Source organism: Furipterus horrens, unplaced genomic scaffold (genome assembly GCF_987537825.1).
Source record: "Furipterus horrens unplaced genomic scaffold, mFurHor1.1.pri manual_scaffold_11, whole genome shotgun sequence".
Taxonomy (NCBI): domain Eukaryota; kingdom Metazoa; phylum Chordata; class Mammalia; order Chiroptera; family Furipteridae; genus Furipterus; species Furipterus horrens.
The window spans coordinates 64,082,760-64,154,215 of record NW_028327181.1 but is presented as its reverse complement, the minus strand read 5'-3'; the positions used below and the strand labels follow the sequence as shown (position 1 = coordinate 64,154,215).

The 71,456-nt window shown below is 42.3% G+C and overlaps 2 protein-coding genes across 2 annotated transcripts; both read left to right on the top strand.

The window, feature by feature from the left end:
* Window positions 1-25,007: 25,007 nt before the first annotated feature.
* Window positions 25,008-47,888, top strand: LOC149998027 (U3 small nucleolar RNA-associated protein 6 homolog). The gene is made up of 19 exons (XM_090290828.1): window positions 25,008-25,210; window positions 26,434-26,518; window positions 29,630-29,671; window positions 29,909-30,001; window positions 30,892-30,939; window positions 31,383-31,446; window positions 32,819-32,937; window positions 36,037-36,114; window positions 36,861-36,942; window positions 37,415-37,496; window positions 38,344-38,528; window positions 39,073-39,148; window positions 39,507-39,582; window positions 42,061-42,240; window positions 43,063-43,143; window positions 43,349-43,458; window positions 44,252-44,318; window positions 46,314-46,386; window positions 47,296-47,888. Exons 1-19 carry the CDS (start codon window positions 25,119-25,121, stop codon window positions 47,451-47,453), a joined length of 1,791 nt encoding a protein of 596 aa, XP_090146954.1. The 5' UTR covers window positions 25,008-25,118; the 3' UTR covers window positions 47,454-47,888.
* A 3,217-nt stretch (window positions 47,889-51,105) lies between these two features.
* Window positions 51,106-57,022, top strand: LOC149998026 (coordinator of PRMT5 and differentiation stimulator-like). Its single transcript, XM_090291611.1, has 4 exons — window positions 51,106-51,254; window positions 53,273-53,343; window positions 55,865-56,082; window positions 56,603-57,022. The coding sequence occupies exons 1-4, from the start codon at window positions 51,156-51,158 to the stop codon at window positions 56,770-56,772; spliced, it is 558 nt and encodes a 185-aa protein (XP_090147737.1). The 5' UTR covers window positions 51,106-51,155; the 3' UTR covers window positions 56,773-57,022.
* The last annotated feature ends 14,434 nt before the right edge of the window (window positions 57,023-71,456 follow it).

Here is a 71,456-nt window from a genome sequence, read left to right as displayed (position 1 = left end):
ACCACCCCCAGCTGGATGCCCGGCTTGCAGGCTTGCCCCCCTCAGTTCTCTGTCAACCAGGCGATGCCTCAGGTGGTGCCACACTCCTCAGATCCCCACTTTGCACAGCATTCTGGGCCCCCGTGATCAGTCCTTGCCTGCCGTGGACTTACCTGCCACCCATCTTCATACCACCACATGAACCCTATTTTCCAGCCATCCTAAGCTAGTCAGCGCTCCCAGGTTTCCTTCCTCACATCTCTCTGCCTGGCACACGAAGGTCCTACGGCCCAGAAGTCTCTCACTGGCCTGTTCCTTTGGCTAAATCCTGATACTCATTCAGAGCTCTGCTGACTTATCCCCTCCAGCAGGCAGGTTTCTGGGACCACCCCTCCCCTCCCAGGTGGGTTAGTGTCCTTCCTGTGGGTCACGTGGCCATGGCTCATCCCCTGCACTGAGCCATCTGTCTGCGTGTCTGCCTTGGGCACCAGTCCCAACTTCCACTTTGACTACCAACCCGACACTTTAGTCTGGGTCCAAATTGCTTTATTTTATGTTCCCATGGAGCAATTTCCTTTCTTTTAGCTCGCTTAATTTAGTTGGTAGTTATATATATATATATATATATATCAAGAAAAGGTTGTTGTTTAATAAACAACAACAATAAACTACTGTTGGGTTCTCTAACTTGTCTCCAGTAATAAACTGGTATCTATCTATAGTGATACCCTGGCTGGTTTGGCTCAGTGGATTAAGCGTCGGCCTGCGAGCTAAGTGTCGCTGGTTCGATCTTCCAGTCAGGGCACATCAGAGAAGGAAAACTCTGACTCCAAAAAACCTCCGCTGCCTTGCGGCATACCTCTTCAGGGGCAAGGCTAAGGGAGTAAACCCCGACAGAAAATCCGGAGCCGGAGTCCCTAAGGCGGTTTGACGTTGTAGTCAACACCGGCAACTCCTGCGGCGCACCTGAAGCCAAGCTGTATTGACTCCGTCTTTCCCTTGGACCCTTCAGCTGCGAAGAGAGGGGGGGTCTGCTGCATGGGCAACAGCAGACCCTCCATATCACCCTGCCCAGGCTCTGTAGCTTCAGCTTCACTGGAGAGGACACTCCAGCGTCATCGCAAGATGTCGATTCAACACGGGAGGAGACAGATACCGTGTCACTCCCGAGTCGGACTGCACAGCCATTCTCGGCAGTGCAGATAGACTCTTAAGAAGCTACACCATCGTCTCTCGAGACGGACGGCTGCCAACAACAAATCAAGAAAAGGTATTATATTAATGTCTATGTCTTCCACCAGACTGGAAGCTATGCAACAACAGATCAAGGGTATTGTTTTTCTTAACATTTACTATTAAATACAGTAAGTCCTCACTTAATGTTGTTGATAGGTTCTGCGACTTCAAGCAAAATGATATATAATGAAACAGTTTTACCACGGGTTAATTGATATAAGCCAGAGTTAAGCTCCTGTGGTATCTCATCAAAGTTATAACAAAATGACCATCGGACAAAATGACGTTATTTGAAGACCTGCTGTATTTTAAGAGACTGATGAACACCTGTGTACCCAATACCTAGCTTTGTCATGTTTGCTTTAGAAACCTTTGGAAAGATAAGATTATGAATATGACTGAAGGCCTCTTAAGTTTCAATGCATGTCTATAAAACGCTGCTTTTATTAAATGTGTACATATTTAGTAGGTATTAATATTTATAAAATATGTGTAAGGCCTAAGGATGAGTGAAACAGTGAACCCATGTGTACCCACCACCCAATTTAGGGAAAAGGAAATAAGTGGCCATTAAAGTCTCTCTGGTGACACCATAAAAGTCCTAGAGGAAAACATAGGCAGGAAAATTTCAGATATCCCATGTAACAATATCTTCACGGATACATCTCTTAAGGCAAGAGAAATAAAGGAAAAAATAAACAAATGGGACTATATCAAACTAAAGAGTTTCTGCTCAGCAAAAGAAAACATCAGCAAGATGAAAAGGAAACCAACCATATGGGAAAACATATTTGCCAATGACATCACAGACAGGGGACTGATCTCCAAAATATATAAAGAGCTTATATGACTCAACATCAAGAAAACAAACAGCCCAATTAAAAAATGGGCAAAGGACCTGAACAAACACTTCTCCGAAGAGGACATACAGAAGGTCCATAGACACGTGAAAAAATGCTCAACATCATTGGCCATCAGAGAGATGCAAGTAAAAACCACAATGAGATACCACCTTACACCTGTCAGAATGGCCATCATCAACAAATCAACAAACAACAAGTGCTGGCGAGGATGTGGAGAAACGGGAACCCTACTGCACTGTTGGTGGGAATGCAGACTGGTGCAGCCACTATGGAGAACAGTATGGAATTACCTCAAAAAACTAAAAATGGAACTGCCATTTGAACCAGTGATTCCACTGCTAGGATTATACCCGAAAAATCCTAAAACCCTAATTCAAAAAAACTTATGCACCCCTATGTTCATAGCTGTGCTGTCTACAATAGCCAAGTCCTGGAAACAGCCTAAGTGCCCATCTGTAGATGAGTGGATCAAAAAACTGTGGTACATTTACACAATGGAATACTATGCAGCAGAGAGAAAGAAGGAACTCCTGCCATTTGCGACAACATGGATGGAATTAGAATTATGCTTAGTGAAATAAGCCAGGCAAAGAAAGCAAAATACCATATGATATCACCCAATACAGGAAACTAAAGAGCAACACAAACAAACGAACTAAATAGGCAAAGACTAGAATAGTAGTCAGTAGGGGGGAGGGGGGAGGGAGAGAAGGGGGATAAGTAAGGGAAGGGTCTAGTCAAGGAACGTGTGTAAATGACTCATGGACATGGACAACGGGGAGGGATATGATTGTGGGAGAGGGGGTGGGTTGGGTAGGGGGGAGCAATGGGGGAAAAATGGGACAACTGTAATTGAAAAACCAAAAAATAAAAGGAAAAAAAAAGAAAAGAAAAAAAAAAAAGTCTCTCTGAAGCCCTCCTCCTCCCGTCCCCTGTCCTTCCTTCTCAGGGGTGATCAGTATCCTGAATTGTGTATATGATTTCCTTGCCTTTTTCAATACTTGTACCAAATATATTTGTATCGCTAAACAATAGTTTCATTTTCCTGTTTTTTAAAACTTTATGTAAGTGGAAATATACAGTTTGTGTTCCTCTGTAACCTGTTTTTTTTGTTTAATATTTTGTTCAGATATGTATACCATGAAATTCATTTACGCATTTTCTTTTTAAATCCTCACCCGAGGATATATTTGTATTGATTTGAGAGAGAGAGAGAGAGAGAGAGAAAGAGAGAGAGAGAGAGAGACTGAAAGAAAGAGAAACATCAATTGGTTGCCTCCCATATGCACCCCAACTGGGATCGAACCCACAACTGAGGCATGTGCCCTGACCAGGAATTGGACCGGTGACCCTACAGTGCTTGGAATGGCGCTCCAACCAACTGAGCCACAAGACCAGGGCTAGAATTCGTTTATTTTCACTGATGATTTTCATATGTTGCATGGATATACCATACTTTATCCATTCTCTCGTTGATAGATATGATAGACTTCTAGTTTGCCTTTCCTCCCTCCTCACCCACTTGCCTTTCTTTTTTTTTTTTTTCCCTCTTTTTCTTCTTACAAGCAGTACAGCAGCGAGGATCCATCCCCCTTGTCCACACACGAGAGTGGCAAATGCTGTCCAGTTGAAGACCACCAGAAGCACCCCGGGCATGGAGTGCGGGGCCGTAAGGTACGTACATCTTCACTTTTCCTAGACATTGTCAGTCTGTATTCCCACACCCCGTGCTCGGTGCTCCCACACTTCAAAAGCCTTGAGCGTCCAAAGGGGATGAAGTGCCATCTTATGATTTTCTGGACTGCTGGTGAAGTTGAGCATATTTTCATACGTTTTCTGTGACTTGCCTTTTCATGTCTCTTGCCTATTCTATTTGGTGAATTTTCTCCAGAATTGGTGTGTGGTAGTTCTTTATAGATTTTGCACATAAATCTCTTGGCAGGCAAATATTTTCTCCTAGGCCGTAGTGTGTCTTTTTTTCTTTTTATTTTTTTGCGGGGTGGGAGGATTTGGGAGTTCCTTTCTTAAGGCAGTGAGATACTAAATCTTAATTGCTGCAGTTTGATGGCTTTTGACAAATACATATAGGCACGTAACCCACTCCTCTCTCATGTTACAGAATGTTTCCATCATCCCAGTAAGATCCTTTGGGCTTCCTCCCAGGCAACCACTGTCATGACTTCTTTTACCATTTATTAACTTTGCCGAATTTAAAACTTCATATAAATGAAATCATACAATAAGTGTGTCTGGCTCCTTTTGCTCAGCATAATGTTTTAAGATTCATCTATGTGTTGCATAGATTTCTTTTTTTATTGCCTAGTAGATTTGCACTGTATAAAATATGATAATATGTTTATTGATTCTCCTGTTGATGGTCATTGAGGTGGTTTCAGTTTTGGGTTACTGTGAATAAAATGGCTATAAATATTCTTGTACTTGTGTTTTTGTGGGCATATGTTTTCATTTCTCTTGGGTAAATACCTCAGAGTGGAACTGCTGAAGTGTAGGGAATGGTGTATGTTTAACTTTACAAGAAGCAGTATTTCATCTTTTAACTCCGTTAAGGACTTCGTCTGTTGTCAGATTTAAGAATCTTTTTCTTTATGGTTTATGCTTGCTTTAAGAAATATTTTCCTGAGATCATACGGCTTTTCTTCCGTATTTCCTTCTGAGGGTTTTAAATTTTGCTTTTCACATTTGGGTCTTTAATTCACCTGAAATTGAGTTTTGTCTACTGTGTGAGTTAGGAATCTGTTTTTCCCTCACTTCCCATTTGGGTAACCGATATTCCCAACACTGCCATTGGCTAGAACATCGCCCCTTCCCCCAGCTTTAATGCTCTGTCATATATGAGGTTTCCACATGGACTTAGACTTGTTTGGAGGCCCCATTCAGTGCGTTGATTTATTCTCCTATCCCCATGTCAATTCCACGATGTGCTAATTACTATAATTCATAAAATGTCTGGCTGTCTGGTAGGGTAAGTTATACTAGTACATTGTTCTTCGAAAATCAGCTTGTCCTTTTAGGGTCTTTGCTCTTCCACATAAACTTTAGGCTCAGTTTGTCAGGTTACATGCATGTAGGTGTGTGCATGCACACACACACATAGAGCTGAAATCTTGTTTGCATTTGTTCATATTTACTGATTTATCTAGCCCTGGCTGGTTTGGCTCAGTGGATTGAGCGTCGGCCTGCGAGCTAAGTGTCGCTGGTTCGATCTTCCAGTCAGGGCACATCAGAGAAGAAAAACTCTGATTCCAAAAAACCTCCGCTGCCTTGTGGCATACCTCTTCAGGGGAAAGGCTAAGGGAGTAAACCCCGACAGAAAATCCGGAGCCGGAGTCCCTAAGGCGGTTCGACGTTGTAGTCAACACCGGCAACTCCTGCGGCGCACCTGAAGCCAAGCTGTATTGACTCCGTCTTTCCCTTGGACCCTTCAGCTGCGAAGAGAGGGGGGGTCTGCTGCATGGGCAACAGCAGACCCTCCATATCACCCTGCCCAGGCTCTGTAGCTTCAGCTTCACTGGAGAGGACACTCCAGCGTCATCGCAAGATGTCGATTCAACACGGGAAGAGACAGATACCGTGTCACTCCCGAGTCGGACTGCACAGCCATTCTCGGCGGTGCAGATAGACTCTTAAGAAGCTACACCATCGTCTCTCAAGACGGACGGCTGCCGACGGCTGATTTATCTGGACCCTAAGTCTTCCCATTTACCAACACAGTTTATTTCTCCATTTTTTTGTTTTCCTAAGGTCTTTTATAACGTTATATGCTTTTCTCTGTAAAGACGATTGCCTATTTTTTGTTGAATTTATTTTAAGTATCTTACAATGTGGGATTATTATAAATGTAATTTTCAAAAAATTACATTTTAGCCCTGGCCAGGTAGCACGGTTGTTTAAAGTGTTGTTCCGCTGAATGCATAAAGAGGTGAAACAGCATCAGTGTTTCTCCTTCTCTCCCTCTTTCTCTCCCTCTCTGCCTTCACCATTCCTCTTTCCCTCTAAAATTAATAAATAAAAATATAATAAAACTTAAAATTAAAGATTACATTTTAAATCATTTGCTGATTGTAGGAGCACAGTTGAATTTTGCATACTGGTAGTTTATCCAGCATTTTTCTGAACACTTTTATTCTCACAGTTTGGTAGTAGCTCCTCTTGGGTTTTCTATGTGGACAATCCTATAGTCTGTAGAGAATGCAGTTTCACTTCTTTCTTTCAACTCTTTGCCTCTTTAATTTTGTCTCTTGCCCTTGTGCACTGGCTAGGGCCTCCAGAATAATGGTGAGTGGAAGAGGAGATAAAGGCCAGACTTGTCTTGCTCCTGCCATTGAAGGGGATGTGCCTAATAATTACCCAGAAAGTATGATGTTCACGCTAAGGTTTTTGTAGAATATACTTGAAGCTATAAAATTCCCTTCAAATCTTGGTGTTCTAAGAATTTTTAAAATTTACATCATACATGGATGCTGAATTCTTTCAAAAGATTTTTCCATATATCAAATAATTATATAATTTCCCTCTGACCTATTTCTGTGAATTACATTAATAGATTTCCTAAGGTTAAACCATCCTTTTATTCCCAAAATAAACCAAGTTGGCTTATGTTGGTGGTTATTATTATTGTACATAATACTGTACATAGTTTGTGAACATTTGAAGATTTTTGCTTTTATGTTGAAAAGTGAGATTGTGCTATAATTTTCCTTTCTTGTATTTGCCTTGTTTTCTTTTGGTATCAAGGTTATACTTGCCTCATAAAATATCTTGGGGAATTTTCCTTCTCCTTCCTGTCTGTGGAGTAGTTTGCATGAGGTTGGATTATCTATCTGTCCCGCAAATGTCTGGTAAAACTGACCTGCCAAGTCAACTGGGCCAGTGTGTGTGTATAGGGGGATAGATTTTTAAAACATGGATTCAATTTCTTTAATAATTGTGTGTTCAGATTTTCTTTCTTTCTTTTTTTTTCAATTAGTTTTGATGTTTTTTCTGGACCAATTTCTATTTCATGTAAGTTTTTCAACTTATTGGGATAATTTCATTCATGGCATTCTCTTGTTTTTAAATTCTCTTCTGTATCTAGTTATGTCCTTCTTTTGTCCCTAATATTGTTTTCATATTTTGATCATTCAGGTCAGATTTTTGTCTATTTTATTGGTATTTTAAAAGAACTTACCCTGATTATCTCTCCTATTACCTCTTTGTTTTCCATTTTGTTAATACCTGGTCCTTTTTAAAAAAAAAAATTATTTCCTCCTGTTTGCCTTGCATTTACTCTGTGTTTTATATAACATCTTGAATTTGGTGCTTAATCCACTGATTTTTAATTTTCTTCTTCTAATATATGTTTTTATGGATATATTGCTAGGTCCTGTAGCCTTCCATACAGATTTTAGCATCAGCTAACGCAAACGTGCTCATGTAGATAGCTCTGTCCTCACACCTCGTATCTTTGCTGCCAGCTTTCCAATGTTATTCTTTCAAAGTCCCTTCCATCCAGCCAGACTCTTAACCTCTCTCTGTGAATCAATGTGATATCTATACCTCCGGCCCAACGTGGGAAAGGGGAGGCAGGACAGGCTGGGAGAGGTCACTGATGGTGGGACAGACTGAGAAACCACCACGTCTTGCCATGATGACTGTGAAGTAAGAGTTTGTGGAAAGGCTGTGAACCATTTCTGCACAACCTCAAAGTGGTAGCCTGTGAACAAATTTTGAAGCCGTATTTAACCACCACAACCTTCTGGAAAAAAAAAAAAAGGCTATCATTTTACCTTATTTGTCTTCCACCTGCCAATCTTGTTCAAGTTTCGCTCATTGACAAACTCTAAGCTGAAGCTATGCTGAGAAAAGTAATTCTCTGACTTCAGAGGTGCGGTGGGTGATTCTAAGTTGACAACAGACCATGCAGTCTAATGGCATATATTTATGTTGTTTGCAGTCACTTCTATATATAGGGAAGGGATGTCTAGACATTCTGGTTTGGGAGTGGCTTCCAGAAATAATACTGTCCGCTGTGCCAGTTCACTGCAAGGGCCAGAGGTTGGACTATGGTAACAGGTCTGATGACATTCAGTGTTGGAAGTATATGGTTAGCGAAGGAGAGATGTACAATGCTAGAGGCTAGTCTGTTAGAAAGTAAGATAGAGGCGATTTGAAAGTTATGATAAGAAGCCCATCATATCTATATTTAAAACGATAAATTTTTTATTTATCCTTTGAATAGTCTCAAAATAATATTGCAACTTATAACAATATAATACTATTCAAAAATTATTGCAAAAAGCAGCAATAAGGTAAGTTATTAACAGAGCTACCTTCCAGGGCCCTGACTGGGTAGCTCAATTGGCTAGAGCATTGTCCCGATACACCAGGGTGGCGGGTTTGATCTCCGGTCAGGGCACATACAAGAAGCAACCGATGAGTGCATCGATAAGTGCAACAACAAATCGATGTCTCTCTGTCACCCTCTCCCCCTAAAAAAATCAATTAAAAAATTAAAAAAGCTACTTTCCAGTGCACCTATCATCTCAACTGCATTTAATCTGCTGTCAAACTCATCCATTGGGTTTTAAATGTTCCTTTCTAAAACTCCTTTTCTTCGTGTGGTTGATCATTTAGGATGTGCTTATTTTGTAGTTCCTATGGTTGAAGTCTTGGGGGGGAGGAATCAAATCCTACTGCTTATTTTGTCTGATTCTTGCTCACCCCTCTTGTAATTTTGGACCACGAGCTCATCGGCAGCAGCATGCTGTCTGTGGGAATCACATGTAACCTTGCTTGGCAGCGTTGTTCCAGAGCAGTTTGATGTTTGCTGCTGTTAGGAATCCCAGGGTGTCTGTCCTGAGACTGATGCTACCGTGTACTTCACCAGTTCGGGCGTTTCTGGATCACAGGATCAGGATTCCTCTACCCCACCATACCGCTACAGTGTTAACTCAAAAAGTTATTCCTTTTGGTCACCTCTCAATTTCCTGAGGATTGATTTCTTTCCTTACTTGAGAATTTAGCTCTGCTTTTATGAAGGATGTCCATTATATTTGATCCAGAATTTCTAAGTATTTATTAGTGGTAGGGTTTTCAGGTTAAGTGAATTATATTTCCAGGACTAAGCTTGACTATCTGTTTTTGTTCTCATTGTGACCCTTTTGCCTATCATAATGCCTGGGGAAAATTGTGTTACTTAAATGTTCTCTTCTTTTACTCTTTGTTATTCCTGGTAACTGAGATCCTTTAGCATCTCAGCCCTCCCTTAGTGCCCACCACAGAGTCTGGCGCATGGCAGGCTCTTAATAAATGTTTGTGGAATGAACTGAAAGAATAAATTTTACAGATGAGGACTCTGAGACCAGAGAGAGGAAGAGACTTAAGTCTCTGGAAGGTTAGTTTGGTAAAGGTGATTTCTGGCTGGCATATTCATTTCCATGTTGTGCTTGCCATGAATTAATCCATTCCTGCAGGCGTGAGAGGTCCTCCAGAGCTGCCCTCTGGATCGCACCTTATTGCAGAATGTGGTTCTGCCCTGTCATTCCCTTCTCTGGGGTTCAGGACCCAATATCTCAGCCTCAGAGGTGCAAGTCTGATAATCCCAGAGGGCTTCTTGGTGGTGGTGGCTGGGGCTGTGGGAGAGGAAGAGAGGACACTGGCCATAAAGGGCAGCAGGCATGGAAAATGACAATGTCAGCGTGCTTCCAAGTCACCTCACCTGTGGCCTCTGGGCCATTGTTGATTTCCAGTTGCTCCTTATTTTATTTTATTTTCAGTTCAACTTGAACTCTTGGTAAGAGGCCAGTTGCTTTAGCTCCAAATGTTTGCTTGATGTCTTCTTCTTTGTGTCAGAGGATCAGAGCCCTTGCCCTACCTTGAGCCTGCCCTGGCTGTCTGGCAGCTGCCCTGCCCTGGGTAGCGTGGGCGTGGCCATGGAGAGAGCCCTTAGTTCCTGGTCCAGCGTTGCTCCTGTGTGACCTTGGGCCACTCACCTGTCCTCTCGGAACTGAGTTTTATGATCTGAAACTTGAGAGGTTGATCTTCAAAAGGATCTCCAGCTGTGACATGATGCGATTACAAAATGAAACAAGGTCTGTGCTCTGCTCAGGCCTGATGCAAGGTCTAACTGATAGTATAAATGGGGGGTGGGGGGCTTGACATTATTCCAAGTTTAGAATCGAGGGCCCCATCCCTGCTATGTAGGTGACCTCTTGTGGAAACCAACAGAACTGAGGTTCTGTAGTGAGAAAGAACTGGAGGTGTGGGTTTGCAGCAATGTCCCAAAGGAAAGAAACAGTAAACTAAAGTAGGTCTGTCCATCTCACTGATTATTATGTGCCCATTACAAATGACATTTTCAAAGACTTTTTAATAACATACCAGACTGCTTCCATTATCATGATTGAGAAAAAGCAGGACACACATTTGTAGCTCTAGCATAGATGAAGCTAGGGGAAAACTGGGCATAGCAAGGAAGGCTAGAGGTGAAAGAGTAGGGGATTTCTCTCTCTCTGGGGAGGCAGTTTTACTCTGCTCACTGCATTTTTAATATTTCCTATAGCGAGACTGTGTCATTCTTATAATGGGAGATGAACTGTATTGAAATAGTACTTGAAAGAGTATTTCATTTTGTGCTGCAGGGGGAAGGGAGGCCTGGTTGACCCCATGTCCCCATCTGGGCCCACCAGGGCCACCGATGGGCTGGAAGGCGTCCGGGAAAGGGTCTCGGGGATAATGTGGGAGCTGCACAGCTGACTGCAAGGAGCGGCTGTCAAACCGAGGCCACACAGCTTAGAAAAATAAGGATGGGGTCAGGGTCATGGTCACGCCTTGAAACGGTCCCAGGGAGAGGGAATTAGACACCTTCTGCAGGGATCCAGAGGGCAGAAGCAGAACTACTGGGGGAAACCCCAAGCTTTCAGGGACCCAGCTTTTGGCTGAATAGAAGTAAGAATGGAGGTCCTTGTGAACTGTCCCAGCTTCGTGGTCAGCCCTTCGCCACTGGGCAGGATTGACAGGGCTGCTGACCACCGTCAGGGACACTGCAGTGAGCTTTCCCACAGTGCTGAGAGTGCAGGAGAGCAGCTCAACATTCCGTCCCATTTATTCAAGGAGAAGGAAAAGGTTGGAAGTTGAGAAATCATTGCTGTCGTGGTCAGGGGAGGGGGCCTCTCGAGTCAGAAAGCTGGGTTCACGTCCTGGACCCACTACTGCCTAGCTGGGCAGTCTTGGGTAAGTTACTGAACGTCTTTGTGCCTCAGTGTTCTCATCTGCACAATGGACACAAGAGCAGGGTAGCCGTGATTAACACGGGAGAGGGTGTACAAAGGGCTTGGTGCAGGGCGTCGTGAGCAGGAAGAGCTCCATGCATGAGCTGCCCGGCAGCGGGTTACTTTTCAGGGCACCAAGGGACCCAGGCCTCCTGCAACTTGCTCAGCTCCCAAGTCCCTCACTTCCTCACGTGCCACCCATGCCCTGACTGGACTCAGCATCTGCTGTTCCGAAGTCATAATCTGCATTTGGTTGAACTAATTTTATCCCAGATAACTTCTGTCCGAGTCAACATTCTTCCGTCTCCCGCCTCTGAATCCCCTTGAAGGTACACATTCTCCAGGCAGGCCGCTCTCCTCGCTTGGTTTCCTTTGCCTCCCTGCCCACGACGGTGCCCAGAATGTAATCCCGGAGCCCGTCTCGCAGCCAGGAGCTGGGTGCCCAGGAATCCCGGCCCCACTCGGCCAGGTCTGGTTGCCAGCGCATCTGTTTCTAATCAGCGGCGGTGAGGCGCATTCTTTCTGCCGAGCGTGCAGGCCCGGAGCCTGGGGACTGTGCTAATTGATTGCTAAATGGATCTTGTCATTTCCAAAAGAGGCTTCCAGACCTGCCCTTTGCTCTGCCTCTGCTCCCCACGGGCTGAAGAGCTTAAGAATTAACTCGTCCAGTGCCTTTGGGGAGAGGCGATGCCTGTCTTGAGCTGCAACCGTAGGCATTCACCAGAAGCCTTAGAAAAGCCCCTGCTCTTTGTGAAGAGATTTACAGCTTCAAAAGCACTCCCCGGACACCATCCCATTTCACTGTCCGGCAGCCTGGTGCAGTGGGCCACTGTGCGGGACAGAGGAGGAAATCAAGGTTCAGGGGTGTGAGTTGAGTGGCCCCAGGTCACAGAGAGTTGGTAGCACGGATGAGACTACATGCCAGATCGAGGTTCTTCCTCAAGGCTTGGCTCATGAGCAGTGTCTGGCCAGGGCTTGCCATTGAGGTTGCCAGGGAGGACGGAGAAAGCATAGGGTCTGCTGACCTGGGCTGTCTGGGTCCTCAGGACATCCACAGGTGTCTTGGGTGTTTGGCTGCCCTGTCATGATGCGACCAGGATGGGGAAGATGCTGCTCATGGTCAGGGGTGAACGGTGGCTATTCCAGCCCCAGAAAGAGAGAGAGAGCAGCCGTCCTTCCCCTGAAGTAAGTTCCCCCTCGCCCCAGCGTCCTTGTTCCAAGGGCCCCTGGCTTCCCCAGTACTTGAAGGAGAACAAGTCGCAGTCTGCGTCCTAGTCTGTCTCCCAGCCTGAAGGCGGGGATTGTTGTTTTTTTGTCTCTAAATCTCCGCCTGGAACAGGGTCTGCTCCTAGTAGGTGGGCAATACGTGAATGTAGAATGAATGACTCATCCTGGACTTCTCCCTCTGATCTCATTCTCCTTCGTCTCTTGGCAGAGTTGATCAGTGAGAACAAGATTAAAACCTGCTCTTGGCAGAGCAGTTTAGCACTCTGATTGATGCCTCAGCCCCGGACAAAATCCCCGAGCTTCAGTTTCCATATCTGCCACATGGGGAGGAGTCCGCATGTGTCCACCGGCCTGGATGGAGGGCCAACTGCCATGCTGGGAGTTTGAACGCTGTACTTTTATAAATGGGGTGTGTGTGTGGGTGTGTGGTTCTGATATTTAATGTATTCTGGGCTCCACTCTCTTCCAGAAGCTTCCTCACTGCCCACACTGCCAAAGGGCTTATTGTAGAGTCTGGGTGCAGAGAAGTTTCTTTAGTCTCTAAAACTATGGTAAGCCCTCAAAGTAAGTCTTGGTTCAGACTAAGAGGTTCATGTGGGCAGAACCCTGAAAGGCATGCCCTCAGCCTGGTGGCCTGAATCCCGGGTGCTCCCCCCCATCCCCATCACCTCTTCTCTGTTCTCACCCTCTTTTACGTGGATTAAGACTTTGGTTAAGAAATCAAAGAGAACTGCATTCAACCCCTGGATCGCCTTCCTAGCTGTGTGACTTTGGGGAAATTGTTTAACCTCTCTGATCTTTTCACGTATAAGATGAGGACAACAGCACATCTTACAGGACTGTTGAGAAAAATTACTGAAATAATACACAAAATTACATTTAACAGTGGGTGGCACACATTAACTGCTTCATAAGTGTTAGCTACTCCTGTGGTTGGGGGATGAGCACCCCATTCCGTCTCTCCTTGCTCAGCCACTCCGACCACTGCTTCTTGATTGCCCTGGACACTGCTCTTACAATGGTGGCCTGTGTTTCTTGATTGCAAAATCCAAAGGCCTCTTTGCGCTAACCCTCTAGGGCTTCCCTGCAGCATTTGGCACCATGGCCTACTCCTTCCTGAACACTCTCCTCCCTTCATTTCTGGGCTGCAGTAGCCCCTTGGTGGCCCTCCCACTTCACTGGCCATTTCTGCGCTCTTTTTATGCTACAGCCCTGAAGTCTGTTCACCAGTGGAGTCCTGTGCATGTGCTTCTTAATCTGCGGTCACCCAAGTTCACAGGCACAGAAGCCATGCTCCCTGCCCGCAGGAGCTTCTAGCCTGGCAGCACTCCACCTACCGCCACTGAGGGCTGGTAGGGGTGAAGCGCTGTGCTCAGTGTGCCTGAGTACCATCCTCTTTGATACTTGTAGTTAAAGTCAGATGGACCAGGGCTCCAAGCCCAGCCTCACCATGTCAGACGCTGGCATGGCGGCAGCGCCCTGCTGCCTTTCACCAGGACCAAGGCAGGCTCCCTGTGTCAGGATGAGCCTGCACATCAGGCCATAAAGCCCCAGAGAGAAAGGGCTGGGCATTCAGAGCTGCAAAACTATCATCTGATCTGCTTTGCCACTCATTTGCTGTGTGACCCTGGGGAAATCACTTCACCTCTCTGAGCCTGAGTGCTTAGTAAATAATAGGATGCTCAGCAAATTAGTGTAATTATTAAAGAACTTTCAGACTTATTATTCAGCTGGTCCTGACAGAGAAGTGACTTAGCTGAGGTTCCAGCTGAGTTGGAAATTCCACTGGATCTTCTGACTTCAGTAAGGCCACCTTTCATTCAGTTCCTTGAGGCTGGAGTTGTGCCTGCTCAAGCCAGGCTTCTCACACCTGCTCTTGTGTTTGCTTTTTGCAATAATCCTGGTGATGGTATGGTCATGTCCATTTTATGAATGAGAACTTTGAGGCCCTGAGGTGACATGCCCAGGACCCCCATGAGTAGTGGTGGGGACAAGGTTCTGTCCCAGAGTTGTGCTCCTTCCACCTCAGGGCACTGCTGCTTGGTCCCCACATTCACCAGCCACCCCCGGATCCATGGCTCAGCTTCCTGAATGGCCCCCCCCAGGAGCAGTATTAACTGTCTCGGGACGGGGAGTCATCTTACACAATCAAGAATGGAAACAAATTCCTGTTTCATGGCAACCTGTTTTCCAGAACTTGGTGATCCCTGAGAGAACTGGCGGGGGAAAGTAAGTGAAAGACATTTTGGAATCAGAGACTGGCTTGTGACATGTCCCTGGACCTTGTCAAAGCCCCCAACCCTTGCCTGTGAGACATGTCAGGCACCGTTAATGGAGCCCGTCACCCCCGGTGCTGACTGACTACGTGACTTGTCACATTTGATGCTGACGCCGGCCACATGTGGCAGATGCTGTCTTTACCTTCAAGTTAAAATAAACTGAGGCCTGAAAATACACAATTAGTAAGTGGTAGAGCCAGCATTTGAACCCAGGCAGTTGAGTTTCACAGGGGAGGAGGCTGAGAGGGTCTCAGAGGCACCTCACAACTCTGGTTGGCTGGGCCTTCTCTCTCTCTCTCTCTAACTTCAGCTGGCCTTCTTCCTTCATTCTGGAACCTTCCTTTCTTCCACTTGGCGATGCTGCGGGAGATGCTGGCAGAGCCCAGTTGGCCACATCCGTGCCTGGTCTGTGCCCCGGGTCTCCTTCAGTGCCCCAAGCTCCTCCTTGGCAATCCAGGCAGAGTTGGCTGGGAGTTTATGTTAACATTTCAAAGATGTGTTCTGCTCTCTGAAACGTCTCTTCCTTTGCCTTGCACCGTTTATTGAAGTAGTTCATAGGATAGTGTTAAAGACTAAAACAAAAGTCAACAGAAAAATATTTATGGGCGCTGGTGGGACTGCAGCCACGTCATGTTTGAAAATGGTTCCCGTAGGTTCACGTTGTGCTTCAGAATGCTGCGGTGGGGGCAGCAGGGACACGGTGCTGGGCTAAGGGCTGCAGGTCTATGCTCTGCTTCCAAAGGAGTCAATCTGATTAGTCTTCCCTCTCTGGGAGAGCTGTTAATTTTGTGAGGCCAATCCTCTCCCAGGAGAGGTGGCTTGGGGGCGGGTTCCTGAATTCCTTCTGTATCTGTCATGAAGTCCTGGTCATTTCTGGCATACGCATGATGCTTCTCAGCTTCAAGGTTTTCCTCTACTAGGTATTTCTGTCGTAAGCTGTGAAAAGGAATAAAAATGTGTCTCTAACAGCTGTCTTCCCAAAATGCAAAACTGCTGGCTTCTCAAAGCAACCGTACTTATCATTGTTCTTTTTCTCTAATATGTCCCAGAGAGGCTTATGGGGACCAGGAGGGGTTGGGCCAGGACAGTGCACAGGTTGGCAGGTCAGGACCAGAACTCAGAGGTTCCAAGTGCTCAGGGGCCAGGGCTGAAGCTGGGGGTCTGAGTGTGGGGCCAGGACAGGAGGAGGCATCTGGGAATGCAGGTAAAAGAGGAGAAAGGAAGACAGCAGAGATGGAGCCAAAGGCCTGCAGGTGGTGTCATGAAGTCCAAACCGGTGAACCCAGATGGGGCACGAGGTCTGTCACAAGGCCTGGCAGAAGTGTGGAGCCCTGTGCCTGGGCTTCTGGCAGCCTTCCTGGTTGGGGAAGAGCTGTTTGCAATGCTGCTCCCCTGGCTTGGCACGCACGGCACGCACGGCACGCATGGCACAGCCAGGGCAGGTGATTTGCAGCCACAGGCCAGGCCAAGGACCTTGCTGAGTTTGCTGACTGGAAACCCAGGTGGAATGAAATATGCACTAATTGCAGAGGCAAAAACAACCCACTGCAGTCTCAGGCTGTGTTAATAGTAGAAGAGCTTCCAGGTCAAAGGAGGGGAGAGAACCGCTCTACTGTGATTTGTTACAATGTTGCATTCAGTTCTGAACAACACATTTTTAATAGTACATTTTAAATTTAATTTTAGAAGTAGGCATTAAATTCACAGGAGTCAAATACAAAAAGAAAGAAGATATCAAGCCATGTAATATGAAAAATTGAGACATTTACTGGAGAAGATACAAGACACAAGAAACATTGTATATAGGACAATGGTGCCTCAGTCCCCTTCAAAGTGGGCACCTTGGGGCCTTACACAGATCTCTCAACATCATCAGCTGCCCCGTCGTATTTTCCTGAATCTCATTGGTAGTCTGAAATCTCTTCCCTTTCAAAGGTGATTTTAGTTTTGAGAAAAGCCAGAAATTGCAGGGTGCCAAATGTGGGCTGTAGGGCAGCTGAGTCATCTGGGTGATTTGATGTTTCGCCAAAAATCTCTGCACGAGACGTGATGCATGAGCGGGCGTGTTGTTGGGATGAGGCTGCCAATAACCATATAACCCATAGCTGCAGCCTTCTGAATCATCCAAATAGTTTCCGTGGAGGAATATTCAAGCTTAATGCAAAATTTGATGCAGATTTGCTGCTCTACTCAGTCAGTCATTTTGAATGCTATGGCCACACAGTACACATGCTCACTTAACAGTGTCTATACCCCCACTAACTAGTACAGTGAAGTCCTCATTATTCATGCACGCACATTCCAGTCCATCCTCCTTGGCTGCCAGGTTACATTGATGTCACTCAAACTGTTCTCATTACATTAACAATGAGTGGACTTTTTCCAGACAGACCTCATATAAACAGATAAATAGTGACACCCACACCACCTCCACTGCCTGATCCCCACTCAGTGCCCTCTGTAAGTAGTGTTATTAGTTTCTTGAATAGTCTCTGGATTTATTTGAAGCTTATACAAGAAACTATAAATATGTTTTTTCTTTTAATAATTCATTTTTATTGTATTTTTCCCATTACTATTTATCCCCCTATACCCTCTTCCACCTCCATAAATACATGTTTTAAAAAATTTCCCCACTTATACATTAAAGGTGGAATACTATATGTGCTATTCTTTTTCTTTTTTTAAGATTTATTGTTTTTACTTTTAGAGAGTGGGGAAGGGAGGGAGAAACAGAGGAGGAGAAACATTGAGCTACATTGATCAGTTGGTTGCCCCTACAAGCCCCCAACTGGGGACCTGGCCTGCAACCCAGGCATGTGTCCTGACTGGGAACTGAACCAGTGACTTTTTGGTTCACAGGCTGGCACTCAACCCACTGAGCCACACCAGCCTGTATGTGCTATTCTGCAAACTGGCTTCTTTATTCCTTTTTTTCACTGAGCCATGCATCTAGCGTCATTCACAGCACCCGCTAATATTTTGCACCTGTGACAAAAACTGTGCTAAGGCCTTTCCTTGCAGTGTTTCAATCCCCATTGAATCCTCACAGCAATCTTACATGGTGTGGATACTATTTTTATCCCTAATTTGTAGCTGAGGAAACTAGAATGAGAAGATAAATGATTTGCCTTAAGTTCCAGAGCAGGCAAGTAGCAAAACCGGGATTTAAACCTGGGAAATTAGATTCCAAAGTACATGCCCTTAACTACAGCCCCAGAGCTCTGATACTTGTGCCTGGCCCTATCCTGGGGGATAGGTCTGCTCCTAAAGATTGTGGGGCCCAGAGAAAAAGTGCAAGTAGATGCTCATGTGCCTTATGTTGAAATAGTTACAAGTGATAAATGAACAGTTTGTTTATAAACTTAATGTATATCATATAAATAGGTAACTTAGCTATAAATCAAATTAATGAACTGTCATAAAACAGGATCCATCCTCCCATCATTCAAATATATCTTCATAACAATAAGTTCAAAATATAATGGACAAAATTGAAAATCAGTAGAAAGCAGACTATTTTTGATGGCTAAATACAAATTGCTTTGTTGATGGGCCAGTGATATTTGGATGAGTAGTAAAATAAAAACATGCATAATTCACTATTCATGTATTTTATATCATTTATTTTTGCCTTTTAAGAAAAACTTAGCTAATATTTTCATATAATTTGTGTTCTATTTATAGTAATCTTTTAAAAATAAAATGTAGTTGTACTCAAAATGTATGACATTTAAATATATTTTCATCAAATGCATAAATTAAGGTAAAAGTAAAAATTAAAAACAATTTATTTTGTTTAAAAACATTTTTTTAATCTACTAAACCAGGGCCATGGGCTAGATGTCTGTTTTTGTAAATAAAGTTTCACTGAAGTACCTGTTGATCTGCATATTGTCCAATGTCTGTTGAGTCGTCATAACAGAGACTGAGCAGCCTGCAAAGCCAAAAGTTTTTACCCTCTGGCCTTTTGAGAAAATGTTTGCTGGCCCACATTCCGAATCATTCAAAATTATCTATTTAAAATTGAAGGTGAAATGCAAATTATAATTAATGTCAAAATATTAAAATAATTTAAGTAAAGCTAGAACCATTTGTATTTTGGGGAATTGAATTAAATCTTATTAAATATGTGTATTAAAAACTTTTTGCAGTTTTGAAGTCCAGTGTCTATCTAGTTGCAATGTAAAGAATTGGTGTCACGCTTCATGTGTATCTAGACCTGGGTATATTCAAATTTAACATAAATAGGAATTGTTAAATATTGCAAAGTCCTTTCTCAGTCACTTTTGTGCAACTCTTGGGAACACCATAGCAATTTGTGAGTAATGCTAGAACCACTTACAGGAACCAGAGAAGGAAAACTCTGATTCCAAAAAACCTCCGCTGCCTTGCGGCATACCTCTTCAGGGGCAAGGCTAAGGGAGTAAACCCCGACAGAAAATCCGGAGCCGGAGTCCCTAAGGCGGTTTGACGTTGTAGTCAACACCGGCAACTCCTGCGGCGCACCTGAAGCCAAGCTGTATTGACTCCGTCTTTCCCTTGGACCCTTCAGCTGCGAAGAGAGGGGGGGTCTGCTGCATGGGCAACAGCAGACCCTCCATATCACCCTGCCCAGGCTCTGTAGCTTCAGCTCCACTGGAGAGGACACTCCAGCGTCATCGCAAGATGTCGATTCAACACAGGAGGAGACAGATACCGTGTCACTCCCGAGTCGGACTGCACAGCCATTCTCGGCGGTGCAGATAGACTCTTAAGAAGCTACACCATCGTCTCTCGAGACGGACGGCTGCCGACGACGACGACGACGACTTACAGGAACACAAAAGGAAGCGAGAAAACTACTTAGCATTCCTGGGAAATGACACACAGAATGCAAGGATGCATTCCTGCCGTGTGAGAGGAAATGTTTCACAAGTTATTGAATTTGTCTTTTCTCTCACCCAAGTGTGTCTGCTCCTTGTATCCTCTCTGCACAGTGTCCCGTCCACCCTTGGCGGTGGCGAAGCCCACAAACCTTCGTGGTATGTTTTCTGGGGCCTGAGCAGTCAGACACGAGAGCAGATGTTCAGGGTTGGGGCTGAGGGCCAGATCCCGAGTGACGGAAGCACTGGAGTATTTGTTAATAAATATATTTGTGTGCATTTGTCAAGCCCGTGATGGGGGCCCTTCTTATCTGGTGTCAGGTTGATTCTGGTAGGTTTGCAGCTTTCAGGACTTCAAAACTAGGAATGTTTACTCTGGGGAAGGAAATTTCCTTTTTCTCTGCCTTGTCTTTATCCCTTTCTCTCTCCTTCCCCTTCCTCTTTTTATTTTTATTTTTTTGCCCCTACCCTCCCTGAAAGGGTATCATGGAAACACTTAACCTCGTGCTGCTGCAGAAGCCTGGAACTGGACCAGGAGCTGGACATTACATGGAGAAGGCTTTTGGCTCAGCGACAGTCAGAAGGTTCTAGCAGTGAGGCCTGCCTGACATTAGATTAGGCAGCCGGCAGAGGAAGGGGGCGTCCTGCCCTGGAGGTGCCCAGTCAGAGGTTCATGGTGCTAGATAGAGAATTTGTGTTGGGTAGGGAGGTGGGCTAGAGAAAGATTCTTCCATTCTGTTGCCCCCAGGGAACCCTCACTAGTCTGTGGAATATCACCCATTCCAGTCTTAATCTGGGTTCTGAGTTAAGGGTGGAAGTGGGGATGATGGTGAGGGTGGGCTGAGACTTGAAGGTTAGCCAGCTGCAGACCAAAATGGTCAAGGATAACCCCGGCATGACTGACCTTGGGAGGATGGAGGTTTCCAGCAAGGTCCTGGGTAGGGTTGCCCCAGTCTCCCATCTCTGTATAATTTCCTGAGAAGCCACTTGCTTTCCCAATCAAACCTGCTCCTGTTGTTATTATTCTTAATCCTCACGCAAGGATGTATTTATTGATTTGAGAGAGAGAGAAAGAAAGAGAGAGAAACCTCAATGTGAGAGACATCAATCGGTTGCCTCTCACATGTACCTGGATTGTGGACAGAACCCACAACCCAGGTATGTGCCCTGCCTGGGAATCAAACATTTTGGTGAATGGGATAATGCTTCAATCAACTGGGCCACCTGGCCAGGGCAAACCTCTTCCTATAATTAATGCTCTGAAGCTCATCAATGGGAGGCAGAGATGGATGCAAGCCCCAGTTCTGCCACTTACTAGCTTTGTGAACTTGGGCAAGGCACTTAAATGCTTTGAAGCTCAGTTTCCTCATCTTCCAATGGAAATAGGAATACACTGTCTACCATATGTTTGTTGAGTGGAGCAAAAGGAGGAATGGGTCTACATGTGGTCCTGTCCATCAAGAAGTGTTTCCCCCACCCCCACTGGCTACCCAGGGGGAATCCCAAAGTCGATGGAAGCAAGCCCCCTCCCACTAAGAAAACCAGAGAGGGAAGGTGCGCTTCTCTACTCCCTGGCACACAGGGAGTGCCAATGACCTAGACTCAACTCTATGCTCTTGCCTGGGTCTTTGAACCCTGAGGAAGTAACACAAAGACACCTTGCCCTGCCATGGAGAGTTAGAGACTTCTAAGGTAGCGGTGGGAGAAGAGAGGTCTGGAGTTCAGGGTTGGTGCCATCAAGAATGGCTACTGTGAATGTTTAATTGCAGCAACACCGATGATGAATACAGTACATGGTCGGGTGCCTTCTCAGCATTCATTTTCTCCTTTTTACTTATTAAAAAAACTATGATTTTATTCAGATAGCCATTCCTTCCCATTCCTTCCCCATGTGGCCCATGTGCCTCAGGGAAAGCTGATCCCACCCCAGCTATTGGGGTGGACCTGAGCAGTCCAAACTTAAGAAATCTCATCTCTCTTGCCAGGGATTGGTTCAGTACTCCAGACATAAGCCAATCAGTTCAAGAGATTCCTCTAACCGTAGTTATTGGTCAGTGCTGGGCGCAGGGCTTAGGTTGTACCAATCAGACTAAATGAAAGGACTTCAATTTCATGATTAGGGAAGAGGCTCATTGGACTTGAACACCTAGAATATTGCCAGCACTCCACGAAGTTCCTGTGTGTACTTTTTCCATTGATAATGCTCTTCTTCCCCCATAGACATAATTACTGTCCTGATTCTTATGATAATATTTTTCATGCTTTTTGTTTGATTCCTTCCTAATCTTAAGGGTCTAGTGGAGATAAATGGAGACTTGACTGGAGTTGATGAACACACAATAGATGCATTATAGATTTGTACACCTGAATAGTGTATAATTTTATTAACCAATGTCACCCAATCAATTCAGTAAAAATAAAAATAAATTTGTTTTGCATATTTTAACATACACATACATTTTAGAAGAAATTGAATTTTACTAAATGTATCCTTTCGTATTCATTGTTTGCTCAACATTATATTTGTAAGCTTCATCTATGCTGTTTTTTACGATTTTGTTCATTTCCCTTGTTGCATAGTACTCCATTTATAAATATATCCAATCTACTATATGGAGATTTTAGCTGTGTCTAATATTCTGGTTTAACAACAAACTTGCTGTGGACATGTATTGCTTATGACTCTTGGTGCAGATATATACAAAAGTCTCTAGGTATGCTTATATTTAACTTTACCGAGAATGTCAAACTGTTCACCAAAGTGTTTGTAACAATTTATTGGTCATGTAAGCAATATATGAGAGTTCCTGCAGCTCCACATCCTCACAAAATACTTTATAGTGTCAGAATTTGATATTCTTTATGGTACATATGTAGTCCTATCACTCTGTGGTTTCAGTTAGCATCTGCCTGATTGTTAATGACATTGTGCATCTTTTCATATGTTTATGAGTCATTTGGATTTGCCCTTTTATGAAATGCCTAGGAAATTTTTTGCTCATTTTCTCTTGCGTTGTTTGTTATTTATATAATTTTGATATTACTTTTTGGGGTCTATTCTATGAGTTGTGAAACCTTCTCTCTGTGAACTGTCCTTTTGCTCTCTTAAGAACGGGAGTTCTTAATTTTAATGTAGTCAGGATTATTATTGTTTTCCTTTATGATTTGTGCTTTTTGTGAGTGTGTTTAAGAATGTCTTCTAAAAAATGTTAAATTCATGAAAGCTAAAACTGTTCCAGATTAAAGGAGACTAAAGACACATGATAACTCTAAAAAAAAAAAAATTCTTCTCCTGACATCTTGAAGATGTTATCCTATATTATCTTCTAAAACTGTTGTCTCTGACATGCAGGTTTTTACTCCATCTGAAATTGATTTTTGCATATGGTGTGAGATTGGGGTTTACCACTCTTCCAACCCCTACATAAGAATGCTCAGCTGTCCCAGTGCCATCTATTGTCATTTCGGTGGGCATTATTCAAACATAGTTTCTTTTGCTGTGTTGGGCTTCCTCTAGTAGGTGCTTTTTACCTCTTCAAGAGCTCCTTCTTGGGTTGATATTTGAAAATATTTGTGATAGCAGGTTAGTTAATATATAAAGAACTAGAACAATGCCCATTGTAGCCAGGCATGCAGTAAATCCTAGATAAGTAATAGCTTATTATGAGGTGCAGAAGAGACAAAAGAAGACTTTACCATTATCATTATAATGATTCTTACAGCAAGATAAACATAGAAGCCAAATTTGAAAATCAAAGAGGAGAGTGTTTTTGGTTGTGTTGATTTAAAAATCAATTATCTATCAAATTTGCCTTTAAATGAAAGATTACAATCTTTCAGAGCTTCTTGACTCCCTTGTACCTAAAGGAATTTATGAAGTGCCTTTTCTTATTCTGTCATGCATTTATCATGTTTATTACATTCTAGGCATTGTTCTAGGCTCCCAGGTTATCTAGTGAACAAAATAAAAATTCCTTGCCCATATGGAACTTACTAGTGGCATCCCCACTCCTACTGTTAACGCAAGCCACAGAGATTTTCCTATCACAAGGAAATTTCATCTTTGTTTTACTTCCATTATTTCCTTCCACTTCCCTAATGTCTTAAAGCTGAGGGAATTAAGAAATGATGACGCTCAAGCCAACCTTTGCCTCAATTCTGACACCAGTAGGCTAAAATGTGAAAGGGGGGGGGGGGGAGAAAGGTACAGAGGTGAAACATGGTTAACGCTAAGCCTATTCCCCTTTTATAAATCACACAGAGGATCAAGGTGCTGATGTGAATCTGGAAATAAACAGATCTAGCAAGAACTCCTGCTTTGGTTCTTTACCATCTTAAAAAAGAACTAAGCCATGTAATTTTGAGTTCAGCAATTACACCAACAATGTGGCTTCCAAGCTGGGTTGTCTGATGGTTTTCTTAGAAATGCTAAATTGTTTGGGCAATGGTTTATTGATTTATTTGGGTAACTCACAAACATTCCAATACCAGAATCTTTCCTAAAAATCAGTTTCTGATATCCACCCAGGGCTATGAGTTTTGAAACGTTTTGTCCTACACAGCAAGAATAATTATTTAAATAATAAAAATATCTCCCCATTTAAAAATTAATAGATCAATTATTGGTTCTAACTGGCATGTGAAAAACTAGTGTTGTACTGGTTTACTAAATCTAGCCGAAAGCAAAGACATAGTGTTTAGAATAGCCTAGTCAGTTTTAATGCTCCCTACGATTTTCATTACTGACTTTTTGAAATGTTTACTATAATTATACAGGGGTGGGCGGAAGTAGGTTTACAGTTGTCAGTTTGTGAAAGTTTATTCTTATATTGTTTATTAACTATTGTATTATTTTCCATACTAACTGTAAACTAACTTTTGCCCACCCTGTATTATAATACCCTCTATTCTTCTCCGTTGCTTCTTTTGGGGGGGGCTGGCAGTTATTGCTGTCGGAAAGCAAGGATGTGGGAGTGAGCGTAACAAAAGGAGACAATGCCTTTGACATCTTTCCCAGGTAACTCTTGCAGACCGCTTTTTTCCAACTCCGCCGACGTCTAGCCTCGGGTGGATTTACCCCGCCTCACCCTAGCCCCACTCTAGCCCCGCCCTAGCCCCGCCCAGCTCCGCCCTAGCCCCGCCCGTCCACTCCAGTCCACTGGAGCCCTCCGGTGCGGGAGGGTCCCTCGCTGCAATGCCACAATCAGCCCCAGGGAGGAGACCGCGGCCGCGGGGGCCAGAGGGCCTTCTCCGGCCGCGGAAGCGGAAAAGGCGGGACCTAGAGCTCACGTTACGCCAGCACGTGCGAGCGTTAGGGCTGGGTCTCCGGAATAGAAGGTGGGCGCTACAAGTGTGTGTTGGCTATTGGCAACCTCTCTGAGGTTCTAGAGTTTGGCCCTCATGGCGGAGATAATTCAGGAACGCATAGAAGATCGACTTCCCGAATTGGAACAGCTGGAACGCGTTGGACTGTTCAGTCATGCAGAGATTAAGTGAGCTGAGGAAGAGGAATGGCTGGGGAGGGCAGAGAGGAGGTTGCGGCGAGTGTGTGTGGCGGGGGCAGGGATGGGGAACCGCTTGAATTTTGTTTATTTTTCTTCACGCGGCGGAAGCTTATTTCTGATATTTGATGATGCCTAGAGTTAATTTCTCTTTATTGCAAAGTTATCCGTCCCACCAAACTTACTGACAGCTCTTCATTGGAGCCAGGTCTGGGGGCTATAAAGGTGATAAAACCAGGAACCCTTCCCATCAGGAGCTAAAGCGCCTTGTGTATGGTGGGGGAGACAGATGAATTAAGCGTTTTGACTGCAGTGTGGTGTACTCGCAGTTGTTTATAGTAGAGTGTACTGCTCTAGAGATACGAAGAGAGGGCCGAGGGGAGCCCCGGAGTAGATCAGTCTAACAAGACTTGAAGACGGGGACCATTTACTTCAGTTTCGTATTCTACCCTAGGGCTCAGTCAGCAGTATCTGGCACAGAGTTGGCATTCAGTAATTTGTTAAAGTTAAGTTTAATAGTTTTAAATGATTTTCCACCACTATTTCTTAATTTTACAATGACTGAATGTAGTAATGTGACTGGGATCCTTAAACATTGTTAATGAAACGCAACATATCTATGTGAAGTCTTAATAAGGACTCAGTAAATGTTATTGTTTTAATTAACTAGAGACAATTATCGGTCTTGCATATCTTGTATTAAATTCCCCTTATATGCACGTGTTGTGTGTTCATTCCTTAGCTAAATACAGTGAATCTTCTCCCATAAGTCCTTTGTAGATATAATAAATTTTTTTAGGTAGAGACAATGTAAAGTTTTTAAAAAAATTTTCATGTTGGAAACTCCAAAGCAAGAGGAATTTAAGAACTTATTAAAGTTTAAGTGACCTGAATTTGGAGGAATCTTTATTGATACTATATGTAAAAAATGTAAAGTACTTAAGATTATTTGCTTTGCTGGTGGGACTGTTAATCGTCCTGGCAATTGATTAAGGTAATTTTCATGAAAATTTTAAAATATTCTGATGCCTTTAAGAACACTGAAGTGGTCCTGTAAGAGAATATTTGGTTATGAAGAATAATTATTTGGGAATTATATGCTTTGGTAAATATATTTTAAATACATAAAAAAATTTAGAAACTTAACAAAAACCCCAAAGTTATTTAAGTCTTGTTTTTTGTAAGTGTTGCACTTTAATTGGCTTTCTCCTCAGGGCTATCATTAAGAAAGCTTCGAATCTCGAATACAAAATACAGCGAAGAGCTCTTTGTAAGGAAGACTTTGTCAATTATGTTCAAGTAAGTGAATAATTTCACTATCTTTTAATCTCACACATTTTAAATTAATAATAGAATGACCAGCTTGATGTCAATTTTCAACAAACTTCTGGAACTGGTCATTAGAAAGGTAACTTATGGACAAAAACAGGTGGTCTGGGAATAGCATTGCTCCATTAAGGCTTTATAGTCCTTGGCAAACTGAACTTATTTTTTCTTTTCTTTTATGGGGTTAATGGATCAGAGACTGCCAAAGACATATGTCAGGATTTCAGCAAGAGATTTGACAGACCACCTTGTGTGGGGAACAATAAAGGAGAGTGAGTTTGATGATAGTAGCTGGTTGGAAAGTTAATACTTAGGTGTCTGTAAGTCTGTCAGCTTAGAAAGAAGTATGCTGCAAGATTCTTCAGTCCTGTAAGTGAATGGAAGACTTGAGTGAAGGTAAAATACATGTGCTAGACCTATTTTCAGGTGGGAGAGAATGGCTTGTATGTTGGATGACAAAAGCAGGATTCATAAAGAACCCAATAACAAGATGGAATGTTTTAAGACTAAAGGCTCTAAGTTTAGGTTAAAAACAACTAACGATATAGGAAACCTGGTTAAGAGTCTTGTATTTGGAAGAAGTCCTAGGGCTCATAGTAGATTGCTTATTCAATGAGCATATTATGTCAAAAAATATAATCTAACTGATTACATGAACAAGGTAGCTGAGCGGAGAACATTGCAAACAGTAAGCACGCAGAAGATGCTGGTTTGAAAAAGACTGTTCTGCGCTTATCAGACCATGCCTGGCGCAGTGTTTGAGACTCAAGGCTACATTTTAAGAAGGACTCTGAGAGGTTGGTTGGAAGGCAGCCAGGATAGAAACCTCGTTCTAGGAGGAATTGTTGAAGAAAATAGAGATGTTTAACCTTGAGACTTAAGAAGTGGCAAATCATTTCACTCTTCAAATATTTAAAAGTTTTGTGTGGGTTAGATTAAAACCACGATTAAACACTCATATATATTACCACCCACCTCCCCCCACACTTGCACAGAACCATGTAAATTTGCTATAAGGTATAAGTGGCATTTTAAATCAATGAGTTACTGGTTACCTACATTAAAAAAAATTAGGTCTCTTCCTCACATAGTACACAAAAATAAATTCCTGCTGAATTGGCAAGCTAAATGTGGGGGAGGGACTTTAAATCTGCAAAAACTATGAAAGAATGATTTTAGGTAGGGGAAGAGTTATTAAATGAAACTGAGAAAAATTACTTGCCTGTTAAAAGTAAAAATCGCTGTGCAGACAAGATACCATAAATAATGTGAAAAGACAAGCCACAATATGGGAGAAAATTTTGGAACATGTAATTAAGATCTAGATTATATAAAGGTATACAAATCAAGAAGAAAATGACAAAAAACTAGAAAGAAGACGGAAAGAGCTGGAAAAATGTGAACATCCAATTTTCAAAGGGGAGACATCATTTGTTGGGCAATTTATGAAAAGCTGTTAGCCTCATTAGTAATCAGGTAAATATAGATTAAAACCAGGGTGCAGTACTACTTTATATCCATCATATTAGCAAATGTTTTTAAAGACTGATATTGTAAGTATATGATAGGCACAACTACTTGGAGAGCAACTTGGTAATATTCCATAAAGTTGAAAATACATCTACTCTGACCCAGCAATTTCATTCTTTTAGCCATAGAGTAAATATTGAGTACCTACTCTCTACATGGCACTGATTCAATCCAGTAGAGCTACAATAATAAATTAAGCAGACAAAAGTCATTGACGTGAAGAGCTTATGTATTAGTGGTGGATGTCTTATTAGTGGTGGATGTCAGTGTACACCCTGGAAAAGTTCCTGGATATGTCCACAAGACGATATGTACAGGAATATCAGTTATAACTTTTCGTAATAGAAAAATTGGAAACAAATATACATCACCAGAAAGGATAGGTAAATTGCACATTCATACAATGAAATACTGTGTAGCAGTTAAAATGAATGGACCGCAATTTCATGTGTCAGTAGGGATATATCTAAATTTGATGCTGAGTAAAAATATGCAAGATGGGTACAATATGATACCATTTATGTAAAGTTTGAAAGCATTCAAGACAGCATTTTAATAAAGTCCAAAGTCATGCTTGGGAGTGATAAACAGTTACATCAAGATAGTCATTTCCTCTGTGGAGGGAGAAGAGTGGAATCAGATGTGGTACATAGTCTTATTTGAATATTTTCTTTTAAATAAGATTTGAAGCAAATATAGCAAATGTAGACTTTGATGTAGCTAGCTACATGAGTATTCCATGTGCTTGAAATATTTCATTAAAGCATGCAATCTTGTGAGTTTCTGAGCTTTCAGCCTGTAATAATCTTTAAGCCAAGGCATGGAGAGGAATTGTATAGTAGTGGGTTTTAGAGAGCCTTAGAGGTTCTAAGCGGTTCTTTAGTGGAGAGTAGAGAGCCAATTATGCATTCTTTTTCAGCTGGTACAAACCTATTTGTTTTATTTGGTTGTGCATCAGCTAAACTTTTTGAAAGGTTAATTGCTAGAAGTTTAAATACACTGTTATAGACCAGGAAGTTAGCTTGATGTTATAAACCTTATGTCTTTTGATTTTAGTAAAATGCTTTCTTTGTAGCTAAGATGTTTATATGCTTGCTAATGTATGTACTGTATTTTTGAATTCTGCAAATGTAAGGTGAATTTTCAGTGAATGCTAGACATTTACTGTAGATTATGCTTTAAAAAAAATTTATTTACTCATTTTTAGAGAGAGGAGAAGGGGGGGAGAAAGAGAGGGAGAGAAACATAGATCGGTGTGCAATGGCTACATCTGTAAATCAGCTGCCTCTCGTACGCCCCCAGCTAGGGATCTGGCTTTCAACCCAGGCATGTGCCCTGGTGGGGAATTGAACTGGTGACCTTTTGGTTTGCAGGCCTGCACTCAGTCCACTGAGCCACACCAGCCAGGGCAGATTATCCTTCTTCACAGCAAATTATGTTCTGTTTTATAATCTTAATTTTATTTACTTTATGATTTTAACTAAATGTATTTTCTGTGCATGTGAAAGGATATGATTTTCCTTGTTTTTCTCTTTTTTTCTTTTTCTTCCATAGTATGAAATTAATCTCTTGAACTTGATCCAGAGAAGGAGAACTGTAAGTAGATGATTTTCTGGAAGTTGGAAAAGTATATAGAATGAAATAGGATGGCTCTATAGCTAGATCTTGGGTTTGGGAAGCAGTTGGCATTGATGAATTGCAATGCTGGTGTATGCATAATAGATATTTGTAATTATTCGCTTTTTCTGTCATTACTGTTTAATGATCAGGTAGGAATGCCACTTTGGATAAATGTAATTAAACTGAGGCTTTGTTTTTTATGTTTATTTTTAGCGCATTGGGTATTCATTTAAGAAGGATGAGATTGAGAGTTCTATTGTACACCGGGTGCAGGGTGTCTTCCGACGTGCTTCAGCAAAGTGGAAAGTAAGTGATCAGAGCTTCCTTAACTCTTAAGAGATGTGAAGATATGTATTACGCATTTATGACTTGGATAGTCAAATGTGTGGTTGTCTGTTCTTGTCTTTTGTGTCTCAATACGTACTCTTTTTATTTTAAAGATTTTATTTATTTTTAGAGAGAGGGGAAGGGAGGGAGAAAGAGAGGGTGAGGAACATCAGTGTGTGGTTTCCTATCCCATGCCCCCAACTGGGGGACCTGGCCCTCAACCCAGGCATGTGCCCTGACTGGGAATCGAATAGTGACCCTTTGGTTCTCAACCTGGCACTCAATCCATTGAGCCACAACAGCTGGGACTCAATACTTATTCTGACGATGATGTCATTACTTGAAACCACTTATCAAACCATTAAGAAAATTGATCTAATTACCTTATATTTATTCTGTGAGGATGGTGCTGAAAACTGGGTTTGCTACATAAGTAATGATCAGAAAATTGTCTGGGATTTGTTTGTATGTATCTAAAGTATACCAAAGTCTTGGCTGTGGATGATAAATGGTTAGAATAGGGGCAGTACCTTAGTAACTTGATTTTCTTCACATTTGGCTCTGGAACTGGGACATATTATATGGGAAGTACATTAGATTACTAGGAATGACAAATTTTGGGTTGCTTCCCTTGATCGAGGCCATGTACAAGCTGCATTGAACAAATTGGATAGACAACAGATTTTGTCTTGGAGCATGGTAGGGGGGAGTAGGGAACAGACTGAGTTATTGTGGTTAAGAGACCTAAGGCCTAATAGGCTGAGGGCTGTTGTAACACAGTAGATATTCTGAAATCTGCTTCTGTTTAGGTGTATGTGTTATATATAAAGTTCAAACTCAGGGAGCTTACTGCATTTCTTTTCTTGCAGGATGATGTTCAACTTTGGCTATCCTATGTAGTCTTTTGTAAGAAATGGGTGCGTATTTGGGGAGCTGTGTCATACTCCCTTTCCTTCTTTTGTTTAGTTGGCCTTTTAAGTCCCATGCTTGATTACTAAATTCTGAGTTTTCTTCAAAGGCGTAGGGTTAACAAATGGAAAAAGAACCCAAGGAGGCTGACTGTCAGAGTAACAACATTTGCATATCTGAATGAGTCGGTGGCTTTTACTTCAGTAGAAAAGAAAATTATCTTGATGTGTATTTTGTTCATTAAAGTTGAGAACTTTTTTGATATTTAGAATGTTTATATAGTGAGCTTTAGGTAGAAGAAAGCTGTGTCTGTATGTGTTTCTATGTCCCTGGCAGTAGCAGATCTTGCCCCACTGGATTTTACAGTTGGTAATGGTACGGGACAGATCACTTAGAGAGTAGTAACAGTGATTTGCTGTGTAGGAAGTGCAATTTTTCTTTTTCTTTTCAGGCTTCCAAACCTCAACTTAGCAGGGTATTCTCTGCCATGTTGGCCATTCATTCAAACAAGCCAGGTATGGTGAAATCCTTGTCAGTTCTTTTCCTACCTTTTAGGTAGACTCAATACTGTTTTGGAATTTACTTTGCTTCATAAACCTAAAAGAATTTATTTTGTGAACCTGAGCTTAGGCACTTGGCCTCAGCAGATTTGGTTCCTGAATAGCTGGTGTGTGTTCATCCCTGTCTATCATATACTAGTTAATGTGCCAGATATTATATGTGTGGGCATGTAGGAATGTGCTTCTGCTTCAGTTAATGCTTAAAGAAACTCTTTGGTCCTTTGAGGGACATTCTATTTGAAGGCAGTCATATGTAAGGGATTTCAGAAACTTAACAGGGGAAAAGATAAATGTAGATTTTACAAGAGTGCCTGGCACAGAGTAGGTGCTCATGTGTTGTAAGAGAAAGACTTCTCTTTGTGTATATTGTGTGAATGGCACATGATTTTACAGTGGAGGTGCTCCAGTGTCTTTTCTCAAGTATTCGGCTCAACCAGACATTTTACAATACAGAAGACTTATAGGCTACATTTGGCACCAGTTTATTCAGAAGACTGCAGCAGGACAGCTTTAAGTGCATTTCTTCAGGAGGATACTCTTAGCATCTCGGAGGCTAGTAACAGTTCAGGTGTGAGGGAAAGAGTGAGTAGAGGAGCCCCTCTGCCTTAGAAGACCTGGATGAGCATAGCTTCCAGGGATCCTAGGGAGGACCGTGCTCAATTTCAGGAATCACTTGCTCAAGAAAGCCCAAAGCAGTGGCCCTCTACCATTTATAGTCCTCCTCCTAGTCCTGATGTAGTTGCCAGTTGTAGGTCATTTTTACCAAAAACAATCACAATCTTGCCTAGTAACATAGCTCACCTTTATTAAGTTTCTAGGGAAATGGTTAGAATGCTAACTCAAGGTTAATTTCCCATGTAGAAGGACAAAAGATTTTTTTTTTAAAGTTTTTATTTCCAGTAGGTATAATAAAATTTTGTTTTTCAAATTGTGAGCCATTAAAAAAATTTATGCGTTACTCTATAGAGAAAAGAGCAAAATAATTTTAGTTGATTGATTCTAAGATGCACAATTTTTTCCAGCATTTTAACACTTAAAATTTGTATGTGACTTAAAATGATGTTGACCTTAGATCTGATGAAACAGTAATAGGCACATAATAAGTACTTTCAGATGTTAACATTTACCTATTTCCTTTATGATACTCATGTAATTTTAGATAAAGCAACAGTATTTTACAGATAACTATTACAAATTTCTTCTCCCCATTTCCTTCCTCTTGATGGGATTAAGAAATTCTTTTAAGCATTAAAATTGGAGCATTGGCCTTTTTTTTGCCTGAGTTGATTAATTTATTAAAATGCAGTATGATGTTTTTCATTTATAGCTTTGTGGATTATGGCGGCCAAATGGGAAATGGAAGATCGCTTGTCTTCAGAAAGTGCAAGACAGCTTTTTCTTCGAGCTCTGCGCTTTCATCCCCAGTGCCCAAAACTTTATCAAGAAGTGAGTGTGTGTGTACATAACATGGCAGAATGATGTCTCAGTTTGATCCTCTGGAAACACATATTCTTTAAGTGAAAAAAGACTTTGAATTGCAAAGGCTAGGAATTAGCAGGGAGCTGCTGTAGAAACGGGGCCAGGAAGGTATTTTTTGGCCAGTGGTAGGTTTTGACCATGTGCATCTTCCAGGTTCTTAGTGAGAGATTAGAACGCCTACCTGCCCATTACGGTTGGGAGGGGTAGGGAACTGGGCCTTCCCTTTTTTAAATTGGAGGGCCAGGGTTCAGCCATCTTCATACCGTTGTTCTAATTTTTTTCTTACTCCTTTGTCCCTTTCTCTTTCCCTCCTTTCCTTCCTTACCTTCCAGCCCTCCCTATACCCCATTTGGCTTCTCCGCTTTCCCCTACCCCCCCAATTTTCTTCTCATTCTCTTTGTCTCTCTTTCTTGAGATAAGTACTTCTTTCCCCTCTTGGTAGACTTATTCCCCCGTGGAGGGGGTACACTAGAACATTGATGACCATACTTTTGCTGAAAGAAAACCAAGCAAATGCTGGAAATGGTGTATTACTGGAAACTACACCCTTTTTTCAGAATAAGGGAGAAATTGCTGTTTAGTCTTCAAATGAAAAGTTAAGCCTGTGTGCTGAGGGGAAAAAGATACGGGTTTTCATGCTAATTGGTATTATAGGTGTCCCAACCATATATTTGGTCAGGTAGTAATTTAACAATGTTTTATATTATTGTCTTGCATCCCTTTGTTTTTTTCATATTCTGTTAGACATTTCTTTGTTGGCTTTATTATTCTTATTGAGGAACTATTGTAAGACTCAATCCTCCTGTTGTTAGAGGGTTATTCTATACTGCTCTTATTTTATATGTTTTTTTTGGAGGCTTTCATGAATGCTTATATTTGTATTTTCCAAAATGGTAGTAGATTTATTGCTTTTTCTTATCAAAAGTAATTAGAACTTAGTTATTTTTTAAAAGATTTTATTTTATTTATTTATTTTTAAAGATTTTATTTTTATTTATTTTTAGAGAGAGGGGAAGGGAAAGAGAAGGAGGGAGAGAAACATCAGTGTGTGGATGCCTCTTGCACTCCCCCAACTGGGGACCTGGCCTGCAACCCAGGCATGTGCTCTGACTGGGAATAGAACTGGCAACCCTTTGGTTCTCAGGCTGGTGCTCAATCCACTGAGCCACACCAGTCAGGGCTATAATTTGTTTATTAAAAATAGTTCAGAAAAAACAGTTCATGAAAAAGTAACAGAAAAAGTACTTATATCTTATCATCCATACATTATGCCTATCACAAATATTTAAAACAGGTTTTATTTCTGAAAAGTGGGATTCTACTATGTATTATTGTATTCTGTATTTTTACCTAATACAGCATGAATATAGTTCCATGTTTGTATGTATTGATCTATAATATAATGATGGTGTTCAAACTTGGTCTTCTTTCAATCTTAAATTACTGAGGAACTCAAAGTTCTTTTGTTTATATGGGTTATATCTATAAGTTTTTATTTTATTGAAAATTAAAACCAAGAAATTAAAAATACTTATTTAAAAATAATAAACTCATGATTTGTTAATGTAGATTAGTTATTTTTAAATGAAAGTTGCTCTTCTAAAACAGTTTAAAAAGAATGGCATTATTACACATTTTTGTTAATCTCTTGAATATCTGACTTAATAGAGGACAGCTGGATTCTCAGATCTCCTTTTGTTAAAATTATTGTTTATTGATTTGAGAGGGTGAGAGGCATTGATTTGTTATTCCACATACTCATGTGTTCATTGGTTGCTTCTTGCATGTGCTCTGACCAGTGATTGAACATGCAACCTTAGTGTATCAGGACGGTGTTCTAATCAACTGAGCTGCTTGGCCAGGGCCTCAGATCTCCTTTTGCATTCAGTATGGGTGATAGGACCCATCATAGAGCCTCTGAAAAACTTTAAACTCTTAACAAGAGCAAAGACTCTTGTTAGTATTATTATGCAAGTAATTTTGACCTTGCCGACCCCCTGAAGGGGTGTCAAGAACCCCTGTGTAGCCCCAAGTCACATTTTGAGAAACTGATGAACATTATCTGTTCTAATAGTCACATTTAAAAAAAAAACCCTAAGTATTTTTACTTAACACTAGCAAAGTAAGGTGTTTGTAGAAAATCTTGGAGAAAAAAATCAGAAAAGCAAAAGCCCTGAGAGGGAATAAGTTTGATTGAGGACAAATGTTATTAATAATATGGTACATTTTTTTTCCTGTGCAAAATTTTTCACATAGTGATAATTGTGTGATATGAAAATTTGTAGCAAGCTTTTTAAAAAAAATTCCTCACCTGAGGACATTGATTATTGATTTTTAGAGATGGGGGGAAGAGAGGGAGAGACACATAGCTGAGAGAGAGGTAGACCGATCGGTTGCCTCTCGTATGTGCCCCAGCTGGGGACTGAACCTGCAGCCTACGTATGTGCCCCAACCAGGAATCAAACCTGTGAACCCTTCGGTTCATTGGGTGATGCTCCAACCAACTGAGCCACACCAGCCAGGGCTAAGTACTTTTTAAAACCATGTCATTTTAATACGTCTTATAACAGAGAATTCAGAGTATTAAAACTTATGGATAAGTCATCTTTACAGTACATGTTAATCATGCATTAGTTTTGCTTTATATACCTGATATTACATATTTACCATAGATTTTTACTTCAAAATAATTATGGATTCCCAGGAAGTTAGAAACATAATACAGTGAGGTCCTGTGTACCATTTACTCAGTTTTCCCTGATGGTTACATTTTATAAAATTACAGTATAATATCAAAGCCAGGAAATTAACATTGGTATAAAGTGCATATGGTTCTGTTTTTTTCCACATGTGTAGATTTGTGTAGCCACTGCAATAAAAATATAGAAATGTTCCATGATCACAGAGATCTCCCTTCTTGTCAGTGTCAGCTAGTTTCATAACAAATATACCACTCCCCCCCCAACTTCCAGATCCAGTAATTATGGGTAAAAAATGGCATCTTATGTGTTTCTGATTTAAAAAACTATCTCCCAAGCTTTTCAGTTCATCTTTTCCCTTCTGTAGTACTTTAGGATGGAGCTGATGCATGCTGAGAAATTGAGGAAGGAAAAGCAAGAGTTTGAAAAAGCCAAAATGAATATGGTAAGATCCTAATATATTGTCACTTATTAATGTATAGTGCTTTGAGTCTGCTTAGGAGTAAGAGAAACTCTTTACATAGTTTTCTTTCCAATTTAATGCTATATTTTGAGACTTTAAGATGAGTCTAGAGTTGACTTAATAAAATGGGCTTAGAAATAAAATGGAATTTGTGCTTTAGAAGTAGACATTTGGACTAATTGAAGTGGTTCTCAAAATTATTACTGATGGAATGGTCAAATGCTACTCTTTTATGCTTTTATGATTTCATGAAATGACTTATTAATGGGTTGAAGGAGTTGGAGATAGGTGGGGAATTCTAGTCTTATTTATATAATTTTTTATGTGACGGAATAGTTTAAAAAAAAGTTTTAGAATGTTAGAACTGAAAAAGCAACTTTGCTTTCATCTGTTACTGTGGTTTCCAGTTCTGAAATTTTTTATACAAATGAAGTTGTACACAGAAGGGTCAACAGGGCATGTGAAAGTTGACCTATTTTGGTCGAAATGGAGAGTGAGATCTTAAGCAGAGTGATCCTGCTACCACTCCAGGAGCCCGAGAGAACAGAGTTTGAAGATCAGTGGTCTTGTTCAAGTACGCACTTTGCAAGTGAGGGAACTGGCCCAGAGAGAGACGGGATTTGCCAGAGGTCGTATGGCAGCACCATAGGACTGTTCATATTTACCCTAGTGCTTTTTCTACTTACGGACACTACTTGCTAAGTTATGTGCAATGCGACACTCTTTAGGAAAATCTTGATTATCCTGAAGAACTCCTTACAGGCGAGTTGGCACGGATCATCTATAAAAATTCTGTAAGCATAATTAGAGGTAGGTATTTTTTGAAAACTTATTTATGATGGGAAAGTGAAACAATCTCTTTATAATGAAGAAGACCTTTAGCTAGTTATGAAAATATGTTAGAAATTCCATTAGAATGTGTATAAAACTTGGATTATAGAAATAATATCCTATTTCTTTCAGAAGGCTTTTTGCCCCTTAGGATATACTTGAACATTTCAATAAGTTTTTATTTAGTACTTAATTGCTGTGGGGAATTGAAAAGAAATAGATGAGTTAATACATTCCTTTATGCCTTTAAGAAGTTTAGACTAAAAGCTACAAGTACTTAGGAATACTCCAAAATATTTGTTTTGTTTGTGTAATGGGACTGTGGGTGATTTTTTTGTTCTTTGTTCTATTAATCAAAACAAATAAACTACAGTACATCAAGAAGGCGGTACTTTCAGAGTAAAGTGATACTTGAGAGTCTTACTCCCCTCTCCCACTTAAAAAATTTTAGGTGCAGAGTTTCATGTGTCACTGCTTTCAATTGCACAGCTATTTGACTTTGCCAAAGATCTGCAAAGAGAAATTTATGAAGAGTAAGTAAAATATTGGAAAGGTGAATGTGGCCGTTTCTTATTTTGTGGTAAGGGTTTGAGGTTGGGTATTTAGAAAGTGGGAAAGAAAATACCCCACTAAATCCTTGGAGGAAAGCTAAGTTTTAGGGCCATTGTATCATAGTAAATCCTATTTAAAATATATTCCTGGAAAAGTTGACTCACTTAATGGCTTTCCTTGGAAAATGGTTTGCCTTTATTCAACAAATAGTACATCTTACAGCTTTTATAAAAATCTGTATTTCTGCTTTGCTGGCATGTCTTTTGTCCATAAACTAAGAGTTGTACTCATGAATGTTTAAGTTGAGTGCTGCAGGTGATTTCATACTTTAATGTCTGATTCCATAGTTTGAAAATTAGTTGCAGCCTACCTGTGGGTACTTCACTCTTAGGTAGTACCCCTTACTTTCACAGGAGATAAAATAGGACTTGAATCCATTTTCTCTTTTGACATCTTCAGGGTTTTGGTAGAGGATTAGGTTGTTGCTTTTTCTCTGCCTTTATTATAGAAATGGAAGAGCCTGGATAGAATAAATTTCTCCAGGGCTCAAGGAGGATTGTCTCGTCACACCTCCCTGCTGATTTGATTTGAAAGTTAACATTTGTGAATGATTTCTGGAACATTCTGAAACCTAATAAATGTGTGACAACTCTGATCCATAGACAAAAAGTATACAGTGTGTGTGAGGATATCTGAAGAGCCTGTTCATGGTAATGGAGTTGGTCGAGGGTGTTCTGGGTACATTTTTAGAGCATAGGGAACTGCCTCTGTTTGATATTCTGATTTAGTCTTGTGCCGTACGTCTCACGCCTGCACTCTGCTTTTCAGCCTGCAGGCTATGCACACAGATGACCCTCTCACTTGGGATTACGTGGCGCGGCGGGAATTAGAGCTCCCCTCGCAGCCAGGGGCAGAGCCACCCGTGACAAAACAAGCCAGAGCGGAGGAGGTGGGCCGGCGGGAGGAGCGGGGCTGTGCTGTGTACGAAGAGGCGGTGAAGACTCTCCCTACAGGTAGACTGCACCTCACCGTGGTGTGGGATAGAAGCAATAGTGTTTGTGAACGTGAAGCTGAAGCTCCCGTTCCCGTGACTGAGATCGGCTTCAGGAACCCGTCTGGTAGTTTACAGTGCGCCTGGCTTCCCAGCGTGCTCTTTCTGGGTGGTGGAAGATGGGCCTTTTATGACCTTCCTGGATAGTAGTGGTATATATGTGTTCATTTATTTATGGGAAATGATACCTAGGAGGATTGTTTAATTATAATTCCTTAATTATCTTCTGATATAGATTTACTTTCTAATTTTGTAATATTGGAGTATTAAGGTAGAGGGGATATACAACATGGATGGGCTTTTCATTTTTATATTTATATCATTACTCAGTTGTTTTTCCCCCAGTATTTGATATGGTTTATTGGCTGTAATCAGAATAACTTTTTTTTTTAAAACCAGTTAGTTTAAACTCTTTTTCAGAGGAGTTCTCCCTTAAAAGATGCATGATGATCATTCAACTAAGAGAATTGGTGATCTGATCTGTGTGATCTTTCTGGCTTTTTCAGAGGCCATGTGGAAGTGTTACATCAACTTCTGCTTGGAAAGGTTTGCTAAGAAGACAAATAGTCCCTCAGAAGAAAGGTAAGGGCATGGCTGTAGTGGCTGACTAGAAAATGACTGTCTTTTGAAAGAAGGACAGACTCTTTTGGGGCCTGGGGCAGCTTCCGAGAACTTCATGCTTAATTGCTTTCTCCTTGAGTCACCTGTCATTTTGAAGGTCTGAGTCTGCTGTGCCCTTACACTGGCCACTGGGCTGGGAGGTGCTCTCTCCCTGGGCTGTGCGTGGTGTGGCTGTGTAACTCCTTTAATCATAAGTGAAGCCACCTCAGCCCCTGCCCTCAGTTCTCAGAAATGTGCAAAGTGCTTTTGTTCCTGTCAGAGGCCAAAGACCCTTTTGGGGGTCTTTGTAATGACCTGAGGCGTTTTTCTGATTTCAGAGGCTGGAAAGAACCATGACTGCATTCAGGAAGGCACATGAACTCAGACTTCTACCAGAATTCCTATACAAGCAGTGGGTAAGGATATGAACACATTCACTGTCAATTAACGTACTTAATTCTAATTGGTTCATGTTGGTAGCATGTGTTTTTATACATGTAGTTATGTGACTAAGGCCATTTGGAAGTTTGGTGTGATAGCTATAGAGAGTATTTACATTTGGCTGTCAGTATTTGGCATATGTCAAAAGTGAAATCTGTACCAGTAAAGAGAAGAATGTTATGTATCAGAAAACACTCACAACAAGGAGTTACAATTTGGCTTTATTTTGTTTGTCCACGCTTCCATTTTTTACTGAACATCCCTTTCCTGAGTTTTCAATCTAAATGCCCGGCCCAGACTAACCATTGGTACAGTGAAAACAAGTTAGATGTATTCCTTGTGTTTCAGAAGCTGACATTTTAGTAAGAGGCATGTTGATCCATCCCTACCTCTGGGGTGGGTAAGGATTGTGATAAGAGACCAGAGTAGTGTCCTGTGGAAGATATAATATAGTTCTAGAACAGGTTTTGCCACTTAATAGCTTGGTGACTTGGGCAAATCACTTAACCTTTCTGAGTTTGTTTACTTAACTTTAAAATAGTGATAGTGAGCCTTGTTTTTGCCATGTCACAGAGTTGAGAGTATAACAGGATAACGGATGTGTTAGTGTATTTAAATACCTTTGTAGGGCTAACAGGGACAAAGATCTTTATGTTATCTAGTGCCTTTAACTTGTATAACTCCTGATTCATATCATTATACAATTTTTATGTAATTACAACTAATGTTTTGCCATTTTGTATTTTATTTTATATTAACATTTAAAAATAATTTTTAGCCCCGACCAGTGTGGCTCAATTGGTTGGGCATCGTCCTGCAAACCAAAAGGTTGCTGGTTCCATTCCTGGTCAGGGCACACACCTGGGTTGTGGGTTTGGTCCCTGGTCAGGATGCATTCGAGAGGCAACTGATTGGTGTTTCTCTCTCACATCAATGTTTCTTTCTCTCCCTTTATGTCTCCCTTCTCTTCTCTCTAAGATAAATAAAATCTTCTAAAAACATTAAAAAATACTTCTTACATATAGTCATGCATATCCTGTATACTAGTTGATTACATTATACCACTACTGAGGTCCCCTTCTCCCACTATGGCATCTGTCTATCCAAAATCCCAGACCTAGGTGAGTTCAGCTGCCCTCGTTTGAGTTACTGAATGCTGGCAAGACAGTCACATGCCGTATATCCAGATGTGCTTTGCTTTGAGTATTGTCTAGGCAGTCCTGCTCTCTGTCCATTATTGCTTATTTTGCCATTCACCACTCTGGCTATTTGAAACATCCTCTGCTCTCCAAATCTCTCATGTTGCCCTTCTGAACTCTACCACCTAATCACTCATTTGGTGACTTTAATGAGAGTTCCTCAACATGCTGCCGCTGAACTTAAGAAGCTTTGCTGATTCTTACATCCATTTTCTCCAGATTAATTGCCACAGAGTGATCTTTCAAAATTGATTATCAGATTATTCTGTGACTGGTCACTGTCCTTTGGATAAAGCTGCTCAGTCTCATTAATTTGGCCCCTGCCTGTGTTTCTAGCCTCATCTACCAGTTCTCCAGCTTATATTCTTCCCTGCCAGCCGTTCTGAACTTTGATTTCCTTTTGCATCCCAGCTATCACCTGCAGTCTCTTGTACATACTGGTTAGGATCTCTGATTTCACTTGACTGATGCCTGCTCTTTCTTAAGCCTAAATGGTGCTTCCTTTTTTGGAGTCCTTTCTCATCACTGCCACCTTGTTGGGTGCTCTTGCTTTGTACTCCGATGCCTTTTCTGTCATGGCAGATATTAAGATGGCTGGACTGGAGACTGGGTGGTAGATAGTATGTAATACAAATGCTTATTGAATGAATAGATTGTACACTGTCATTTATTTGCTGTTCCACAATTTCATAATTAGGTTTCTTTTTTTTTCCCTTCTGTTAAGATAGTGTGGATACAGGCATTTTGAACAGATGAGATTTTCTTCTGTTCATGTACTTGTTGGGTCATATTTGTTAAAAAACAATCCTCAAGTTTAAGTTATGACGCTTTTATGATTCTTGCTACATAATGCCAAATTATACTTCAGAGAAATTGTACAAGTTTATAGTGTGCCCACCTCTGAGTGAATAAACTTGTTTCCTTACCAACCCACAAATACTGATTTTATCTTTACTGATTTTTATATTCTGTTTAGTGGGTATGAGTTTTAGTATACTGTAGGAAACTATTTTATTAAAAACTAAATTTTCAGTCGAAATGATTTAGGCCCTCTACTTTTTACCTCTTTCCTATTTTTTGATACCCCTTGGAAGTAGGAGCAGGGAATGGAGGAGGAATTCCAAATTGTGCACTTTGTGCCTGTTTGATAGCCATGGTGAAAGGCCATTGAAATGATGGCCTCATTTGTCCCCCATTATACAGATAATATAGCTTTCAGTAGTTAATTTTCCAGTGATCCCTTGTCTTACCTAGATTGAGTTGCTGTTGCATCAAGACTTCCTCGAGGAAGCTCTGCAGGTGGCAGTAGCTGGGATTGAGCTGTTTAGAGACTCGGTGATGATGTGGCAGATGAAGCTGCAGGTGCTGATTGAAGCCAAGAGCCCGGATGTAGCCATGCTTTTTGAAGAAGCCTTTGTGCACCTGAAGCCCCAGGTCTGTGAGTTGGGTCTTGTGTATTTCACTGTTTGGGAAACCATTTAAGACTGTCAGCGAAAGCTTATTTGGAGCGTACTTGTCTGATGAGAGCTGGCCCTCGAGTGCGTTTGTGCTGATGGCTTAGGGGTTGGAGTAGAAGAACTTAGTTCCATTTAATGACCCATTTCTAATTCTTTTTTTGAAAATTGACTAATTATATAAAATTTTATATCCCATCTAGATATCTTACGAGTGAGAAATATTAATAGAATATTCTCACTTGCTTCCAAAGCTAAACTTAAGCCTGATTTTTAAACACACACGTATTTCTGAACCTTAAAGTTGAAAAGACTAAACCTTAAAGTTTTGCTGTGAATCTTCTATATTAGTATGAAAAAAGTATTCCAGAAGTTAAAGCAGGAAAAATAAGTCTTAATTATTTTACAGCTTGTGTGTGCCTCTGAGACACACATGAGTGAAGATCAGGGAGTTCAGCCTGAATAGTTAGTACTTGTGTTGTGGGTCCTAAACAGCAGGGACGTTAGCTGGGTAGTCCTGGGTCTGACTAGCTATGGGTTGTTAATTGCTTAATTAATTAGCAGGTAATTGATGATGTTAACTGTAGGCAGCATTCCCCAGCATAAGGGAACTAGCATTGACAGGACTTGGTCAGAAGGCTGTGTTCTTGCGTGTCATTTCTGTTGGGCACAGTGTGGACAGACTGGGAATGAATCCGTATTTTATGTATTGATTATCTTAGGATGAACCTGTCTTTATAGTGATTAGTTTTCAGACTGTAGTGCTAAGCTGCCATTTTCTAACTTATTCTTTTGTGAGCAGGTTTGTCTGCCATTGTGGATTTCTTGGGCAGAGTGGAGTGAAGGTGCCAACAGCCAAGAAGACACCGAAGCCATCTATAAGGTGTGGGCCCGGTGTTCTCTAAGTCTTGTAGGGTGTGGGGAAGGAGCAGGCAGCTTTACTAGTTGGCTAGCTTCAGGCTTATTTCTGTAGCAGCTATTCCTAAAAGCACTGTTAATTGAGCAGCCTGGGATGATTCTGGGAAAATTTGTTTTGATATTTATAAATCTCCTCACACAGCTTGTGTCTTTTTTCTTTTTAATTATAGAAAGCTATTCTAGCTGTCAAGGGTGCTGACTCAGTCACTCTGAAGGATAAGTACCTGGATTGGGCTTATCGAAGTGGTGGCTACAAAAAGACCAGAGCTGTGTTTAAAAGGTACTCACAGATGTTCATAACTGTTACTGTTCTCTCCACTCTGCTCAGCTCCTCATACCCAGGTTTTATGTATCACAGATAGGATCTGAGGAAGTAATCTAAGAGACTTTTTCAAGAAGTTTCATTTTTCTTTTTTGGAACAGTAAAAGCAGTTTATACCTATTTTGGAAAATTAAAAAAAGATAACTAATAATTCATTGTAATCCCATCATTGAGGAAAAACCATGTTGATACATTATATTAAAATTTGTCTTTCACATATGTGAGATTATCCTATAATCATATTTTGTTTATCACTTCTGTTGGTGAACATTAAGACTGGCCTTTTCTCTATTGGCAATAATTTTTCATTAACATCATTTATTAAAATAGCTGTATGATATGCCCCTCTGTAGATGTGTAGTAACTTATTTGGCACAGTAATACTGCTTTGATGAACATTTCTACACAAATATTTATCCACATTGGGAATTTTTTCCCTAGAATATATTCTTAGCAGTGGAATTATTTGTCTCCTTCAAAAGACCTTGAGATATAGTAGAAGAGGGAACTTAGACTCTGAAAGTGAGAAAGAACAGGAGGAAAACAGGATGGGAAAGGATTTGGGGTGGTGAAGAGTGTCATCGGCGTTTGAAAGCGTTGAAAGGACTGATGGCAGGCCCGGTCCTTGCACAGCCTGCAGGCGGGCTTTATTAAACCGCGCTTTGTGGAGGCGCCGGCGCGGGTATCATGTCCACGGCGTGTCAGAGGCTTTCTGTCACGGAGGAAGGTAACAGTTGCCCCCTCTTTCTAGTTTACAGGAAAGCCGTCCATTTTCAGTTGATTTTTTCAGGAAGATGATCCAATTTGAAAAGGAGCAAGTAAGTGTCCTATCTGTGCATTTCTTGTCTGGGAAAAAGTATTGGTTGTTACTAATTTATGGTGGCATTTTGATGTTTAGAAAGCTCTCATTTTAATACCAGATAAATTTCTGGTCCCTTTGTGTAATTCTTTTTTTCACGGAGATGGTTTAGGAATGGTAATCAAGCAAAGAAGAGGAAGTGCCAGTCTGGAAAATAGAAAAGTTAGATTTCACCTCTTATAGGAAGCCCTCCTTGCCAGGCTGGGTGAGAAACTCGCTCCTGCCTCCACAGCATCCTGCCTGTCTCTTGTGTTGGGCTGTGAGGTAGAGTAGGCACTCAGTAAATGTTTCTGGTATGGGTAACGACATGTGAACGAGGAAAATGCATGAAATCCATATGTATCTGTAATCCCATCATAGGAACACAACTAACCATGTTTCTTTTTCCTTTTATTTTCTTTAACTTTTTGTTTTCTTATATGCACACAGTTTTGTACTATTTTATTTCTGACTTCTGTGCTGTATATAGAAGTTCTCTTTTTAACTTTTTTTGTAAACAGATTTTCTGTGTTTTTACATGGTTATCATTTTTAATGGTTGTAGTGTTAAAACCATAATTTTCCTATTCCATTACATATAGGTTGTTTCCAGATTTTTGATAATGAAAACAAAGAGTGTTGCTAGCATTTTGTTTATATAGCTTTTTTTCTCTTTTGATTATCTTCTTGAGATAAATTTCTAGGACTGGAGAAACTAATTTTTTATGGTTGTTTATATATTGCCAGATAGTTCTCCAAAAGAATTATACTTATGCATAGTGATAATCACACCTTCTCAAAGTATTCAGTTTTGCTTTTTCTTCTTTATTTTGGCCTTTTGATTGGTGTTTATTATTTTTATTTGAATTTGGAAAAATTAGAGGTTGAACTCTTGTTTTCTTAGTTTTGATCATTGTGTGGGTCAATTATCTGTTCTTATCCTATAGTATAAGAGGTAGTATAGAATAATAATTAATAGCTAGGCTTTGGGTTGATAACATAATAGTTTTGTGCCTTGGGCTAGTCACTTAATTCCAGGCCTTGGCATCCTCATCCGGAAAGGAGGTCGTAATACTTTGCAGGGGCGCGAGGGTTGTAAGGCAAAGAGCTTATTGGACAGAGAGGAGTTTGCCCAGTGCCATGCACATTGTGAGCCCTTAGAAAAGTGTGGTTCTGATTTTCATGCATGCTTAAGATAGGAGGTTAAATTGACTTTCTATAAAATAATAGTGTCAGTGAAGAGAAATTTGAACGAGGAACTAGTTATTTGACTATACAAAAGGATTTATAAACTGAAGATGTTAATCTGCTTTGAAAATGAAAAAGGATGCATTTAAGTGGAAGTAGAGGTAAAGAATTAACATTTCTTGACTATGAAGTTAGTACCAGCTATTTGGCTAGGTGTATAATTAATCAGCATTTTAATTTAATCTTTGCAGTTACTCTGAAAAATCATTATCCTTATTTTATGGGTTATGAAGCTTTTAAGATCAGAGGGTTTAAAAAATTCGCTGAAGGTCATATAACTAGTATTTATATATACTTTGGCATGATATAAAAAGTTTTAAGGTGGATATAGCTACTATGTGCTAGAGTCCAGATATTTCAAAAGAAAGAAGTCCCTAGCTGTAGGGAGTAAAACTGTCTCCATTTATTTATTTCAATAGTACTCCTCCCTTTGGGCTTTCAGATACACTTTTCTGTGAAGCTGCCCATGTTCCTCCAACTGAGAATTGATTATGCTTTTTATATGCTACCATATAGCAAAGTGCTTTTTATCACTGTTTAGCATTTACTTGGCTCTGGATGTAAATGCATATAACTTTTCTCTGGGTAAGTTGAAAGCCAGGCTGTGCTCATCTTAAGCCACACCCTCCTCTCCTTCAAATACCTGCTTAACAGTGGTTGAAATGAATTTGTTACATTGTAAATTAAGGTTTTTGAGGCAAGATTGTCTGATTATTTATTTTTGATAGGAACCCTGCAAGATGCCAAACTTAAGAGAATATTATGAGAGGGCTTTGAGAGAGTTTGGATCTGTAGATTCTGGTAAGTAAACTTAAGTTATAGACACACAAGTCTGTATGTGTGGTCTGTAACCTATCAGTATGGTTAGAAGAGTGTTTCTTAACTCTTCTGGGTCATAGTTGTCTTTGAGAATAAAACTTGCATTTCCCCCCTGCTTCTTCCCTCATTTTGGGCACAAATACTTGCAGATATAATTTTATTTCAAATTTCAAATACACAAGCTCAAGAGTCCATGGGTCTTGCATTAACTCTGGCTTAGAGAAAGATTTGCTTGGTTTGGTTCTCTTTAAAAAATGTATTTTTAAGGGAAAGGTTAATAATGTAGGTCAGAACAAAAAGGAGTGGGAATCACAGTAAAGGGGTAGTGTCAGGCTAATCGACATCAGTTGTCATTGGCTGTTGCTACATTGTCCTCGTTTATAGGACTGGTGAAACGTACTTCTGGGTGTAGGTATGTCACGTGACACCTGACATGTGTAGTTGTTTAACTCACATTTAAAAAGATACATTAGTTCTTAAGAGGTTTCAACAGACCTTCTGATGGAGTGCATGAAAATAGCATTTTTACTAACCCAAACAAGTTTTGGTAATGAGGTTATAGTGAGCTCATTGAGGTCAGTATCACCCTGAAAGAGATTCAGCAAAATCCTGCCTTTAAAATATTTAGTATATTTGAGGTTGTCAGATATATAGACTATATCATCATTAAAGTGAAGTTTAATACTTTTAAAAAATAGTTTTTATATACCGTAGTGTAAAGATGATGAGAGGTATTGTTTCACATAGGGTTCTGTGGAAATAACAAGAAGTTAAGTTTATTAACTTTATTAACTTGTGTTGAATTTGTATTAAATAATTAAGTTTACCTAATAAAGCCTCATCAGTTATCTAATTGTATGTTTATGGTCATTTTTTTTGTTCCCTTGAAAGATCTTTGGATGGATTACATCAAAGAAGAATTGAACCACCCCCTTGGCAGACCTGAGAACTGCGGACAGATATATTGGCGAGCCATGAAAATGTTGCAGGGAGAGTCAGCAGATATGTTTGTAGCTAAACATGCTATGCATCAAGCGGGCCATTTGTGAAAGGAGTAAGACCATAGCTAGCTTTGTGAAATAGTGTTGTAAGCCCTCTGGGAAGGTTTGTGTTACGAGTTCATCTGCAATTTGCAGACGAGATTTTGAGACCTGTTTTAATTGTGTTACTATGTTAATCTTTAATTCCAGAAACAAGAACTGCTATTTTGTGGCCAGAGGCTATTTTGTGTTGAGGCTGGATCTACTGTAGGTCCTAAGTGTTTTCCAAAATATGTGGAAACTGTACAACTGAATTTCTTTTATTACCCCAGGTTAGGAGTGAATCACTCTAATCTAGACCTAGGGGCCAGATGAAATGGAGGAGAAAGTACAGTTCTGTTTGTTTATTCTCTCCTTATTAGAAACGTATATATGGTATGTATTTGTTGTAGAAAATATGGTGAGAATAGAGTAATGAAAATAAAATAAAAGCATTCTATAATATCATTTGTAATTAAACCCAGTAATTTGGTGTTTTTTTTTAAAATCAGAATTGGACTTATCCTATTAGATCATTTACTTATTCATGCATTGAATGCCCATCATAAGGCAGGAACGAAGGGAAGTCTTTGGGATGGAGATAGGGGTGAGAGTAACGGAGCTGGGTGTCCTGAGAGCTGGCTGAAACAGCAGAGAAGGATGCTGGGTATTGGGGGAAAAGTTATCCTTTAAGGAGATTAAGACATTGTCAAAAGTGTCGTCTATCTCTGGGACTGAGCTACAGAGAAATATTTACAGTGGGAATGAAACTGGAAAAGTTTGTGCTGCCTGTCACTACCAGAACCAATAAGTAGAGACAAGGATTGAATCTTCATGGGTGCTTTATTTAGATGCTGGTGATCTGGGAAGATAACAGGTTATATGTCCGAAAAACCATCTTCACATCTCATCTCAACCTGACCTTTTTCTGAGGAGAAGAAAAGGGCAGGTAAGGAGTTTGGAAAAAGGTTAATCAGATAAGAGTTGCAGTCCAGCTAGATTTTCCTAGCATTTCTTCGTCTGCTGACCAGTAGTTCTTTATCTGCCTCACAGGTCACAGGCATTTGCTCCCAGGAACACAAGGGCTCAGATACCCCATTGCTTGCTGACCCCCGGGAGCACAAAGGTTGAATTGTTTGTCAACCTCCTGGAGTCACGTGGGTCATGTATTTCAGTTCCTGGAATAACAGCTTTGCACATGCATCAATCACTTAGGTCTATCAACTGTAACTGAAGCTAAAATCTTTACCTCTTCAGTTCCCCTATCAGGAAGATCCAGCAACCAAAGAAAGGTGGGCAGGGGTAGGGAGTAGTTTAGAGCTGCAGAGAAGGGCTTCAGAGGCATTGGTGGAGGGTGGATGGCTTGGAGCAGGGAAGGGCATTCTGGGAACAGGGCAGGCCATTATTTGAATTTTATATCCTTTAACTTAATGTTATGATGTCACTGGGAAAAGTATTCAGTACAGTTCACTTATTTCACTTAATGTTATTTTTTCACATCATTAAAATAGCCTTAAAAACATTTCATTCATAGCATTCTATTGTATAGATGAGCCATGACTTACTTTATTAATCCCCTATGGTTGGACCTTGTCATTTCTCATTTTTTTCTTATTATAAGTGTTGTTGATGAAGATTTTTATAAATCTTTATTTATATCCCTGGTTATTTTTTAAGGAGATTGACATCTGACAGAATTATTGGATTAAAGGATATAACTTATTAAATGAATGTTGATATATAGTGCCAATTTGCAATGTATGAAAATACTTTCAAGCAATGTACGATAATGTCAGCACCCTTAGGTACAGTGGATATTTTTAATTTTTATCATTTTAATAGGTAAAAATGGTATATCATTGTTTTGTGCATTTCTTTGACATTAATGAAATTAAAGTGTTTTTCCTGGTTCTCTATTTTTTTCATGTTTGACAGTTTTTAAAAACTTCTTACTAATTTATGAGTTTTTAATATATTAAGAATATTAATCTTTAGGTTGTCTCTCCTTTATTGCAAATTTACCCTAGTTGGTTTTTCTTTACTATTTTTCTTTCTCTTTTTTTCTTTTCCTGCATGATTTCTACTTTTGATAACCCTTTTTCGTGCCAAGTACAACTCAGATTTTTCCCTTCAACACCATTTGTGGCCATTTTTCTTTCTGCTGATTTGTAATAATACCTTCATATTAAATATCTATGAATATTAGAGTCTGTTTTAGGGCATTTTTATTTTGAGCTTTTGTACTCTAAATGTTTACTTGTCATTTGTTTTAAAATAAGAAAAATTTCCTTTTTCTCATTAAGTCCGCGGATGTTTATCATTCTAAATCTGTACATGGCATTTTTATTTAGTAAAGTGATACATGTTGCATGTGAGAGATGAGAGCAAAGAGGGTGGTGGCTGGCTTTGGGTCCCCGGGGTTATCACCACCCTGCATGTGGTTCTCACCCTCGCAGGTCATGAAAATGCATCTAGCTAGTTCACCTGGAGCTACTCCGTTAGATGTGGTAGTTTCTAGCTACATATAGCAATTTAAATTTATTACAATTCAGTGTCTCATTTACACTGGCAACATTTCAAGCGTTTAGTAGCCCTATGTTTACCATATTAGACCTCATAGATAATAGAACTTTTATTTCTACCACTGCAGAAGGTTCTACTGGACAGAGTTGATCTAGATAAATACAATTAGATTTGGGGAAACTGACTCATGGGTCAGAGCAGAGAACACATTAATCTGTCACATTCTCTTCCCTCTAGGAAAGTATACATAGTGGAAAAGAAAAGGGAGTATCATGTACCAACTGTTACACTAATTTTTTCAAATATCTTACATAGTTTACAAGCAACACATACTTTGAAGGAGATGATGGAATAGGTTCTATAACCTCCCGAAGGTTGTATGAAGGGGGTCTGGTAAGGCAGTTTACAGCTTTCTGCTACTTTAATGTTAACGTGATTATCACACCTTGAGCTGGTTTGTGAAGAGTTCAGGCCGTGTGGGTAGGGAAAGGCAGTGAAGCCTGACCTTGCCTATCTTCTGCCACCTTCAGGTTGCATAGGGCCACACCCGAGCAATTAAAAAAGGATCTTTTCCCGGGTCAGATTACGGGCTGCACAGAATCTTTAGGGTTACTATGACCAAGTGTCATAGCATACATGTTGTGTTCAGTACATTGTCGGTTTGTTTTTATCAACAGCCCTGGTTTCTCATGGACTGACTTTAAGAACTATCATTAAGTCAAGGTGGAGAATCGCTGGGCTGCTGTGTTGTGTCATCCATCTGTGCTAGTCCAGTTCCAGCACGTGGCCTGGAGAAATTTGTAAGGTCGAAAGTAAAATGTGGTTGGAGCTACAATTGTATTAAAAGTTGTTACAGCTTAGCTTTATACATTAAGTGGACCCGGGTAACAGGAATTGGGGGTTTTGAAGCTGCGTAGGGGTAACAGTTGGCATTCTAGGCTCAGTCGTGCAGCCCTCGGACCTGCACGGCCTGGCCGGAGCTACAAAAACGGTATTGAGGGCTGCTAGGTGGGCTCTGGCTGTGCGGGGTGCCCTGCCTCTCCCGCGCTGCCCCGCCCCCCGCTTCCTCGTGACCGCGTGTCCCGCCCCCTCCGCCGGGAGCACCCCTGGCTGATTGGCCCCTCCGCGGCGTATCCTCGGGCTGGCAGCAAGGCCGGTGCGTCACGTGGCCGAGCGGCGTCCAGGGCGCGGAGCCGCGGGCCGCCGGGCATGGACCCGCAGAGCGCCCGGAGCGTGGCGCCAGGGGCTGCGAAGCCGCCTCGGGGTCCACAGCTGCGGAGCGCGCGGGAGGCGCCCCCCAGCCCGGAGGTGAGCGCCGCGCGGGGGCCAGGCACAGCCATCACCTGTGGCCGGAGGTGGGAAGTTGCGGGGGCCGCGGAGCCGGGGAAGCATCTGGGGCCGCTCTGGGAACGTTGAGCGCCGTTTGGACATGCGCTCGAGCTGGACGCAGCCAGGCCAAGGGACCATGGGGTGCGGGGCTTTGGGGCGGGGCACCCTGAAGGTGTGGGTGGGCGTGCAGTGCTGGGAAGGAAGGCTTGGGCCCCCTGTCGCCGCTGCGTACTTGCTAAATGGGAGGCGATATGGACCGCTGCGGGGGGCCTGGACAGGGGCCAGGTGAGGGTGCTGAGGAGAGACCTTTCCCGAAGGACCTGTGTCCACTGGTGAGGATGCCCAGCCAGCGCTGGGCTCCAGATGACGTCTCAGGCCGTCTCTTCTTTTCTATTCAATGAAACCTAAAGGCCCGGCTTGACGCAGGGTTTTCAGAAACTTGTTTTCATTGGTGCACCAGGCAGCTCCTGGTTTTCAAAGACCGTTATTACAATCATACATAGCCTGTCCTTCTTTGCAGTCAGTAATTTCTGGTAGGTGGTGAACTCCTTGAGGGTAGAAATAACTGTTTACTGCTGTTAACCTGGTGCCGAGCACAGTGCCTGGCACGGTAGACACGCTTATTAATTGGTTGGAGGAGTGGCGTGCTTGTTTAAGCATCAAAGATAGTACGTAACCAAAATAAGAAGAAGATTGTAGCATTAGACTTACAAAGCAAATTACTTTGGATTGCAGTTATGATGAGACTAATTTTGTCAGGGCACCGTAGGAAGGGACATGCGCTCCCTCTCCAAGGTGAGAGGGAGGTGGTGCCTGCAGAGGTGTGATGTGGGAAGTGTGGAAAGGCGGGAGCACGCAGCAAATGCCGGGACCTTGGGCTGCAGAGCTGGGCAAGTGCTATGCTCAACAGGTTGATGGAGTGTGAGGGGGAGGTGTCACTGCCTTGGGTATTTGCTCCTGCAGTAGAGCTGAAGATCAAAAAAAAAAAATGTTTATTTATAGAGAGAGAGGGAGGGAGGGAGAAAGGGAAAGAAACATCAGTGTGTGGTTGCCTCTCTTGTGCTCCCAACTGGGGACCTGGCCTGCAACCCAGGCATATGCCGTGATTGGGAATTGAACCAGTGACCCTTTGGTTCGCAGGCCTGCACTCAATCCACTGAACCTCACTAGCCAGGGCTGAGCTCAAGATTTTTAAGGAGAGTAGTAATTAACACTGCAGGGCTAGGCAGGATGGGTGAATGGGGAGGCAGTTAGGGGGTTATGGCAGTGGTGGAAGTGAGAGGCCCCACCAGCTGGTCTGCAGTAGTGACCCAAGTGTTGTCACTGACTATAGGAGGTGGAGGTGATGCTTTAAATCTAGGTATGACTACATCATGAGCTAATTGGGACAGGTGCCAAATGCAGTGTAGATGTAGGGGCAAAGCAGGCGGGCTTAAGAGTCAACAAACATTACATTCCTGTTCTATGCCAGGTGTTTTCATAAATGTTATGTTATCATAAGCCCCCTGTTAGGTCAGAACAGCCATCTTCAATTTCCGGAGAAGGAAACCCAGGCAGAGTGGTTGAATCACACGCTGAATGAATGGCAGAGCTGAGATTGAAGTCAGATCTTCTCATGGAGGCTGTGAACATTTCTTGTTCCATTTAGAAGGAGGTCTTAGAGGTGATAGGACTTTGGGAACTTTGGAGTGGTGAGAGCAGAGAGGCGTATGATTGACTGTGGGGAAAAAAGATTTCCCTCAGCATCGTAGAGAAATGAAAGCTCTCTTGCCCCTGTGTATCAGTCAGGAGACAGATAATTTGATAGGATAAGTTGTTAAGACCCTCCGTCCTTGCTGAATCTTGACAGGGCAAAGCAGAAGTATGGGTTGCAAAGTCCCAGCCCCACACGCAAAGCGGGGGAGTATGGATGGGTGGGTTTGCGGCTGAGAAGAGAGCTTAATAGTGGGGATACCCCAGTTGTACAAGTCCTGGGTAATTGTTTCTTCTTCCAGCAGGCTGGCTTTGGCCCAGATGACCACTCCAGTCAGGAGAGAGAAACAGAGAAGGCCTCGGATTGCCTAGGCAAGTAGATGGCAGAGCCTGGGTGAATGCTGGGAGAGACCCAGGAAGCAGCAAGAGGGACGGACGGCCCCTATGTGTTCTTTATCATCTCTTTTTAGCAGGTCTTCTTAGCTGCCAGATTGCCTTTTTTTGCCTGGTGTTTCAATAGGGCTCTTGTTTGGAAGCTCCAGTGGAGCTTCCTTAAGGGAAGTCCTGAACTTGTGTCCAAACTTATCCCTTCTGCCGAGGAAGGCAGCTTAGGAAGGCAGGAAGATAATCGGCTTTGGAGGCAGGCGAAGCTGCCACTTTCAGCTCCGAGTCAGAGCCCTGGTCTGAGTTTTGTGGCCTTAGATAAGTCACTTTTCTTTATTTTTATCATTATTTTTAAAGATTTTATTTATTTTTTAGAGAGAGGGGAAAGGAAGGTGAAAGTGGAAGAGAGAAACATCAATCTGTGAGAGAAACATTAATCAGTTGCCTCTCGCATGCCCCCAGCCGGGGACCTGGCCCACAACCCAAGCATGTGCCCTGACCGGGTTTGAACCACTGACCTTTCAGTTCAGCGCTTAATCCACTGAACGATACCATCTAGGGCTATCTTTTCTTTATCTTTAAAATGAGGACAATAATACTTACCTCAGAGGGTTGTTCTGAGATTAGATGAGAAGATCTAGAACTGCCATTGATTCTGGTGCAGTTTAAATTTAGGCTAATTATAATACAATAAAATGAAACAGTTCCTTAGTTGCACTAACCACATTTCAAGTGCTCATAGTCACATGTGGCTAATGCTAGTCTGTTGGACATCACAGGAAGTGCCGTTGGATAGTGTGGTCTAGATGAAGCTCCGGACACGTAAGGGTAGTCATAACAACACACACTTTGAGTTCTCGCTATGTATCAGGCGCAATTCTGTTTTTTCTTTTTCTGTTTTTAAAAACTCACAAGAATCATATCTCCATTTTACAGATGAGGAAACTGAGGCACAGAGTAAAAATTTTTTAAAATTATGATAAAAGACACATAACATAAAACTTACCATTTAACAATTTTAAAGCATACAGTTCAGTGGCATTTAGCACAGTTACAATCGTTATGTAACCACCACCACTACTTAGTTCCAGGATATTTTCATCACCCCAAAAGGAAACCTTATACCCAGTAGGTAGTCACACCCCATTGCCCCCTTCCTTGTGCCCCTGGCGACCACTACTCTGCTTTCCGTCTTTATGGATTTACCTGTGCTGGACTGGCAAATGTAAATTGCATGTAAATGGAATCACATATTATGTGGCCTTTTATGTCTGGCTTCTTTCAGCATAATATTTTCAAGATAAATACATGCAGCATGTATCAATACAGGCATACCTCAGAGATATGCGTTTGGTTCCAGACCACTGCAATAAAACTACTATTACAATAAAGCTGGTTGTAATCTTTTTGCTGGTAGAGGGTTTTGCCTTCAGTTTGTAAAAATCTGTGAAGTGCAGTAAAGCAAAATGCCATAAAACAAAGTATGCCTATACTTCATTCCTTTTTATGGCTGAATAATCCCACCGTATGTGTAAACCAAATTTTACTTACCCATTCATCGGTTGGTAGGTATCTGGGTTGTTTCCACCTTTTGGTGATTGTGAGTAGTCCTGCTATGAACATTTTTTACAAGTTTTATTTGAACACCTGTTTTTAATTCTTTTGGGTACACATTTAGGAGTGGGTTGTATGTTAATTCTGTGTTTAAGCTATTGTGGGAATCAGTTGAGTATATTTAAGCTCAGTAACCCTTTTAGTAATTAGCAAGCCTGGGATTTGGATCCAGGCAGTTTGGCTCCAAAACACATGCCCTGAAGTATTAGTTTATTCATTATAGCTGTCATTATTATATAGTGTTAATAGGCTGATTCATTTCCCAGCTCTGACCTGGTGTCTCCGTAGCACTGTATGCTTGTAGGTTCATTATCCTCCCTAAACTTTCTCCCATTATTTTGAAACCTCTTGAAAATGTTCCTCCCAGCCCTCCTCATGTTGGGGGGTGGGGATGTGGTGGCTTTCCTTTGTTACTAGATGGGTTCTGCTCCTCTTCTGTGTCCTTTGTCACTAGATGGGTTCTGCTCCTCTTCTGCCCACTTTTATCCTGATCCCCCTTATCCTGTGCTCACCTCTCACGTGCTCTTTGAGGATAAAAGGAGGAGGAATAGAAGAGCAAAAATTTGTTTCACACCTGCATTGTTTTGCTTTAATGACATGTAAGCTACCTAAAAATGTAAACTGTGCCCAACTCCCTATGTGAATTACAAGACCAGGCAATTAATGGCCTTGTTTAAGGCAAAACATCCTATTGAACATAATTGATCAACTCTACTTCTAAAAATGCCAACAGACTTTTTTTTTTTTTTTTAAGTACTCAGGTGGCTAAAGAACTCTGCACACTTGTTTTACTGCTACCCTTTTAGTAAGTCTGCCAAAAATTTTCCAAGCACATGAGTAGGCCCTCTGGTTTTCCAGTTGTTTTAAGACCTCCTTCCTTTTGTTGATTTCTTAACGAGGGGAGCACAGAGCATCCCTAACGATAGTCCTGCGGGTGGTGAGGGCACCCATTCTGAAGAGGAAGGCTTTGCTGTGGGCGGTGAAGATTATGATGGGGAACTGAATTCCTGGGAGCTGCCAGAAAGGATGTCCAGCTGTCCGCCCAAGGAACAGCCTGCTGAACTTTTCAGTGAGGACTGGGACTCGGAGTTGAAAGCAGATCAAGGGAATCCATATGGTAGGTGTGGAGTTTCTGGGGTCCTAAGCAGGGTTTCAGACCCTCCTACCAGGTTACCCCTAAAGGCAGATAGGGTTAGAAGAGGGACCCACATCTGCAAGCTTAGCCTGATATCTGTTACAGATTTGCAATTTCTGTAACAGCTTCTTTTTGAAACAAAAAGTACGTGCAAATTTTTACATTTGACTTCATAATGTATCAGTTAGTTTGAACATTGGAACAATGTTACTCTCTCCTAATATCTTTTGTGTGAACTGAGCAGCTGCAGACAGAAGTGTCTTGTTATCCAGTTGCTTCCTCTGCACTGCCAAGAACCCTTGGCTGAGAAGCACAGCTGTGGGTTGCCTCAGAAACAATATGCTTGCAATTCTTTGGGAAAGGAGGAGTGAGTGTGTGAGTGTGTGTGTGTATGTGTGTGTTTGTGTGTATAATTCTTTGGGAAAAGAGGAGTGTGTGTGTGTGGCTATTTGTTTTCACCTTCACTCCTTCCTTTAATCTTGTCTTTTAAAATGGCCTGCAGATGCTGACGACATCCAGGGCTGCATTTCTCAAGAGGTCAAGCCTTGGGTGTGCTGTGCCCCACAAGGAGACATGCTCTATGACCCCAGCTGGCACCATCCACCTCCACTGATACCCCATTATTCCAAGATGGTCTTTGAAACTGGACAGTTTGATGATGCTGAAGACTGAGTGTGTAGATTTTACCTGGCGGATAGGTGGACCCTCAAGATCAAGGTGTCTCTTCCTTTCTTTGAAGTGAGATATCATATGTGTGGAAATATTCCCAGTGATCCCTGAGTCAGGCACACAGACTGGTGTTAAAACAAGGTCCCACTGTCCCATAGTTCTTTTGTTGTTGTTTTTACGAACTCCTCCTTGGGTGTGTTTGTTTCTGTGTCAAGAGTAGTTGTGTTCTTTATAAATAAAATAGCAAAAACCATCTGTGTCTTTGTCTACTACCCTACCATCCCCTTTAATTAGATTCCTCCGAACAAAGCCTTAGTCCTTCATTGAAAGCCCCTGACTTACATTTTCAGGATTGGAGGACCTGGAGACTTCAAACTACTTTGTGAAAGAAAATACTTCTTTAGTTTTGCGTCTGTAGATCTGGCACCATTGGTCAGGGATTGGAATCCAAGAAACATTGGTGACTTTGTGGCTGATTTCTTTTCCTATTGATGGAAAATTGATCATTCACTTACTTAACAAGGACTTTCTGTGGGCTAGAACACTAAATGGCAAATCGATTATACCAGCAATTATATAACCCTCAATTGGAATGAAAGAATTTTAAAATTATTTTCCATTTAATGTTTTAAGACTTACAATTACTTATATGAAGTCACTGTTTTTTAAATTTTTGAAAAATTACCTCATTTGAGAGATGAGGAAAGTAAGACTGACAATGTTGACCTGTTCAAGATCACAAGTAGGAAATGGCAGAGCTGGGACCTAACCCCACGGGTGACGTGAAGCCTGTTCTGTTGGTTGGCCCTGTGTGTGTGAGGGCCCAGAGGTGAGATCGGGGCTCTGCCTTGGCAGGTCTGTGATGCATCAGACTGTCAGCTTCCTCTTTTTGGCAGGCTGAGGGATTGCTTCTTACCTCCCTGCCTTCTTATTGAAGCTGAATCAAGAAGTTTCAGATCTGAAGTCTGAGCCAACTCCGTGGCAATTCAATGAACATTTAACCTTTTAAACTACTTTTTCAGAGGTGCCACAAAGGTGAACAGGGCAGACCCTTAATGCGGAAAGGCAGTGGTTTTGACTTGAGGGGCCTCATGGCCAAGGTTGTCCTAGGAAGACAAAATGTTCCTTCCACTGTCCTTGCTGAAGGGACAGTCGTAGACCCTTTCGCCACACTGCTCTTTCCTCCTCTCAAAGCCATAGCTGAAAATGAGTATGTCTGGCATGATAAGGTGAACTTGAGAAACTGAACCATGACCTGTTGGGGGGCTTGAGGAGAATAGCAGAATTGCTGAATGGGAAGGCTGTGTTATTGATGGGTGACTTTGGCACCTGTGTGAGCTGAAACAGTAAAAGGAGGAGTCTTGAGGTGGGGAGAGTACGTACGTGTCCGAGGGAGGGAAGAAAAACAGTATGAGAAGCCCCCGCGCATAAGGGACAGCAGAGGATGCTCACAAGACTCTGCTGTGACCCACGGAGCAGCTGTGGATCTAGGACTCCTGCTTTTTAGACGTTAATCAGTTTCTCCTAGTTATTTTCAGCAAAGCGGGTGTGAGGGAAGTGGGGTCTACTGAAGCAAGGACCTAGAAAACTTAAGAGTTAAAAAGAAAAACAGCAGGGCTTTTATGGCTGAATGTTGGGTGTGTCAGGAGAACAAGAAGGGGGTTGCTCGTCAATTGTTCTGATTTACATATTGTTCTAGTGCCCCCCATAGGCGAATCAAGCCTAGAGAAAGATGTTGAACGATAACTTCCCCGGCTGTGAACACTGGTTATTTCAAGGGGGTGAGAGGGGAGTAAGGAAAAAAGGTAGTGAAATGGAAAACTAATGACATAAGTGGAAATAAGTGACTGAAAAACTAGTCGGATAATGTTGCGAATATAGACACATGGAAACAATTAGATTACATTGTGGAGGTGTAGGCAATTCGCTTTTCTAGTTTTGTTATTTTAATACAGGTTTTGCAATGAGGTATTTAAAATAAAGACATGGCAGAGTTGCCTCCTCTGCCTGGTCTTTCCTGCTCTCTGACAAACATCAGAGCACCTGCCTTCTCTCTCTGCTGCAGTGAGGGTTTGAGGGTCTGCCTCCGTCTTGAGGGCGGAACTCTTTGCATGTAGGACTATGTCTTAGTCCTCAGCACCCCTGTTTCATAGCATGCGTGGAGCCCAGCATGGAATTGTTCAGTAAATACTGGCACAAATTCAATTCAGTAATGGTGTACGATTTGCCTTGGCTGTATAGGGGTGCGGCAAAAGTAAGTTCACGGATGTGAGTACTCAAAACATAATGTATTCTTTTATTATTATTTATTAATTATTGGATTAGTTTCCATATGCACAACTGTAAACCTATTTTTGCCCACCTCTGTATTTACAATTGAACATCCCAAGCTGGTGATGAAGAATCTGGGCTGCTGATGAGTAAAATATTTGAAGAACTTTTAAAAAATCTGTGTTACATCAGATTAGGATTTATTTAGGTTTCCTTTTCTATCAACTTATTATTTTTTACAATGTATGGAAATAGAGCAGAGAGAAATGCCTAGAAGCAGTGACCTTTGCAACCATGCATTAATTGAAAGCCTTCAATCAATGACCAAGTAAATTGTGCTTTAAAAACTAGGGTGTGGCCCTGGCTGGTTTGGCTCAGTGGATTGAGTGCAGGCCTACAAATCAAAAGGTTGCCAGTTTGATTCCCAGTCAGGGCACATGCCTGGGCTGCAGGCCAGGTCCCCAGTTGGGGCGCACAAGAGGCAACCCCACACTGATGTTTCTCTCCCTCTCTTTCTCCTTCCCTTCCCCTCTAAAAGTAAATAAATAAAATCTTAAAAAAAAAATACTAGAGTGTGTGTATGACAAATGAATCTATAATACAAATTATTTGATAAACAACAAACCATGATTATAAAAAAAAAATTGAAAAAAGAACTATCACAATTTCTAAACTGTTTTAAAATGAAGAATTGTAATTTTATGTACATAACAAGAAGAAACCCAAAATCCTTCTATATATCCAAATTTCTGAATGCTGAGCTGAGAAGTATCAGTCTCAGAAGAGGGAGAGAATGTGAATATTGCTTGGTTCAGCTTTGTGCTATATGCAGGAGTCCTCTCTGCCCACTTCCACTCGTGGGGGCTCACTACCTTAGAAGGAGTCTATCTGTTGCTGGCTAGTGCTGTTGGTTAGAACATTCTCCCCTGGACTGAGGTAAAATCTACCCATTTGGTCCGGGTCTGCTCTGTGACCCTAACACTTTCAAATACAGAGAATTAGCAATTTATCCTCTCTCTGGCCTTTTGTTTTCTAGGCTAAACAGTCAACAGGAATGTGTGTGGAATCAGAAAGGGAGATGAAGAGGGGGAGGAAGGAGGAGGGAGGGAGAGGAAATGTCTTGGGAATGTTTGAGGTTTGGGTAGGTGTTATGACACTGAGAGAGGCTGAGTTGTTCATGGAGGGTATGTAGAAAGAAAAGGGGGGTGAGGACAGGAATTAGGGCGCATTAGCAATCAAAGGATAGATGGAAGGATCAGCTTCCAAGGGCAGCCTGTGGCAGTGGAAGGGGAGGGAAACCAGGTGAACATCATTCAGGCCAAATCTAAGAAGAGAGTTCTAAGGAAGAAGGAATGACTGTCTTTTATGTAGAGGCCAGGTAAGATGAAGGCTAAAAAGGGTATTTTGGGGTGTGGGAATTAGAAAGTGTTCACATAATGTAATGACATGGGCCAGGTGCAGGGGTGGGTGCATGGACGTTGCAGGCTAAAATGTTTGGGGGTTGTGTGTGGCCACCTGAGCTGTTGCCTTTAGTACTATTGTTGCTCTCGACTGGGGGGCAGTGGTGACTTCTGACCAGCTTCTCAGAATGTGTGAGCCAGGCTGGGAAGTGGCAGAGATAGGAGAGAAAAGTAGGGAATGGAGAGAGGTACAGAAGTAGACAGAGACTTCTGGCCAAGATGGAGACATAGGTAGACATGCTTTGCCTCCTTGCACAACTGAAAGAAGGATTACAACTAACTTCAAAACAAAAAACAACCAGAACTACCAGAAAATCGAACTGTATGAAAGTCTGACATCCAAGGATTTAAAGAAGAAATACTCACCCAGATGGGTAGGAGGGGTGGGGATGGGGAGCCAGGATGAAGAGGAGAATGCAGTGTGGCGGCGGCGACCAATATAATGGACAGGTCCACACTCACATGTAGTGAATAAAAACTAGGAGGGACACTTGGGGAGTGATCCCAGCCCCAGGTCAGACTGCGCAGCCCAGTGTTCAAGTGCTGGGAAAATAAAGCCTTGTAGCTTCTGCCCATGAAAACCAGTGGGGGTTGGAGCAGGGGAAGAAACTACCTGTCCCTTAGTTCTAGAGACATGGTTCCAGAATGTAGGCAAACTCACCCACTCTGGGAACCACAACCAGGGCAACAACTAGAGGGGTGCCGGTTGCATGTGGGAAGTGGGTGAAGTGACTGGGAAAGGAGTGAGTGCTGAGCAAATGGTATTGTTCCCCACATACAGCACCCCAAAGCAGTGAAACAGGTTGCCCAGCACAGACTAATACCTAAGGCTCTGTCCCTTACAATGTATTAGGTGCACCAAAACAGGGAGTCAAAGCAGCTCTACCTAATACACAGAAGCAAACATAGGGAGGCTGCCAAATTGAGGAGACAAAGAAATATGGTCCAACTGAAAGGACAGATCAAAATTCCAGGAAAAGAGTTAAGTGAAACAAATATCCAACCTATCAGATACAGAGTTCAAAACACTGGTGATAATGATGCTCAGAGTAATGACTGAGTATGGCGAGCACATAAGGGAAGAAATGAAGGCTACGCTAAGTGAAATAAAAATCCACAGGGAACCAATGGTGAAGGGGAGGAAGATGAGGTCAAATCGATGAATGGGAACATAAGGAAGAAATAAAGTCAACCAGAACAGAATGAAGAAGCAAGAGCTCAAAAAAAATGAGGAGAGAATGAGAAGACTGGGACATCTCTAGAAGTGCCAATGTCTGATTCATAGGGATGCCAGAAGGAGAAGAGAAAGAACAAGAAATTGAAAACTTATTTGAAAAAATAATGAAAGAAAACTTCCCTAATTTGGTGAAGGAAATAGACATACAAGTCCTGGAAGCAGAGAGTCCAAAAGAAGTTGGAACCAAAGAGGACCACATTGAGACACATCATAATTAAAATGCCAAAGGTTCAAGATAAATAGAGAATCTTAAAAGCAGCAAGAGAAAAGTAGAGAGTTACCTACAAAGGGGTTCCCATAAGACTATCAGCTGATTTCTCAAAAGAAACTTTGCAGGCAAGAAGGGACTGGCAAGAAATAGTCAAAGTGATGAAAAGCAAGGACTTAAAACCAAGACTACTCTATCCAGCAAAGCTATCATTTAGAATGGAAGGGCAGATAAAGTAAAGCTAGACAGACAAGGTAAAGCTAGAGGACTTCATTATCACCCAGCCCTTATTAATGAAATGTTAAAGGGTCACATTTAAGAAAAAGAAGATCAAAGTTATGAACATTAAAATGACAACAAACTCACAATTATCAACAACTGAATCTCAAAAACAAAAACTCAGCAAACAACTAGAACAGGAACAGAGTCATATGTTTGGAGATCATATGGAGGTTTATCAGTGGGGAGATGGAAGAGGGAGAAATGGGGAAAAGGTACAAAGATTAAGAAGCATAACTAGTAGGTACAGAATAGACAGGGGGATGTTAAGAATAGTAAAGGAACTGGAGACACCAAAGAACTTATATGCATGACCCATGGACATGAACTAAGTGGGGAATTGCTGGAGGGAAGGAGGGTAACAAGTGGAGGGGGGCAAAGGGAATAAATTTGTGACAACTGTAATAGCATAATCAATAAAGTATACTTAAAAAAGAAAGTGGACAGAGGCTGCTGGAGAAGTACAGCTACTAAGGGAAAAAAAAAGAGAGACTTATTCTGACATTTCTTTCAAACATATCATTTACCAAGGAAGAAATCACAACCGACCATAGTCAAAATCTTGGGTGACTGAAAAAGAGTGAAATTGTGTTTATCAAGTGTGGCTGGATGACATATGAGATCTGCTCTTGTTTCTCTCATGCAAGCCGGCAGTTGGCCCTCTGCTCGTTTCCTTAGTGGAGGCATGTGACAGGGTCGAAACAGCCAAGACATCTTTCTAGCTTTTGTTTTACAAAAAAAATTTTTTTTTGGTAAGGAAGCAATGGGTTTTAAGCCAACAGATTATGTGTCTTTAAAAATTTTTTTATTGTATTTTTTCCATTATCATTTATCCTCTTTATATCCCCTCCTCTTGCTATCACCACCCTATTGTCCATGTCCATGAGTCCTTTTTCTTTTTTGCTTGGATCTCTCCACCCAGTATGCCCCCCACCCCAACCTGGAGCTGTCAGCATGCTCTCTATCTATGAGTTTGTCTCTACTTTGCTTGCTCATTAGATTCTGCACATGAGTAAAATCGAATGACATTTGTCTTTCTCTGACTGGCTTATTTCACTTAGCATAATGTTCTCCAGGTCCATCCATGCTGTCACAAAGGGTAAAATGTTCTTTTTTATGGTTGAGTAGTATTCCATTGTGTAAATGTCCCATAGTCGTTTTATCCACTTAGATTATGTGTCCTGAAGAAATCTGGCGGGAAAGAATTTTCCCAAGGTCAGTGCCTCCCACAGCCCCAAACAGAAAACCCAGGGTGTGAGAAGAAAGATTCGAATAAGAGAGACATCTGAGGATGCTAAGAGCAGAACAATTGGGAGCCTGGCTTCCTGGTGTGTCCCTGGGGAGTTACGTACTCAGAGAGTGATAGATGTTGGTGCTTCTAGGCAGTCAGGACCGTCTTACAAAAAATGCCTATGCCCTTGAGGATGTCAAGTCGTCGTCGTCGGCAGCCGTCCGTCTCGAGAGACGATGGTGTAGCTTCTTAAGAGTCTATCTGCACCGCCAAGAATGGCTGTGCAGTCCAACTCGGGAGTGACACGGTATCTGTCTCCTCCCGTGTTGAATCGACATCTTGCGATGACGCTGGAGTGTCCTCTCCAGTGAAGCTGAAGCTACAGAGCCTGGGCAGGGTGATATGGAGGGTCTGCTGTTGCCCATGCAGCAGACCCCCCCTCTCTTCGCAGCTGAAGGGTCCAAGGGAAAGACGGAGTCAATACAGCTTGGCTTCAGGTGCGCCGCAGGAGTTGCCGGTGTTGACTACAACGTTGAACCGCCTTAGGGACTCCGGCTCCGGATTTTCTGTCGGGGTTTACTCCCTTAGCCTTTCCCCTGAAGAGGTATGCCGCAAGGCAGCGGAGGTTTTTTGGAGTCAGAGTTTTCCTTCTCTGAGGATGTCAAGTGCAGCAGAGGGAACACAGTCGATAATAATGATGTATGGTGTCAGATGGGTATGCGAATTATCGGGATGATCACTTAGTAAGTTATATAATGTCTACTCACTGGGGTGTACTCCTGAACTAATATAACATTGTATATCAACTGCAACTGAAAAATAAAAATAAGTGCCCATGCCTTGAGTCTACAGAGAATCTGGTGGATCCAGAGGGGCCGTGGGACAGGGAGGACCTCTGAAGATGGACATTGGATGACCTACTGTCCCACCCCCATTTGCTTTGGCACTGCATGGGCAAGTGAGGAGAGACCCAGAAGGCCCGGATGGAATCTTGGGGTCAGGAAGTAGGACGGTCAGAGAGAACCACACTTTTATTTCTTGAACCCCCAAGATAAAAGAGATGCAAAGTTCACAAGCCTGTATGAGAACAAGTATTTGGGGGCTGGGGGCAGATGGTCAGCTAGGTAGAGGTGGTATATATTCAGTATCATCATGGGTTGATTAATACCAGAGTGCTGATCACTTTTTCTGTTTATTTTCTATCTGGATGAAAAACTTGCAATTTTTGTGCATTAGCGGAACAAGCAGAATTGCCATTCACAATTGGTAAAGGTAATTTTGTATATTTTTTATGGCTCCAGTGTATTTCTGTCTGTCATGACTTTCTTCCCTTTGGAAAATTGTGAGGGAGCAAACTCTTTCACCCCACTCCTAAATTAGTTTGGTGCTGTGTTTTTGGTGAGGACCCCAGGAGGTTATAGTGGGCAGTGCTTCCTCAAGCTTTGCTCTCAGACACTTGCGTGGCTGGGTGTGTTGGCTGTAGAGGCTGCAGAGACCACTGTCTTTATGTCCAGAAGCAATTGGCTGGACACAGCAAAGCCCCACTGCCCCGAGGAAATCACAGCGTGTCTTCCAGGAAAGCAGAAACCCACTCGTTGGCTAAGGAAACGTCTTGGCACTGCAGCCCTGGTGTTCCCGAGTCTGCTTTTTTGGGCCCAACTTCTCACCGAGTGGTTAGAATATGGAGAAAAGAGGGGAAAAAACAAAAAACAAAAAAACAACCCCAAACTCTGGCTATAGCCCATCTGGATTCTGCCTCCCAGTTCTCCCAGAACAGATTCCCCACCCAAATAACTGAGGATGCTGGAGCTGGAGCGCGCATCCAGGGGGGTAGGGGGTGGGGGTGGGCGGGGGAGAGGGAGAGAACTTGCGTGTGAGTGTGGCAGGCCAGGGAGAAGACGTTGGAGGGTGTAACAGGAAGGCAAGCGGCGGGGCTGGCTCCCGCTTTGTTGACTTAGCGAGTCTGGCTGCAAAGCCAAGGCCTTTGGAAAGAATGGCCTCCCCGCTTCCGGCAGTTTCTACTGAGCTGTTCTGGTACTGAGCGAGATTCTGCAGGTGTTTATGGGCTGGAGTATAGTTCAGTTGGGTTCAGGGCACCAAGGTTTGGAGAATTCCACCAGGATTTGTACTTGATGGTGGCCTGGGACGTAAGACACAACCGTGGTTTCAGAAGGTGCTATTTCTCCCCACCTCACGGGGTTGTCTGGTCCTCGCCTTGGAGCTCATTTCCCCAGGAGGCCTGCTTCCACTTTATGACCATTACAAGGTGCAGTTGGTTTTCCTTTTTTTTTTTTTTTTTTTTCTGGTGAGGTGATTTGATTTCAAAAGCAATTTCCTCTGACAACTTCTCATTGGCTGTTGAACAAATGTGGCAGATATAAGTTAGAGCCATGTGTTTGGCAGCTCCAGGCAGGCGTCTGAATTTCGGGCCGCTGCCTGTGGGCTTATTCTGTTTTTCCACCAGGTGGCGGTAAAGACCCGTTGACTGGGCTCTCTCTTGCGAGCTGGAGAGGAGAGTGAGGGGCCCTGGAGGAAAAGCAGAGCTGGCTCAAGGACTTCCTGCTGGCTGGCAAACTCACCTGTGAATTTATGAGTAGGATTTACTTCCGATTTTATAGATGAATCTTCTCAGAAAAGGATACTGTGAAATCTAGGGTCAGGGTTGTCATTGTTACCACTCAATTCCTATCCCAGAGTCTGACACAGAGTAAGTGCTTAATAGGTGCTTGTTGACGTCAGCCAACGTGTGTGCACGTGTGCAAAGGAAAGAGAAATGCACTGTGTCCCACCTCCCTGCCAGATGGTGTGTTAGGTGGTTTTTCTGATGAAGTAAGGCTTATAATTCTCATTTTATAGAAAGAGAAATTGAGGCCGAGGGAGATAAGATAATTGGCCAAAGTTCATAAAGATGTGACCCACGATTTATATGCCTGCTCTACCGGGGCTGGTGATCACTAGATTTAGCAAAAGTCTAGGATGAATTTTATTTCAGAAAAAACAAGGGAATCCAGTGTAGATTTGATCTTTATTCATCGATTTATTTCTGGTATATACTATGTACTCAGGATGGAGAGGGGTAAGACCTGGTTCTTGCTTTTGGGGAGCTTTGAGTGTAGGGGGTAAGGGACGGCCCACAAATGAAGCACCACAAGAGAACTCCACAAGCCCAGGGTGCAGGGGAACCCTGAGGAAGGGTTAGGAGGTCAAGGAAATCCCCCAAAGGAGAGAGCCTCAAAGCTGAGTCCTGGAGGACTTGGACAGGCAAGGCGTAGTGAAGGATCATCCAGGCAGAGGGAGCTGGGGTGCAAAGCCCTCCCCACCCCATGAGAGAGAACCTGTGTATTTGGGGAACTGGTAAGGTTCAAGGTGAGGGATGAGGTCAGGTAAGCAAGGGGCTTCAAAAGCTATGAAGGGGCTTGAAGAGTTTTCAGCAGAAACGTGACATTTTTAAAAGTTCCTTATATAATTTAATTAACCAATGTCACCCCAATAAGTTCAATTAAAAATGAAAGATCCTTCTAGTTTCTGGTGGGGTGGTGGGCGGAGGCTGAGGCTAAGCCAGAGAGGCCACCCAGGACTGTCTCCTAGTAGGAGAGGATGGTCCAGGTCTAAACTAGGGTCATTGCTCTGGAGATGGAGGGAGACAGACAGACTGGAACGACCTGTAGAAGGTAGAGCTGATGGGAGTGGGGACAGATTGCCTGTGAAGGAAGGGTGAGGGGGAAGGAAGAGTCTGGGATGACTTTGAGGCCTGTCCTGGCTTGGGCAACCAGGTGGATGGAATGGTTTCCAAAGTGTGAATGATGTTGACAGTTCATAAGCACATTCACACCTTTTTCAAGAGGAAGCTGCTCCATGTTCCAGATGCTCAACTTTGTTTTCAGAGTTCGGAGGCTGCCCTTGGGCTTTGTGAACATGTGAAAGTCACACCTTTAGGGTACCCTTTGTCTTTCATTTGCTCTCTTCTCTCAGAGCAGATGCTCAGGATATGGTACTTTTTTGTTTTTGTTTTTTAAGATTTTATTTACTTATTTTTTAGAAAGAGGGGAAGGGAGGGAGAAAGAGAGGGAGAGAAACATCAGTGTGCAAGAGAAACAATCAGCTGCCTCTCACACGGCCCCAAAGGGGACCTGGCCCACAGCCCAGGCATATGCCCTGACCAGGAATCAAAGCAGCAACCCTTCAGTTTGCAGGCCTGCACTCAATCCACTGAGCTACACCAGCCAGGGCAGGCTATGGTATCCTTCTAGAACAGGTGTCTGCAGTGGACACTCTGGTAGCCTCTCCTACATGTGATCCGCTCCTCTAGATGACCAACCCTTCCTCATGCATCTCGTGGACCTTGGGGCAAGCTAACCCCACCCTGGACATAAGGGCAGAACATGAGGTTCAAGCCTAAACTGACCCGAATAATTGTGTTTCTTGTCCTCTGTATTAGTCTCCTGGCTGTGCCTAACAAATTACCACAAACTTGGTGGTCTAAAATAACACAATCATTTTCTCATAGTTCTGGAGCCCAGATGTTCAAAATCAAGTTATCAGCAGGGCTGTGCTCCCTCTAGAGGCTCTGGGAAGAGTCTGTTCCTTGACTCTTTCAGCTTCTGGGCACTACTGGCAGTCCTTGGCTTGTGGCTGCTCACCCTAATCACTGCCTTGTCTTCACAAGGCTCTCCTCTCCGTGTCTGTCTTCTGGCTCTTATAAGGATACTTGCCATTGGACTTAGGGCCCACCCGGGTAATTCAGGATGATCTCCTCTCAAGAGCCTTAACTTAATTGCATCTACAGAGACCCTTTGTCCAAATAAGCACATTCGCAGGTTTTAGGGTTTAGGAGAGAAAACTATCTTTTTTGAGGCTGTCATTCAACCCATACTGCTTCTGTGGCTGGCAAGACAGAATGAACTTGGGACTGTGATGACATCGCTGAACTCCTGTCTGCCATCCTGGAAGCCTGCCTGCTTCAGGACTTCAGTTATGTAATTCAATAAATCCTCCTTATTGGTTTAAGCCAATCTGACGTGCCCTTTCCTGTCGCCTTCTGCTGAGTGTACCCTCACACATGTGCCCATCTGGAGTCCTGCATGCAGGCAGTTCGTTGGGTGTGGGGCAGAGATCACAGCAATTGGAATTCTCCTCCGCTGGACTCCATTGTTGTCGCTCTGTGTGACCTTGGGCAAGCCACAGCCTTGCTGACCATCAGTCTGAATACGTAAATGGAGCCCTTGTCCCTGCAAAAAGCTCTTCAAATCGAAGCTGCTGTGGTTTGTGTTGTTATGGCCTTTGCATTCCAAGAAAGACGTAATAGAATTGGGAAAGAGCCAGACAATGGAGTGATGAAGGGCTTTTACCATGAGGGCAAGCTCCCCATTTAGGATTCTTCAGCCTGGAGAAATGGAGGCTGAGGAGGAACGTAATTGAAGTCCTTTATGTGAAAGGTGTATTGATAAGGTGGGACAGACTTGTTCATCAAATCCCAGAATCCTTAGAAGCCTAGGGTGCTGCTCCTGAAAGTTTGAGCAGTGGTTTGAGGGCAAACAATGGAGATACTCCTTTACCCAGTGCAGAGGCGAACTCAAGGCACTGGAGCCGCGTGGTGTTGCGCACCTGGGGTCAGGAAGACGTGGGTTCTGCTCCTGGTTCCAGCTGTGTGACTGTGAGCAATCCTCTTTCTCCCTGAATCTCAGATTGTTCGTTGGTAAATTGGGGACAATAAACCTGGTAATAAACCAGGAGTGAACTTCCACAGATTAACCACCCCCTCCCTGCCCATCAGCACTGGCCCAGGTGATTAGCGTCCTGCTTGTTACTATAAACGGACTAACTGCAGATCCCCCACCCAGGCATGCGATCTCATCTCTCCCTTACTCAAGACCCAGTAAGCAATTCTCTCCTGCTTCTCCTGCATCTCTGTGTCCCCCTCTCTACCCTATCATTGTCATAGGCACAAAAGCCACTATCATTTCTCCCACCTGAAAACAGCCCTCTGTTGATTTCACTTCCCCCTCTAGCTCCTGTCCACATTCTCAGCTCCACTGTGCAGCCAAACTACTTGGAAGAATTGTCTATACTTGAGCTGAACAAATCTTTACAAAATGAACACACTCATGACACTACCATCCAGATTAAAAAAAAGAGGAATATTACTAGCACCCTAGAAACTCTGAGTTCCTCCCAGGCACTTACCCCTTTCTATCTCCAAGGAAATCACTGTCCTAACATCGATTAGTTTTCTATTTTTAATTTTATCATTGAACGTTACCATTTTAACCCTAACCATCACCTAGTTTCAGAATGTTCTCATCACTTCAAAAGGAAACCTCAAACCCATTAGCAGTCAGACCCCATTTCCCACTCTGCTCAGTTCCTGGCCACCATTAACCTGCTTTTTGTTTCTGTGGACTTGCCTATTCTGGGTATTTCAGATGAAAGGAATCATACGATATATCGCCTTTTGTGTCGGGCATCTTACTCAGCATAATGTTTTCAGGGTTCATTCATGTTGCAGCAGGTATCAGAACTTCGCTCTTTTTTATGGCTGAGTAACCTTCCATTGTATGGCTGTACAACATTTTTTTTTATCCATTCAGCAGTTGATGGACGTTTGGGTCGGCTCCACATTTTGGCCATCGTGAGTATTGCTGCTGTGAACGATCACGCTCAAGTTTTGCTTGAACGTGTTTTACCTGTTTTTTTTTTTTTTCCTTCTTTATATTTTATTTATTTATTTTTAGAGCGAGGGCAAGGGAGGGAGAAGGAGAGGGAGAGAAACATAAATGTGTGAGAGAGATACCTCGATCAGTTGCCTCTTGCACGCCCCCACCTGGGGACCTGGCCTGCAGCGCAGGCCCACGCCCTGACTGGGAATCAAACTGGCGACTCCCTGTTTTAGAGGCTGGTGCTCAGTCCACTGAGCCACACCAGCCAGGGAACATTGTGCCTGTTTTTGAGCTTTAAGTTGGCCACATGACTTATACTGCTTTTCTGTCTGTCTGGAGGCCCTATTCTATAATGGGAGATCCATCCGGCTGCAGCACTGCACATCGGGAACTTGCTCACTTACATTTACTGGGCAGCATGTCACTGTGTGAATGGACCACCGTTCATCTCGCCTGTTGTCGACGGGTTGTATCCAGTGTGAGGTGGTTATGAGGAGTGCTGCTCCACACGTTCTTGTTCCTTTCTTCTGGTGAGCACACTCACAGATTGCTGTTAGACACATACCTAGGAATGGAATGTCAGGGTCACAGATGATGCACATGTTTAGCTTTACAGATACTGCCAAAGGGTTTTCCTAGGCTATTCCAATTTTCACGTCCCCAGGAGTGTGTGAAAGTTCCAGTTGCTCCACAGCGTCGCCGACATGTGACATTTCCACCTGAATGTTTAATAGACATCTCTAACTCAGCAGGACCCAAGCTTAACTCCATGTGTCCTCCTCAACCGGTTCCCTCTTCAGTCGATGGCGGCTTTGGCCTTCCAATGTGCTCAGGCCAGAAACCTTTGTCATCTCTCTCTCTCTCTCTCTCTTTTTTTTTTTTTTTTTTTTGATTTCTTACATTCAGTGTCAGGAACCTATTTGGCTCTTCCTTCCAACACACCCAAAATATGACCTTATCCCTTATCTGCTCCCATCCTTGCTGGAGCCACCATCATTTTTCACCTAGTTTACTAGCATACCTTCCTGCTGGGCATCCCTGCTTCCATGCCACACATTCTTAGCACAGCAACTGCGATAATCGTTGTTTTTTTTAATTGTTATAAAATAACATATAATTTACCATTTGTATGTGTACAGTTTAGTGGTAATAGAATATTCACGTTGTGGAGCGACCCTCATTCCTCCAATAGCTCTGCATTTCAGAGGAAGACTCCAGCATTTTACAATGGCACACCAAGCCTTGCCCAGCCTGTCTCCTGTGACTTCTGTCACTTTATCTCCCACGTCTCCTTCTCCTTGGTTCTCTCCACTCCAGGCCCTTATGTCTTCTTGTGTTCCTGGAA

Coding starts and splice junctions, on each gene's coding strand:
- LOC149998026 (XM_090291611.1), top strand. CDS start 51,156: ATGGACCCGCAGAGCGCCCGGAGCGTGGCGCCAGGGGCTGCGAAGCCG. Junction 53,344..55,864: donor GCCTCGGATTGCCTAGGCAA/GTAGATGGCAGA, acceptor TTTCTTAACGAG/GGGAGCACAGAGCATCCCTA. Junction 56,083..56,602: donor AGATCAAGGGAATCCATATG/GTAGGTGTGGAG, acceptor AATGGCCTGCAG/ATGCTGACGACATCCAGGGC.
- LOC149998027 (XM_090290828.1), top strand. CDS start 25,119: ATGGCGGAGATAATTCAGGAACGCATAGAAGATCGACTTCCCGAATTG. Junction 26,519..29,629: donor ACTTTGTCAATTATGTTCAA/GTAAGTGAATAA, acceptor TTTCTTCCATAG/TATGAAATTAATCTCTTGAA. Junction 46,387..47,295: donor GTTTGGATCTGTAGATTCTG/GTAAGTAAACTT, acceptor TTCCCTTGAAAG/ATCTTTGGATGGATTACATC.